Below are 71,414 nucleotides of genomic sequence, written 5' to 3'. Positions count from 1 at the left end.
CGCTTTGAGGAGGATTTTGTTTATAACAATCAGGAGTTTTGGCCCTGTGTTGTCTCTTGGCTTCGCTACATAGATGATCTCTTTTTCATTTGGCAGGGATCTGAGGACCACCTACATCTGTTTAAGGAATATCTTAATACAAGAATTCCAACCATCAAGTTCACTCTAGAGTTTGACCGTTGTCAGGTGCACTTTCTGGATGTGACCATAGAGGTGCAAGGAGGGAGACTTGTGACGGACATCTACAGGAAACCCACAGATAGAATCACCTATCTTGATCCCCACAGTTTTCATCCACCCTCAACCACAAAGGGTTTACCCTACAGCCAGCTATTACGCGTTAGACGTATTGTGAGTACGGATACTAAATTCGATGAGAGAGCAGGTGAAATGCTGACCCACTTTAGAAGCAGGGGTTATGAGACAGGAGTTCTTTTGGAGGCCAAACAGAGAGTCGAGGAAAAACCAAGATCCTCTTTATTGACGAAAACTGAGAGTAAAAAGACGGATAGATTACCTTTTGTTTCCACATACTCCACAAAATCAGGGCAGGTGAAAAGTATATTAAACCGTCATTGGCATTTGTTGCAGATGGACCATAGGTTACGACCTTGGGTGGCTGATCCTCCAATGATGGCGTATAAAAGAGCGACAAACTTGCGGGACCAGCTAGTCCATGCCCTGAGTGAACCTCCTAAAAAACAAGGTACCTGGCTGAGTGGGACTAAGGGGATGTATAAGTGTGGGAGGTGTGTTAACTGCAACTTTGTAGTCCGTACTGATAAATTCTACCATCCAATGAGTGGTAAAAGCTATGAAATGAGGGACTATATTAACTGTCAGTCAGACCATGTCATCTATATGGTGAAATGTCCATGTGGAAAGATCTATGTGGGGGAGACAACTAGGTCCCTAACTGTGAGAATTGGAGAACATCGAAGCGATGTGAGACTTGGTAAAAATTCGTCCCCGATAGCTAGACATTTCATACAGGCACAACATCAAGTTAATCAACTACGATTCATGGGAATAGAACAGGTCAAGAGACCCATTCGGGGTGGGAACAGGGAATTACTTCTCAAACAGAGGGAATTGAAATGGATATATAAATTGAACTGCCTCTCCCCTCATGGCCTTAATGAGGACAGGGAACTATCTCTATTTTTTTGACTATGATCAGTTGGAGACTAATAGTCCACGACCTCAGCCTGTGTGTATAATGGGTTTTATTTTTGTGTTCTGATGTTTGTATAATTTATTGTCTATATGTGAGATTTTAATTTTTATAAATACCGTTATTTTTTCAGACGCTACGGGATAATGGGGATGGATATGGATCGGTGTTGTTTAACCCTATTCACGAGTAACATAATCGCTTTTAAATGGACCTGATAATCTTCATACCAACTGTTGTAATTGGATGAAGATGTACCACGGTGGTGGTCTATCTATAATGGATTTGACGAAGATATATCACGTTGGTGATTAATTTCCACAGGACACTTTATTTTTTTGATGAATTGCAATACACATCTTTATATATGAAATATTTTTAATAATCTCTATATGTAGTATTATGCACTTGCACTTTATTTTGTGTACATTACTCTATTGTATGAACTTATCAGCACTGTCATTTTAATACACCTATTTTTATCGACACAATATGACTGTCACGATCGCCGCCCGGAGCAGGACCAGGAGCTCCGGGCGGCGCAGCTACCAATTCCGACGCCGCTCCCAAAATGGCGGCGCCCATGGCCGCCACGTGGGTAGCGGCGCCGGCGCAGAGACGCCTGCGCGCAAGTGCGCAGGCGCGAAGACGTCACAACGGCGCGACGGACGCAGGCGCAGCGCGTCGGTCGCAGACGTGCTGACGCCGACGCAAGGGCGCCAAAAAACCCCTTTAAAAGGACGCCTGAGGCGCCAAGATGGCGCCCGAAAATAGGATCTTGTTCCTGAGAAGATTCCTGGGTTTCCTGCTTCTATTCCTGTTATCCCTGAAGATATTCCTGTTTTGATCTCTTGTTATTGACCCCCTGCCTGGACTTTGGACTCTGTTGTATTCTGCCTGCCTTGTGACCTGTTGCCTGAACTCCATTACCCCTTCTGCCGAATCCCTGGATACCGCGACCCTGATCCCTCCTGAGGGGCTTCCTCCTAAATTCGGACTATTCCCCCAGAGGGAACTCCCGGTTCCCTGACATTATTTTCGGGCCTTGGATTCCACTGAGGAAGCTCAGCCAGATTTCGGCAGGGCCTTTCGGGGCCTGCATTCCCGCATGGAGGCGTATGAAGCCCGGCAGAATTACGTGGGACACACGCTGGAGGCGATCCTGGAAAAGCTCTCCTTGTTCACACCAGCGACCCCCCTGCCGGCACCTCCTCCGCAAGCGGCTGCTGCCATGGCTACCCAGTCCTCCACTTCTGGTCCACATACTCCTGCTCCGCCTCTCTACGATGGCGATCCTCAAGCCTGTCGAGGATTCGTGAATCAGTGCCAGATTCGATTTGCCCTACACCCCACTGAATTTGACTCTGAACGTGCCAAGGTGGGGTTTGTGATTACTCGTCTGGCAGGGAAAGCTCTCGAGTGGGCATCTCCACACTGGGAGAAGCAGTCCCCACTGATGGATGACGCAGAAGCATTTCTCAAACAATTTCGGATCGTCTTCGATGCTCCCGGCCGGGTGACATCCGCTGCTTCCCGTCTGTTCCAAATCCGCCAAGGGAGTCGCAGTGTAGCGGAGTATGCTATTGAATTCCGTACACTTGCTGCTGAGACTCGTTGGAACAACGACGCATACCATACTGCATTTTATAATGGTCTCTCCCTCCGCATCAAAGATGACCTGGTCTCCCGTGAATTACCCACGCAAGTTGAGGACCTCATCGCCTTGGCTGTCAAGGTGGACACTCTTCTGAGAGAGCATCAAACCCTGAGAGATCGTGTCAGGAAGTTTCAACCCATGTTGGCACCCCGCTTCAAGAGGCCTCTCCTGCAGGCTCCTGTCACCTCACCTGCCCAAGCATCCATTTCTCTCCAGGAGGAACCCATGCAAGTGGGAAGAACTCGCCTCACTGAACAAGAGAGACTCCGCAGACAGATGTCAGGCCTGTGTCTGTATTGTGGCGGACATTCCCACTTCGCCAATGCCTGTCCTGCAAAGGCTAAGAGTTTTGTACCCCGAGGTATGTCTATGGTAACTCATGTAGGGGGCACTACTCAAAAGTCTCGAGATAGGTCTCAGGGGAAGACCCAAGGAAACTCACACAGGTTTCTCCTTCCCTTCCAGATTCGTCTGACTGAAAAGACCATCTTCGGGAATGCTTTCATCGATTCCGGAGCCGGGGGTAACTTCATGGACGCTCTCTTTGCTAAGTACATGGGAATTCCCTTATTTCCTTTGCCTTCTCCCATGAGGATCGTCGCCATAGATGATAAACCCCTGGAGTCTGTACTCACGATGACCACTGGCGAACTACTTGTGCAGGTTGGGACCCTGCATAAAGAGAGACTTCGTTTCTTATTATCTCTTGTCCCGCTGTTCCAGTTGTTTTGGGTCTCCCCTGGCTGCGCCTGCACAATCCCACCATAGACTGGTCCACAGGGCAGGTTTCTCGTTGGAGCCCATTCTGCCTACAGCATTGCCTTCCTGCTAAACCCCTCAAGAAGGTAACTATCTCCTCAACCGAGTTAAAGTCTCTTCCCTCCTGTTATAAAGAATTCTCCGATGTGTTCTGTAAGAAGTCTGCGGAATTCCTTCCTCCACATCGCTCCTACGACTGTCCTGTCGAACTTCTGCCAGGAGCCATGCCCCCCAGAGGCCGCACTTACCCTCTCTCTCCTGCTGAGACTACCGCAATGAAGGAATACATCCAAGAAAATCTCCAGCGGGGGTTTATCCGCCCTTCTACCTCTCCTGCAGGGGCTGGGTTCTTCTTTGTGGAGAAGAAGGACGGAGGCCTTCGGCCATGTATAGACTACCGGGGCCTGAATAAAATCACTGTAAAAAACAGGTACCCTCTGCCCTTGATCGTAGAGCTCTTCGACCAGCTGAAGGGGGCGAAGATATTCTCTAAGTTGGATCTCCGGGGGGCGTACAACCTCATTCGCATCCGTGAGGGTGATGAATGGAAGACGGCTTTCAACACTCGTGACGGGCACTATGAATATCTCGTTATGCCCTTCGGCCTTTGCAACGCCCCTGCCGTCTTCCAGGAGTTTGTTAACGATGTGTTCCGGGATCTCCTAGGAAGGTTCGTAGTCGTGTACCTGGACGACATCCTGATCTTTTCTAAAGACCTAGAAAGCCATCGCTCCCAGGTGAAGGAGGTACTCTCTCGTCTGAGGAAGAACTCTCTCTTCGCCAAGTTGGAGAAGTGCGTCTTCGAGGTGTCCAAGATCCCCTTCCTAGGATACATTATCTCTCCTGAGGGATTTGAGATGGACCCCGTGAAAGTGTCTGCCATCCAGGAGTGGCCTCTCCCGCTGAGTACCAAGGCAATCCAGAGATTTATCGGATTTGCTAACTACTATCGGCAGTTCATCCGGGGGTTCTCTTCCCGCATTTCACCTATCCTGGCCCTCATCCGGAAAGGGGGTAAACCCAGCTTGTGGCCTCCATCTGCCATTGAAGCTTTTCAGTCCTTGAAAGAGGCCTTCACGTCCGCTTCTGTCCTCCGACACCCCAATCCCGAACTACACTTCTGCATCGAAGTTGATGCTTCTGAAGTCGGAGCCGGAGCCATCCTGTCTCAGAGACACCCCGCTGATGGGAAGTTGCATCCCTGTGCTTATTTCTCCAAGAAGTTCTCGTCCGCAGAGCAGAACTACGATGTCGGGAACCGAGAACTCTTGGCTGTTAAACTTGCCCTTGAAGAGTGGCGTCACCTCCTGGAGGGTTCTCTGATTCCTGTTCAGATTTACACCGATCATCAGAATCTCGAGTTCATCCAGTCCCTCAAGAGGCTAAACCCCAGACAAGCAAGGTGGGCTCTCTTCTTCTCTCGGTTTAATTTTATCTTGACTTATCGCCCAGGTTCCAAGAATCAGAAGGCCGATGCCTTGTCTCGTAGCTTCACTCCGGTGGACCGCTCTCCTGAGAGACAAGAGCCAATCATTCCTCCAGTCAAGATTATTGCCTCCCTGTATCCACAGTTTGCCGACCAAATCCTGGCTGGTCAGTCTTCTGCTCCTTCAGATACTCCCATTGGAATGGCATTTGTTCCTCCTGAGCTGCGTCTGCCTATCCTGCAACAGACCCATTGCTCCAGGCAAGCCGGACACCCTGGCCCAGCTAAGACTCTTGAACTCTTACGACGCCTGGTCTGGTGGCCTGATATCCACAAAGATGTGAAGGACTTTGTTGCTGCTTGTAATGTTTGTGCCACATCTAAGTCAAGCCATTCCCGCCTCAGTGGGTTACTACAGCCTTTGCCGGTTCCTTCCCGTCCCTGGACCCACCTGTCCATGGACTTCATTGTCAAACTTCCTCCCTCTTGTGGGAACACTGTGATCTGGGTTGTCATTGATCGATTCTCCAAAATGGCCCATTTCATCCCTCTGAAGAAGTTGCCCTCTGCGGTGGAGTTGTCCCAGCTATTTATCCAGTACATCTTCCGCCTGCATGGTTTCCCGGTGGAGATCGTCTCCGATAGAGGCACCCAGTTTACTGCCAAATTCTGGCGTTCCCTATGCAAAGACCTGGGAATTGTTCTTCAGTTTTCATCTGCATACCATCCGCAGACGAATGGGGCACCTGAACGTGTCAACCAAGCCCTGGAACAGTTCCTGAGGAACCACGTATCCCTCTGCCAGGATGACTGGTCTGATCTCCTCCCATGGGCGGAATTCGCTCATAATAATGCTTGTCATTCCTCTACAGGAAGGTCTCCGTTCATGTCGGTGTATGGTCAGCATCCTCAAGCTTTTCCCCAAGACTTTGTACTATCTGACGTCCCGGCTGCTGACGATTCCGCAGCCCATATGTCTGCTATTTGGGCTGCTACCAAGTTGAACCTAATGAAGAGCGCTCTTGTTCATAAGACTTTCGCGGATCGTCGTCGAAGATCCTCTCCTCCCTACAAGGTGGGTGATAATGTCTGGCTCTCTTCCAGGAATATCCGGTTGAAGATACCATCTCCCAAGTTGGGTCCAAAATTCGTGGGTCCATTTCCCATCTTGGAGATAATCAACCCTGTGGCTGTCAGACTCCAGCTTCCACCAGAGATGAGAATCCCCAACGTGTTCCACGTGTCTCTGGTGAAACCCGCCATCACCAACCGGTTCTCTGGCGGTCAATCTCCTCCTCCTGCCATCTCTGTGGAGGTCAACTCGAGTACGAGGTGGAGAAAATCCTAGACTCCAGGATCTCCAGAGGGTCCCTTCAGTACCTCATTCAGTGGAGGGGCTTTGGCCCTGAAGAATGCTCCTGGGAAGGACACCGTGATGTTCACGCTCCTCGTCTGGTGAGGGATTTTCACGCCAAGTTTCCCCAGAAGCCTTGTCCCGGTGGTCCTGAGGCCCCCCGTGAGGGGGGGGTACTGTCACGATCGCCGCCCGGAGCAGGACCAGGAGCTCCGGGCGGCGCAGCTACCACTTCCGACGCCGCTTCCAAAATGGCGGCGCCCATGGCCGCCACGTGGGTAGCGGCGCCGGCGCAGAGACGCCTGCGCGCAAGTGCGCAGGCGCGAAGACGTCACAACGGCGCGACGGACGCAGGCGCAGCGCGTCGGTCGCAGACGTGCTGACGCCGACGCAAGGGCGCCAAAAAACCCCTTTAAAAGGACGCCTGAGGCGCCAAGATGGCGCCCGAAAATAGGATCTTGTTCCTGAGAAGATTCCTGGGTTTCCTGCTTCTATTCCTGTTATCCCTGAAGATATTCCTGTTTTGATCTCTTGTTATTGACCCCCTGCCTGGACTTTGGACTCTGTTGTATTCTGCCTGCCTTGTGACCTGTTGCCTGAACTCCATTACCCCTTCTGCTGAATCCCTGGATACCGCGATCCTGATCCCTCCTGAGGGGCTTCCTCCTAAATCCGGACTATTCCCCCAGAGGGAACTCCCGGTTCCCTGACAATGACTAATGAAATACACGATATGTGAATTGTATAATATGTTTTAATATTTTAATGGTTCAGGTGTAAGATCATTTCTGTTGCTATGCAACGTTCACTATATTTGTTTACTCTATGGAGATGCGATTTTGCTATAATAATAGGTTTTCTGTCCGGTCTCCCATTCCCTGTGAAAATGCTGGGGTTGCTAGGTTACGGCGTGACTGCTGAGACGTGTTTCATTGCGCAGGTTCAAAGCACCCATGCGTTTCACCTTTTGTTCTCGCCTGATTTCCTTACCCGAGGTAATGGTAACTTAGGGAGCCGCGTCACTGCGCTGAACGTACGGTCGGCGGAAGTGACGTCGGCGGATGTGACGTCACAGATCCGGAAGTTCGGGTAGCGCGCGAAAAACAGGGATGGACGCGTAGTTGGAGAGAGTATTTATTTCACTGCTAATTCGGTTGCACATCAGAATCCCCTTGACAAAGGCTATTGTGCCGAAACGTTGGGGACATTCTCATTTTGGCAGGTGTATCCGCTACTTGTAATTTCTTGTCTGCCTTTTTCTGTACTCAAGGGTGGTATGTATACCATTATCATGCAAAATGTTTCTTGGTTTTTTGTAAAACATTATGTTGTATATTTTGTGTCCTTTTACTAGTAAAGCATATTACAATCTTACCACCTGAGTCAAAAGTCTCTTTGAGTGTGCAGACCTGACTTTTCGTATTTGCTATATTTAGTTGCTCGGTAGGGGCGACTTATGGTTTTTCTTGCACCTCTTTTCTGATATTTGTTCCTTTATAATTTGATTTAGGTGTGCCCTCCATTTACCTGTATTGTAAATATGAATGTACAGTTACCACTTTGTACAATTTTCCTTGGAGAAGTGAAAAAGTTTGTTTGTTTTTAGTTTTCAACATAGACCTAAATGTGCTCTGGTCTTTCATTGGGATTGGTGGCACATCATGTTAAATACCCTGGTACTTGTGTACAGTTGGATGTCAGTGTTTATAAGGTTTCCCTAAAAGTAAGTTGACTCCAGAAAACTCTTGGTACAAAGCTAAGACACCCTACAAATGAATGCCAGGGGTCTTCCAAACTGATACTCAATGTGCATAGGGTTATGGTTGCAGACAGGTCACACTTTTAGAGTTACGTTGCCCTTAGGGCTAAAAAGACACACATACAGAAAAAAAGTGATAGAATTGTGATTGCACATAAGAGCCTTCTCAATTGTACTGTGAGTGAGTGTATGTGTGTGTGTGTGTGTAAGCAACCCCCACCTTAAAAAACTATGTGTAAATGGAGTATGTTTTGTGAGATTAAAAATTGGCTGCAGGAACAGGAATGGAGCTGCTATGTCCCCCAAGAGGGGTGGGTGATGGTGGTCAGGTGCAATGACAAACAGACATGGTTTGCATATTCTGTTTGCCGAGTCCCCTGTGGTCCTGTGTCTCGGGCCACTAGATTAGTAGTGCTTAGTCAGAGATTGTGGGACATTAGTGCCATTTTGTTATACCTCCAGAAAGTCTCTTCTTATACAGCTGAGCTTAGCTCTTACAAAATTGTCACAACTGGGCTCAAAGAACAGTTCAGCACCATTGATATGGACACTGGATACTTGTTCCCTTTCTATTTTTATTGAATTGTATTCCCCAGAGAGTGTAACTATCACCTTTAGAACTTACAAACCTCTCTCTCCCCATAATTTCCTCCAATAGGTCTGTTAGTACCAGGACTTAAATTGCACCCTTATCTGGTAGGTCTCATATGTACTGACCTAGGGTTACAAAAGCTTACACTCATATAATGTGTGCTGATATGTTCTTTACCTGACGTTGTGCCTAAAGCCTTCTACTTCCTTCCATGACTGAATAATCTTACAGTGCTGAAGTATATTGGGGTAGACTTGTGTGTGCCTACTGCGCCTTCCAAGTCTTGCTGTCCCAAGCACCCAACCTGTCCACATGCAACAATGATGAAGATGACAGCTTTACATTAGGCATATAGTATATTAAGGGTATATCTATAGTAGATTGATGGTATAGGTATAATATATAAAGGATATGTGTATAATATATTAAGAGTATGTGTACAGTATATTAATGGTATGTGTACAGTATATAGAGGGAATGTGTATAGTATATTAATGGTATGTTTTTCAGTATAGGGATACACCGAATCCTTGTGTCTGGCCGAACCGAATCCGCATATGTAAATTAGCTGTGGGAAAGGGAAATCACACGACTTTTCGTCTCAAAAAAAGGAAGTAAAACATTCTTTTTCCACTTTTTCCTTTCTGGCTTCTAATTTGATTATGCAAATTAGGATTCAGATTCGGTTCGGTATTCGGCGCAATGGTGGATTTGGTGCATACCTAGTTCAGTATATGGAATCAGTGGCGTAACTACAGAGGAAGCAGACCCTGCAGTCGCAGGGGGGCCCGGGGGTTCAGGGGGCCCGACGGGCCTGCTTCCTCTGTAGTATGCGCAACCTTCAGGGAGCAATTTAGAACATGGTGCGGCCAATCGGGACCTCTGAGGGAAGTGCCGGCCTTATGCTAATTTCATCCAATTGAGCCCGTACCCCCCACACCATGAAGACCAGGACAAGCTGTGAGTAATTTTTCTACTTTCTCCCCCACACAGGAAGTTCAAAAGCAGGAGTCAGACTGTCTCTGGATGAAGATCCGATCTGTGCCAGACCTGCATCATCAATCACTGTGTGCGGCAGCGTGTGAGGTGAGGTAACATTTTGTACCGCACAAAGTTTTTTTAAAGAGCGCACACCGTGATTGATGATGCAGGTCTGGCACGGATCGGATCTTCATCCAGAGACAGAGCCAGAGTCTTCTGCTTTTGAACTTCCTGGGGGGAGAAAGTGTTTTTTACAATGCGTGTATCTAATTGGTCACAGCGTTATATTTGATAAGCGTTTCTGCCCAGCCCTACTATTTTTCTAGATTTTTTCTTGTCAATCGTACACTTCAATCGACACTTCAATCCACAGGCGCAGCAACCAGTTGTAAATGGTGAGATCCACCTACTCTTTAGTAGCCTATTATTCAGATGCTGTGCGAGATTCAATGACCTCATCAGAGCGTATCCGCATGCCAGGCGACCATTCAGAGACTTCAGGCGACCAAATGCGCATGTGTCGGGATGTCACTTCGCTGCCTGTGACGTCAATATTGACAAAAAAATTTGGTGTGCAGTTTGACGGATTTACAGCTCTGCTGATTGTTTTGACAGGTATATAAGGATAAACAGATGAGGTAAAAAAATAAAAGACCCAGAAAGCACATTTCTGTGCCTAATGTGCGTGTTTGCAGGTTCCCTGCTTCACATAAGGGTTTGTGCGTGTATCGAATGGATATACACACAGTCATGGTATTCATCACATTGCTGCTCTAGAATGAGCCATACAGAAAATATGTACTGCTACATCATAATAGATTTATGAGGTGTCAACTTGCAATAAGTTGTTTTTTTCTCTATTCAAGTCAATGGCAGGGCGTAAGTCCAGAAGGAATATGCTCACCTGTTTTGTGGGGGTAATACTGTTGGTCAGGCAGAAAAAATCAAGTAGGTTTGTTCTGTTAAGGTCAGCAAACATTACTCCAGTCCAGTGACCTGGTGAAGGCACGTGGAGCTGCTAATAGCAGCTACATAATTTAACAATTTACCTAATTTGAACAGTCATATTGATACAGGGATCAGTTCTATAGCTGGCTGCAGAGGGTGGGGAGTGAAGAAATTATGCTGGACCTCATACTAGAGTCCTGCATTGGGTCTGGTTCCCACAAGGGTGTCAGGTTTTGGGCAGAAAAACTGCTGTCCCCTGACAATGCGGGATGTCCTCAGATACCCTGCTAGGGTGCTCAGGCCGATTGCAGGCTACATTTCCCCACCTCCTCTTATAAAAGGAGCAGTAGAAGAGCCAAGCGGTGACAGACTCATGATTTGAATTTCCGTCAACACTGGCTCTGTAAGCTGGCTTTGCTAAAAGGCAAATTGGTGGCTCAGTGACCCCCCCTCCTTCCGTCTCAGCATAGGGAGATAACTGGTAAGGAATTGGACTTGCACTTTGCTTTCAATGCAATGCATCCTTCTACGAGTTCTGGGGATATTATACATGAAATTCTCCCACTATTTTGTGCAGAGGGGGCCCTGAAATTTTTTTTGCAGGGGGGCCCTGGCATCTGAAGTTACGCCACTGTATGGAATGTATGTGTACAGTATATTAACGGTATGTGTACAGTATATTAATGATATGTGCACAGTATATGGAGGGTATGTATACAGTATATGGAATGTATGTGTACAGTATATGGAGGGTATGTGTACAATATATTAATGGTATGTGTACAGTATATGGAGGCTATGTGTACAGTATATTAATGGTATGTGTACAGTATATTAATGATATGTGCACAGTATATTGAGGGTATGTATACAGTATATTAATGGTATGTGTACAGTATATTAATGATATGTGCACAGTATATGGAGGGTATGTATACAGTATATGAAATGTATGTGTACAGTATATGGAGGGTATGTGTACAATATATTAATGGTATGTGTACAGTATATGGAGGGTATGTGTACAGTATATTAATGGTATGTGTACAGTATATTAATGATATGTGCACAGTATATGGAGCGTATGTATACAGTATATTAATGGTATGTGTACAGAATATGGAGGGTATGTGTACAGTATATGGAATGTATGTGTACAGTATATTAATGGTATATTCATAGTATATTAAGGGTATGTTTACAGTATATTAAGAGTATGCGTATAGTATTTATAGTATAGTATATTATCCATCTTGTACAGTATACAGGATGAAAAGTTGTATAACATAGAAGTCTCATATATCACTGGCCAAGGAATAATTCCACAAAAGTACTCAAATTTTCTGAACATTGGCTAACATAGTACAACTCTGCTCATGTAAAACACACAGGACATGTGGGGAAAAGTTTATAAAAATGTCACTTTAATAAATTAATTAGTATTACACATATTTATAATTATTCAAGATGACATAAAAATATATATCTGAAAGGAGAAAGCCATAGGAATAAATACAGATGCATCGATAAGGCTTCATATAATAAATTATCCGGACAAATCCAGTCTGAATTGCAGAATACTTTCCACTAATAAATAAATGAAATAGTCCAATAGTAGGTTTGGCCAATGTTTGGCCGGTTGTTCCAGTCTGCAGCCATAAAAGCACATTCCAGCCAACCAAGTGCAAATGCTTCACTTACTCCTTCTGTTATCCTTGAGAAGAAGCTGCGTGTGCTGCCATGCTGCTCCCCAGAGCACTTTCTCATTTGGTCCATAGCAAAGTATTTCAACCTGACAGACAGACAGAAGGACATATTTAGAAAACCCAACTTGGCATGGAATGTAGTCAGTGCATTAAGTCTTATGTCACACAATCAGGAGAAAGAGTAAAGTAAAGGGGCAGATAGCAGCAAACTGGCTTAGGGTTGTCATATATTATATTTATCTAGATAGGCTCCAGTGTAACAGTAGGAGCTGCCATATGGTCCCTGTAAGGTCAGTTTGTGTAGGAGATATAGAATATAATTAGAATAAAATCTCTAGTGCCCCATCAGAGCCCACTTTGGGTGACAGCAGCAGGAAAGCTAAAATAATAAGAATAAAGTCCAATGCACTTCTGTAGCAATAAGGTTTGTGGGGGCTGCCCTATCTCGCCCTGAAACTTGCGCAGAGGTAAAAGATAAGAGTGTGCCCTCACCTGCCTCACACACACGGTGCCACCCTGGTGTCAGTGCCCTGCTGGGACCTGAAGCTCCGCACGGCCGCCTTGTTCTGAAATTCTATCAGCGCCAAAGTGATCGCCGCATTCCAAGCGCTCTGGTCCGGGCATCGGAAATCGATCTCTTTGTTGTTGGTGGTGACGATAGTGAAGTAGATGTACTTGTCAGTCCGCTCCACGCAGTCCAGTTTCTTGATGCTCTGGAACTTCAGCTCTTTGCACTTGGACTTTTTCTGTGCGTCCGGGAACAGACTGAGACTTTCTTTGGTCAGGACACACATCTTTTTTCTCCAGAACTGAAGTAGATTGTCGCTGCGCTTTTCCAGCTCCCCCTCCATGATCACCTGCCCCAGCTGCATTTTCATTCTGGGCTCTACTTAAGGTTCTAGATGCCTTGTGGGTTCTAGGCGGGGGGCTAAAGCCTCTCCTTCCACTGCCTGGAGCTGCCGCTGCCTCCTCCTGTGTGACTGGGCAGAATGAAAAGATAAGTTAGAAATCATTTCACCTCCTGCCGCTCCCAACCCACTCCCTTCCCCCTGGTGACGGCTCTGGAATGCGGTGAGTCACTCACAGACTCACCCACTAACTGCCCCACGGTCTTTCATCCATTCACTAGAACTGGAACAACAGACATGCCGGGCCCCTCCTAACAGCACATTTACGCCTTCTGCTCATTCATTCACACGCACTGCACCTACTTCCTTATCATATCTGCCTGCAGCCCCATTACTGGATAATATATAATCTATACTCCTGCACCCCCAAACCTTGTGATAATGATCTGTATCTCACACATATTGATATTGTACATCAGTTGGGAACCCCACTGGTCCCTCTATACTCCTGCACCCCCAAACCTTGGGATAATGATCTGTATCTCACACATATATTGATATTGTACATCAGTCTGGAACCCCACTGGTCCCTCTATACTCCTGCACCCCCAAACCTTGGGGATAATGATCTGTATCTCACACATATATTGATATTGTCCATCAGTCAGGAACCCCACTGGCCCCTCTATACTCCTGTACCCCCAAACTTTGGGATAATGATCTGTATCTCACACATATTGATATTATACATCAGTTGGGAACCCCACTGGTCCCTATATACTCCTGCCCCTCAAACCTTGGGATAATGATCTGTATCTCACACATATTGATATTGTACATCAGTCGGGAACTCCACTGGTCCCTCTATACTCCTGCACCCCCAAACCTTGGGATAATGATCTGTATCTCACACATATATTGATATTGTACATCAGTCAAGAACCCCACTGGTCCCTCTATACTCCTGCACCCCCAAACCTTGGGGATAATGATCTGTAACTCACACATATATTGATATTGTCCATCAGTCAGGAACCCCACTGGCCCCTCTATACTCCTGTACCCCCAAACTTTGGGATAATGATCTGTATCTCAGACATATTGATATTGTACATCAGTCGGGAACCCCACTGGACCCTCTATACTCCTGCCCCTCAAACCTTGGGATAATGATCTGTATCACACACATATTGATATTATAAATCAGTCGGGAACCCCACTGGTCTCTCTATACTCCTGCACCCCCAAACCTTGGGATAATGATCTGTATCTCACACATATATTGATATTGTACATCAGTCGGGAACCCCACTGGTCTCTCTATACTCCTGCACCCCCAAACCTTGGGATAATGATCTGTATCTCACACATATATTGATATTGTACATCAGTTGGGAACCCCACTGGTCTCTCTATACTCCTGCACCCCCAAACCTTGGGATAATGATCTGTATCTCACACACATTGATATTGTACATCAGTCAGGAACCCTACTGGCCTCTCTATACTCCTGCACCCAAAACCTTGGGATAATGATCTGTATCTCACACATATATTGATATTGTACATCAGTCAGGGACCCCACTGGCCCCTCTATACTCCTGCACCCCCAAACCTTGGGATAATGATCTGTATCTCACACATATTGATATTGTACATCAGTCAGGAACCCCACCGGTCCCTCTATACTCCTGCACCCCCAAACCTTGGGATAATGATCTGTATCTCACACATATATTGATATTGTACATCATTCGGAAACCCCACTGGTCTCTCTATACTCCTGCACCCCCAAACCTTGGGATAATGATCTGTATCTCACACATATATTGATATTTTACATCAGTCAGGAACCCTACTGGCCTCTCTATACTCCTGCACCCCCAAACCTTGGAATAATGATCTGTATCTCACACATATATTGATATTGTACATCAGTCAGGAACCTCACTGGCCCCTCTATACTCCTGCATCCAAAACCAGGCCTGGACTGGGAGTCAAAATAGGCCCTGCTATTCCAAGTACACAGAAGCCCAAACAGCCCCCTACCAGCCCAAACAGCCCCAAACCAGCTCACTCTATGGTAACTTTCTATGGAACCATACAGCAGCCCCTCTGGCATTTGCCAGAACCCATAGATTGCCAGTACGGGCCTGCCCCAAACCTTGAGATACTGATCTGTATGTCTCAAAGTGAGGCCAGTGTTTTGCTTTTCATGATATTATCACAGACCAAAAGAGTGGCACTAGAGCAGGAAAATTCTTTTAACATATTACAAACCCCCCCCCCCCTTGATTTATAATTCTTTCATACAGGCACTCCCCAAACTGGAAACCAACACTAGTCCAGCACAAACTGGAGGAATGGAGACTGAATACCTGAATGGCTCTACCAGAAAAACCTATGAGAACAATGAAGTGTTACAGGGTTAGGATTAAGGTGTAACAGCTGCCTCAGAAGACATTGTAACATGCAAAGAGACTCTCATATGTTCATTAATCACAATCCCTGCAAAGTGCAAATCACAGTTGGAAGGGAATGGGCTGCAGCCTGGAGTGAGAAATCACTGGCAATTAAAAGACAAGAAGAGGCACCATTTATCAGCAAAACTTCATAAAAAAGGAAATAAAAAAGCACCATGTTATATTCCTGTACTGAAGCCTGCCGTTGTGTTTTGGGTGCAGGTTTCTTGCCTGGATTTGCCTTTTGTGCAAATTTGCCATTAGTGGTCCAGGGTTCCTTCCAATTCCTTCTGTTTGTATGGTGACTGGGGCCTAAAGCTGCAGCTGCGTCTACAGGGCATGGATAGGGTAAGAGATGTGCCCACTTATACCCTCATGTCTTTCCTTATTTATATCCCATCCTTTATTTAATCGCATGGCACCCAGAGCTCCCTTCACAACTAGGAATTCTGGGTAATATTCTACCTTACCCTAATCTTACCTTAGCTTCTGATCACACACGTGTCTATATCAAAACACCCATATGGGCATTAGTAGTGTTGTTTATGAGGGTATTTCATTGTGACTGTGAGGTACAGTACTGGCTGAAGGGACAGTGAATAAGGAATTAAACAGATTCCTGAGCTTGTGCCCAGAGAGCGACACAATACTTCCTATTGAGAGTTATAGGCTCTAGGATCCGGTAGCCTGTGCATGTAAGGACATGTCCCCTGCAGGAATTTGCTTCCTTCTCCCACGCCTTCTCTCTTCTCCTCTGAAACTTGATCTTTATTTCTGCATGAAATGTAACCAGTCTAGAGTTGTTCTGCCGGTCATTGTCAGTAGCAAAAAGAATCCCCATTCTCACTGGCGTCTCTGTTCAATACTGCGGGGATCACAGAATGCTCATACTGTATGTGGTGAACTTCAATTATCTCCCATCATGGGTCTCCCACAATTTTTTAGAGGGGGTCATGGGTTACCTCAGTTTTGCTCATGTCAAGGGTCACATGCGAATTTGTGCAAAGGGGGCTCGGACCCTTGAAATCACACATCCTTCAAAGACAGAACATTGGTTATATTGGACCTCTGATACCTCTGTGGTCTCCACACACAGGCAAATATTGGCCACCAGTGATACATTTTTAGTGGCCAATCAGGCACAATCAGCTTCCAGCAATAACTATAAGGGCTTGTTCACACTTTTGTTTCTCAGTGGGCTCCCCAGTGATCAGTTTTAAAGAGTTCAGCCGCAGGGAAGCGCAGGAAGAAATGCAGCCTATTGATTTAAATGGCCCCGTACTAACACAAATGCATGTAAGCGCCAACTGCAGGTTGTGTTGTGTTCCACCTGTTTGGCGCTAACATGCACCTGTGTCAGTGCAGGCCCTATCAGGAGTATTGCTTACACTTGTTCCTGCACTCCCCTGCGGCTGCATGCTTGAAAAATGATGAGCCCTAAATCAGTGAGAACCACAAGGTCGATTGGACTTCATTGTCTCACTGGGTAAAGCAAGAATTCTTTTCCTCTCTACACTAAGGTTTCTTGACTGCTCATAGTCCCTGTGGGCTGATTCTCTAACACAGAAACATTGCTCTCTACATCATTAGAGAAGCTCCTTGCCACTGCGCTACAACTGCTCTTCATAGAAAAGGCTACCATGTTGACAACTTCTTATAGGTAGGGAGGCATGTGAAGTGCTCTGATCATATTGGTTGCTGTGGAAGCCTAGGGGCATATAATAATAACATCAGCACTCTCCATGAGAATAATTGGCATCTGATCTGATCATGCTTACTGCCCTGACCAGATAAATAACCTGAAAACATTGCCTTTACTGTTTCTGTAACCTCTGATTTGCCTTGCAGGATGATTAGTACCAATTCAATCCTAACTTATGTGTACCCATCAGAGAAAAGAATATAAGAGATTATGTAGTGAATTGTAGGCCCAGCGCCCCAGCATTTACACTTCTGCCTTTTCCTCAGCTCATCTACAGCTGGCCATAGACGCAAAGATCCTCGATTCGTACGATTTTCGGACCGTGTGAGTCTCGACATTTTTGTCCGGCGGAGATAGGTCGTTTAGTCGATCAGACAGGTTAGAAAATTTCTGTCGGCTGCCGATAATATCTCTGCGTGTATTGCAGTGGGAGACTGTCACTAGCTTTGTCGGACATAATTATCGTACGATTGCTGTCAGGGGCAGAACATTGGCTGATCTGTTCTTAACTACTTAATTTGATCTGAATGGTAAAACTTTGATCTGAATGGCTAGTGGCAGGTTTGGGAGATGGGGAAGTCCGATCGCTCAAGGATTCGAACGATCGGATATTTGCATCTATGGCCAGCTTTACTCCCATAAAAATGCTGGTTCAGTATCAAAGAAAAAATGAAATGAAAATTGTGCCCTTTGTCTTGCAGCCACATGACATCAGATATATTGCCTTTTCTAGAAATAGAATGTGTTTGATGGGTAAATGATTGACTGTCAGGATATGAGCAGTGTGTGTGAATAAGATAATCACTAACATCTAACGGAGATAAGTCTGTGACTCACGGGGAAGTTGGACTTTGAAAGCTCATGACGGTAACACCTTTGATCGGAAATGTTTGGCATCAAGATTGTCCTTCTGCCTCAAATGTTCTGCTAGTGGTGGGATTAGGAAGACACCATAAAAGTGACCTTCTAGGCACTCCTGCTCTTTTATTCTATGTCTGCACAAAACTTCAGCTTCTGGGGCCTTATTAACCTGTAGTTTTTTCAGGAGGCATCACATGAGAAGAAAGGTGGTTCGTGTTAGGGTACAAAAAAAAAATATTTTTATGAAGAGAGCTGTGAAGTTGTATAATTCTCTTCCTGATACAGCTCAATTGGCACAGACACAGCTCAACTAACACTTGGGGTACAAAGTCAATCCAGGAACTTGTAAAATTGCATTTTCATCCAAAATGGATTTGACAAATAAGGAGAGGCAATTCTCTGCACCTCCGCTGTACTAATGAGTGATCTACCCTGACAATAGCTGTTAAAATAGTGAAATTAATATATGTCATTAATTGGCAACAATGTTTGTGTAAATGAGCTAGAGAGTAAGATGCTAAGTTGTTTATTTTTCCAAATTCATTGGATAATGTTTCAGCAAATGAGCCAGAGTACCAGTGAGTTATATATAAAAACTGAATCAGACGCTTGCACTCTGAACCAGTCTTCCATAAGCGTGGGTGCAGGGTCAAAGTATTAATGTAAAGTTCAAGAGGACCCGCACTCTTTGGTTAGTGAACCAAAAATATCTTTGTTTTTCAAACTTGTGCATCCAACGTTTCGACCCACATTAGGGCCTTTATCAAGGACCTTGATAAAGGCCCTAATGTGGGTCGAAACGGATGCACAAGTTTGAAAAATAAAGATATTTTTGGTTTACTAACCAAGGAGTGCGGGTCCTCTTGAACTAAATATATATATCTATATATATATCTATATATATATATGTATATATATATATATATATATAGTGTCATGGTATAGTAAATGCACTAGTTACACTAGTTACTAACACAATACAAACCGGATCTGACTTTTAACCTTCCATGTGAAGTTACAAAGCTACTGTGCTGTGAGCTGGCTGCACCCTATGGTTACCTATTATCCTAACTCATTAAAAAGCAGCTCTGTCTCCCAGAACAAATATATATATACATTACTAATGCTGAGAGAGCGTCTTGGACAAACATTGCGGCACATCCAACCCATTCTATGGGTTGAGTGGAACAGGTGGGGATAAAGCTGAAACAAATTCATTGTTTGTTCAGAATATGAGGCACTTGAATATCTGTAGTTTTACTATTCCGGCAAATATAAGTGGATATATAATTATCAGCCTCTGTTCTCAAACCCAATAGGATACCTTAATATATTGCTATGTTACCCCAACCAAGAGTCCACATCTACTTTATAAGTATCCCTTCACCTCCACCTACCTATTATGTATGATAAAAATATCTTGGCGGGGGGCTTCCCCACACAAAGTTCATGTGGTCCCTTTGCTTTGGACACTGCTGGAAACAAAACAAGACCCTATACCCAGCTGTACACCCAACATGTCACATGACTTATTTATAGAAGAAATGACGTAATTGAGCTGTGCACCCACCCATGAGTCCATGAGAACCAGCCACCCCCACACCACAGATTGGCCAAGAAAATCATAAATCAGTTGAGCACTGGGAAGTCTCCTAATGAAAGAGCAGCCAAGTCTCCAATCTACATTGTGGCTGGGGACACATAAGCATTTGTGATATTCTCATGTGAGTCATTGACTTGGGTGTAACTTAATGATGGCTGTTTATGTAGTGAGTCACCAGCCCGTCGTGCTACGAAACACTGAACAAGCCATGGAGAGAATCTCAGCTACTGCCCATTTTATCCAGAAAGGATCGCAAATTCAGGCCCAAACAAAAATACAGAATATTGTTTTATAGATTAACGCTATATTTAATAACAGGTATCAAGTTTCCCCAGGTGCAAACAGAAAAAGCTTAAAGGAAATAGTCTTCCCTTGATCTTTTCTGTTGCTGATTCAATCCACAGTTCCTCTACTGGGTGGGTCACAAATAATTTTACGCAATGGTCACAACCAAAGGTTACCGAGAGTGGGAAAACAATACAATGTATTTTATGGAAGAAAATAAAGATAGATTTCAGTGTTCCAGCACTCAAACATTAACTGTGCAGAAATAATATAGAAAAGGTGCATATATGTATAAATTAATCTTAAATTTTCCATTAAAATAAAATGTGTCACCAGAGCAGTCCGTGTTATACACCCAAGAGAAACTACAAGAAGATCTGGGTGGAGTCTCCTAAATTTTGGTTGTGCAGCAGAAATGCCGACTTATAGAGCCAGAGCAATGGGCAAGCAGATAAGGTCAATCTCCACCAACAGGTGCCAAAATTCCTCTTATTTAAAGGAAACATTATGTGTAAAAAATAAGAATGTACCAGTGCGTTATACTCATTTAGATATAGAAGAAATGTGCTTTAAAAAGTATTGTTTCGGTCTGGTTTATTGAATATTTCTGTAAAAACCCTCCCTTCCACTTCCTGCTCCCTGAATTCCCAGCCTGTGCAGGGGAACCGGCAGCTCTCAGCTCACTGCCAGGAACCAATCAGCAGCTAGCAGGACCTGATAGGGAACTGAGGCCTGACTGTGCTTGTGTGACTGCAGGGCTGTGATTGTCTGTTCCCCTCTTACTCTGCTTCTGACAGGGACCATTAGGACACGCCCACCCCTCATTTGAAACACAGACAGGGACCAGAGAACAGCTATAGGGAGCTCCAATAAAGGGGCTATTTTTTAAAATAATCTTAATTTCAGCACCATGTAAAAGCAACACCATATATTACCTATAATTACCTACAAAATTAGGGTTTTTTTCATATTACCTACTGTATAATTGCCTACAAAATTAGGGTTTTTTCATTTATCCTATATGCCTCCTTTAAAAGTATCTGGAGCGCATTAGAAAGTCACTTAGTGGTGCAGTTTAGTCCAGGGTGCAGTGGAAAGTTCCTTTGCTTTTAGAGTAACGGAGTTGCCTGCATCCCCGCTCCCTACAGGTGACCAGTAAGTGCTAACTGCTGATTGGTTGCTGTGGATTACAGCGCCTGTGCAAAATTAGTTCCTTTTATGACATTGCCCCACTAGTATTCTATAGTGGAGTACATTACATGGATTGTCCTAGATATTTTGCTCCAAGCTCAGTTCTGTGGCCCCATGGTGTTGGAAGTTTTACTTAAAAGTATCTCTTGTATCTCATTTGATATTATAATGAAAGGGTTACTGGGTGTGAAGAAAGTGCAAAGGGGCTGGGGTCCTTGTTATAGGGTGTCATTCTGGGGTGCTTGTGCAGAGTTACAAGTGGAAGGGGCCCAGTCCCAGCGATGACGTTGTTTCTGTGTTATTGCTACAAACAAAAATGTTTCCTGCGGATGTTTATCCCTGTTTATACTTGATATAGAATCAGTGCTCAGTGTTTAGAGAACTTTCCATACAGGGGAGAGAGAAATGTGTTTTGATCCCAGACTTTCCCAATTCTTCCCCCACCCCCCATTTATACTCAACGTTCCCCTAAATGGTTCTCTTATTGGCTTTCAGCTCAACGTTCATCTGTGGCACTGGATCCAGTTCTCTATAAGGGACAATGTACCTGACTAGCATGTTGGGGCTTTTGCTACAGAGAGAGAGAATATTCTTTCCTTCAGCTTCATCTCAAACCCAAAACACATCAAGACAGATCTCTACCCGTGAGCTTTAATTTAACGCCTGCTCCGACAGTTTAAAGGGGAACTCCACCCAGTAATATGAAAAAACAATGTAGCAGAAGCCAGATCTCCTGTGCCCACATCTCCAGTTCACACAATGCCTTCTTCACATTTTTGTTCATCTGCTAATTTTTTTAAGCATCAGAACCAGCAGTGCATGAAATAAAAAAAGAGACAGATGTTTGCGGAACTTCCCATCTTTTCATACTAATAAGGCCGGCTATAGTAACCTGGTTATTAAAAAACGGAGGCAGACATAGACAGGGATGTGTAAGATCAGTAATTGAGGGGAAGTGATCATTTAACAGTGTGCTCAGTGTAACAGAACAATCAAGGGAAATTCTGTCACCCACAGAGGCATCCCAGTTTTAATTAGCAAAGTCTACATTTGCATAAGTTGCGGAGTTTTATATATTGTCTATGTGTCAAGAACCAAACCAAGAAATTGCTTTGAGTATAAAATTGTGGATCAGAGGCAATTTCACGGCTAAGGAACAGAAGACTGGATATAGAAAGTAGTCTGAGATTCAATAAGTCCAATTGGGCCTTCCCAGGTTGTAAGTGAGGCCAGCACCCCCTGGCCAAGATCTGGAGCAGGTAAGATAGGAATCGGGTCAGTGTGGAATGAGGAAGCAAAGGGAGGAATGCACATGATGTAACAGTCGTGTAACACACTCACACAGGGTGGAGAAAGGTGTGTCTCACCCCATGCCTGGGAAAGTACAGAAATTACCATGCAGTCACTTGTGTAGCACAAAGTAGCCATTGTCATTATACCAATTCCTGACTCATAGTCATAAGGGGGTCTGTTCATCTACAACAAATCCTTAAATATATTGTTACATAGTTAAACAATACCATCACAAAAATTATATATACCCATCTATACTAACTATAGAGTTTAGTATCACAATAGCCTTTGATATTATGTCTGTCCAAGAAATCATCCAAGCCATTCTTAAAGGCATTAACAGAATCAGCCATCACAACATCACCCGGCAGTGCATTCCACAACCTCACTGTGAACCACCTACTCTTGTTTTTTTAAATGAAAGTTCTTTTCCTAGTCTGAAGTGGGGGGGGGGGGGAGGGCTCTGGTGTAGTGATACTCTTTATGGGTAAAAAGTCTAATCATGTACCCTCTCAAGTGTCTTTTTTTCCAGAGAAAACAACCACACTCATGACAGACATAATTTAACTCTTTCGTCCCTCTAACCAGTCTAGTTACACTTAGTCTCTGCACTCTCTCCAGCTCATTTAGTGGCCACAAAATGACACTGCCTGGAATTAGACACCGGTTATCCACAAAACCCAATAGATCCTTACAGTTATGGAAACTCCCAACACACTGCCATTTAGTGTATAACTTGTATTTATATTTCTTCTGCCAAATTGCATAACCTTGCATTTACCACCATTCTTTATAGTCTAACTTTTAGCCAGTTCTCTATTTAGGTACAAATACTATGTTCCAGTCCACATTCCTTAAATTAACCAGTAACCTTCTGTGTGGCACTGTATCAAATGCTTCAGCAAAGTCTAAGTAAATCACATCCACTGCCATCCCAGAATCAAGGTCCCTGCTCACCTTCTCATAAAAGGAAATTAAGTTAGTCTGGAAAGATCTATTAAGCATAAAAACATGCGGCACAAACTCATAGTATTATGATTTGCTATGAAGTCCAGTATTTTAACCCTTAATAACCCTTTCCTACCACTGATGTCAGACTAACTGGCCCATAGTTTTGAGGCTGAGAACGGAAACCCTTTTTGAATTTTTACTTTGAAAGCAGCAAGTTAGTTGCAGGTAAAACAGTCCCTGTGTAAAATGTATAATAAAGCAATAGAATTCTTATTGAATCAGATGAAAATTGAGTGTAGGACTGGCCAGATAAGGGATAACTTAGTTGGCCATCTTAAATATATTGCAATACATGGACAAACAATCCCTGTTTTGTTTCAAGGGTAAGGCATTTTTCAGGAACTGTATGCAAAAAATGTCTGTCTTAAATATATTGATAATGGGTTGAGTGCAGAGGACCTCTTGTATTTGTCTGTACTTCATATTAATGTTGGCACTGAGACCCATACTTCACATTTCGGTAGGTATGAAGGCCCGTACTTCATACTAATGTTGGCACTGTGGCCTGTACTTTATATTTAGGTTGGCACCGAGGTCCATACTTTATATTAATGTTGGTACTGAGGCCCATACTTCACATTTCGGTAGGTATGAAGGCCCGTACTTCATACTAATGTTGGCACTGAGGTCTGTACTTTATATTTAGGTTGCCACTTCATATTTAGGTTGGCACTGAGGCCCGTGCTTAATATTTAAGTTGGCACTGAGGCCTGTACTTCATATTGAGGTTGGTACGGAGACCCATTCTTCATATTAATGTTGGTACTGAGGCCCATACTTCATATTTAGGTTGGAACTGATGCCTTTACTGCACATTTAGATTCTGCTGCAGCAGCTTGCGTGACTCAGTTTTCTCAGCTCTCTCTAAACTTCGGAGTGACCCATTTGCTGACATAACAATAGCATTTGCTTGAGGCTCTCAGACACAAGAATGGGGAGGTTACAGTTCATGGAGAATTAGAAGTCTTTGCATGTTATTCATTCCACATCGGAAAGAAAAGGAAGAATTAGTCACGCTATTTTCCCACTTACACAAAGAAATATGCAAAGGGATTAAATACAAAGGGGGGAACTTCTCCCTTCCAGCTAAATACACGTACTAAGAACAGCAACAGAGAACTGGGCCAGAGTTTCCTTGATCTGTGAACTATACAGATGCCAGTTCTGCATAATCTGCTGGTGATATAATGAAGGCTAGTGAGTGAATCACTGACCCTTGCACAGTAAGGAAGGGGGTGTCACGCACACAACAGGGTGCTGGGGTGTGCGTAAATGAAAATAAAGTACACAATTGACCAGATATTTCTTTATTAACACCCTAAGTGCACGTAAGAGAGTGGGGACAGTGACAATAAATAGCCCAGCATTTCAGCACAGTTGTAAAAATAAATATGAGTCTTAAAGGAAAAAAAACAGTGCCTTAAAGGGATAATATATAAATTAAATATGGGCATTTTTGTTTAAATTTGTTTAAATTTGTCACATAAATATTACCATATGTATTATAATTTAGAGCACAGGCATCACAGACAATGAAAGGGGTGGTAAACCCTGATTGTTCTGGGTAAAGATTGAAACTTAGTTTATCCCCTATTTCTCAGTGACAAGTAGGAGGGACCTAAGTTATTGGGATGTCATTAAACATAGACACCTGTGGTGTATTGTTTAAGTGTATTCAGATACAACTCAAAGGGGGGGGGTTATAAAAGTGGAGGAAGCAGAGTTTTGATGTAAAAGTGGTGTTAAAATTGGTGTAAATATAATCTCCGTATTGGCAAACAAATCTGCCAAAATAACGATTCAACCAACACTTTTTATATTCTGGTGTAATTAGGAACAGTTACAGACACTTTTGTGAATTTGTTTGTTAACTGCAAAACTGAGAAGAAAATGTAATTTTTAATGACATTTTCTCCCAACATTTTTTAAATGAAGTAACATTCAGTGTAACTCTTCCCCCTGTGTGAGCTCTGCATTGTTTCCTTCAGTCTCCAGTTAACCCACTTTTAGGTGTTAAAATGTTGTTTTATAAAAAAAAAACCCCATAAAAAGTCAGTATTTTGGCGGATTTCTGTATGTGTATAAGGAGATTGTCTTTACACTGCTTTTAACACCAAAAAATGCTTCCTCCACTTTTGTGAATACCCCCTAGGTATAATGAGCCGCTCCTAATCTCAAAGCCTATCAAAAAAAATGTAGGTTAAGGGTTTGTTTTTAAAAGAGCTCATTATCTTCAGTTGAATATATTGCAAGGTAAGAGGAGCTAGTTTAGGGGGAAACAATACACATTTTAAGAAGTGCTTTATATTAGAAAGAAAATAGGAAAATTTAGATATATTTTTGGCATTATAAATCTTCAACACAAGTGGCATTTATTTGGCTCATGTTGAATACAGGTTAAGAGTCGCCCCTTTAATGAACTGTGTGTATTTGCTTCCACGTGGGTATATTGTCCCTTCTGGTAGGCACATATTGAGTGGAAATTTTAGGGCAGAAAGAACATTCTAAATGAAGAGAAAACCATAAATATAAGTAAAATTAGGCCAGACTGTGCTTACATATAACTTGCCTTTTCAAACAGTTCTTAGTTAACATTATTTTTTAAACAAAGCTAAAAGTGAAGCAAAAACAAAACATCTTGAGCCTTACCAACTGAAAGTTGCCATAACAACACCATGCAAGGGGGTTCTGCCTGCTAGAGGAGCTGGCTTCTGTTTGGGACACCAGGGAGAGGGGACCTTGGGCAGGCAAGCTCATGCAAAACTACAACTCTCACAACTCATATGCCCAAGGCTGCCTGTTCCTAATGCAGAGATTGCCAGGCCCATCCAGCTTGGCACTAATGCGGAGTGTTGGGGTACAACTGGGAGGGCACACTTGTGTCTGTACCACGCTCAGCAGCACTTTAGGTAAAGAATTGGAAAGAGACCTCCTCTTTTCCATCAGGCCCACACATTCAAGGTTCTTGCATCATTGCTGTTTGCATTCAGCAGGCTGGGGCGGTTCTTTCTGCAGAAGACAAAGAAAACATAGTAAAGCTTGGCTAATAGCTCACTGTCACAATATATATATATATATTTTTACACATATATATTTTTACACACACACACACACATATCTATATCAGACACACAAACACATACATACCCATATATATGTATATCAGACACACACAAATAAAATAAACATCTATATCAAGACACCCACACATAAATACTTAAATATCACACACATATGAATATCCTGCAAATTATATCCTTATAAACTGTGAGTTCTGATGTCATTTCTGTCACATGACTCACTGAAACTTGTGTATTATAATTAATAAAGTACCCCCAGTTGCAAAATATAAGGATATTATAAGTTACCGAGGAGTTTCATGACCTGTATAAAAACACTCCGTCTTCGGCCTTGTGTTTTTATATGGTCATGAAACTCCTCGGTAACTTATAATATCCTTATATTTTACAATAGGGGGTACTTTATTCACAAATATATATATATATATATATATCAGTGTTAACAACAGAGGTCATTGCTGTATTTGTAAACTCCCTTCCACAAGGCATTAAAGGACAAGTAAAGTGAAATGCTAGGGGAGTAAAATATTTAAGATCCCACCATGCACCCACCGATTCAGTCACTAACCCTGAAGGGCAGCTTTCTAAAAGTGTGAAATTAGGGTTCACCACAGTAAAATTCCCCTGCTGTCTGTTCAAGCCCGTTGGATTTGTAGAAGTGTATTTATCAATGGCTGAAAGTTCATCATCAACTTTATGTACCCATGTGGCTGGAGGGCCTCGGCATCCACTGCCCAAATGCACTCAAATGATGGCTGCACAAATCTGCACTAATGAGTGGATGGAGTCAGAGGACAGACAGTAACAGCAGAGGAGCAATTGATTCTTTTTGGGGAACATTACCATTTTTAATTCCCATTTGACATTATTTGTTACATTTGTCTCAAACTACAAAAAGTATTTGCTAGACTCCTCCTCTTAAAGTAAAAAAAAGCCCCTACCACTACCTTCCATAGCTCCCCCTCCCTTCTTCACTGCACAGGGGCCACCAGAAATCATTAGGGGTCGGCAGTAATTATTAGGGGTCACCAGTAATCATTAGGGGGTCCCAGCAATTGGGGCAGTCAATAATCATTAGGGGCCGCCAGTAATCATTAGGGGCTGTCAGTAATCAATAGGCGCCATCATTAGTAGCCATGAATTTCAACAATGTGATTATGCCAAATGCAGGATAAGCCCCATGGTGACTGCTGCTTTCATTATTAAAATAAGATGTACTTTTTTTGTACTTTGCATAAAATAACCATTTCAAGACAATAAAACAAACATTTAATTTGTTATGTGACCTAGAAGCAGCGGCCAACTGAATCCAACTAATTCCACAAAGTTGATCTAGCTTTGAGTTGGTTGATGATGTATTATGCAAATATGGGTTCAATATTCAAAATGTTTTTTTGAAGAGATCAGTTAAATCCAAGAATGATGGATTTGGGGAATCACTATACAAATCTATTACAATAGAGCAGACATGCCCACAGAACATGCTGGGGTTTATTAGGAGGCGGCTAGATGGGGCCCATGTTAGGGTCAGTCGGTGGTTGACTGCACCTCTAGAAGGAAACTTTGCATTCATAAATGTAATTATTGCCTTTTATAGCAAGAGCTTTTTCATTCTGCTCCTCCAATCTGACAATAAGGAATCACATTCTGCTTTTAAGGTGAATTGCTGTCAGTGGGTGTCCCTATTATAGCAGCAGCGAGTGTTGAAAAGTACTGACCACATGGGATACATTTGCTGCACAAGGTTAAAATGAGGAGGCCATTGCCTGGCCTAAATACAAAAGAAGGCATTATTTTACAGTACTGCAGTGGGACAGAGCACCACCTAGTGGAAGCCTTGCACAGTGACACATGGATGAAGCAATGCAACAAAGCTTCTGAACAGCAGCTGAAAGAGGTAAAACCTGGCCCTGCTTTGCAGAAAATACACCTTTTTGTCTCATAATGTCTCCCAGTAACAATTTCCTCCCTAATAAATTCGAGATGAGGAACAGGAAGTATCTTTAGATGCAAACCCCAAAAGGAACATGTACATACATGTGCAGGCACAGAGGCAATTGCTAAGAAATGATGATGAGTGGAATCCACCTTACCTAGAACTCTATGAATGGCAAGCACTAGAGAATTAAAAATTACACCTAAATGGAAGAAAATGGAAACCATCAATAGGATGTCAATGGAAGGACAACATGGGAGAAGATTCAAAGCAAATGATTTCAGCTCACAGATTCTAGAGACAGAAACAAGAATTTATCCAGAAGCCAAATCCATCAATTCTTCAGATACAATTACAATGAAGCCAATGAAGTAGATGAATAGTCTAACCCTCTCTCTCGTGTTGGTGAGCAGTGAGCGTTTACCCAAAAGCAGATGACAAGGCAGTACTAGATTAGAGTATGTAGGTATTAGTACTCTCTTCTGTTGCTTTAGCACAGAGCAGCGAATAGTCTAGGCTGCATTACACATTACCTTAATAGTACAATTAGGAGTAGAGAGAAGAACTCCTTATTATCATGGTCATTACTATGCAGAGGGAATTTACAGATACAGAACAATACTGTGTTGCATAAGTACCTCAAAATTAGTTGAAAACATACAACAGAACAATACAACACGAGTGCAATGCATTGGGCTTGTGCTGAATCATCATCAAAAGGGAAATTATGATTTTTTTTTAAATAAAAAGGAGGCAAAATAATAAAAAGGAGGCAAAATACATTTTCAGTCCTCTTTATTGCACTCATATTAAAGCAAATTGTATAGTGTGTGTGTGTGTGTGTGTGTGTGTGTGTGTGTGTGTGTGTGTGTGTGTGTGTGTGTGTGTGTGTGTGTGTGTGTGTGTGTGTGTGTGTGTGTGTATGTATATATAATACACAAAAGCCATGAATATCTGGTAAATTATATCCTTATAAACAGTGAGTACTGATGTCATCAGTTATAAACGGTGAGTAGTGATGTCATTTCTGTCACATGACTCACTGAATGTATTATAATAAATAAAGTACCCCCTGTTGCAAAATATGAGGATATTAGAAGTTACCTCGGAGTTCCATGACCTGTATAAAAACACTTGGCCTTCGGCCTCGTGTTTTTGTATGGTCATGAAACGCCTCGGTAACTTATAATATCCTTATAATTTACAAGAGGGGATACTTTATTCACTATATATATATATGTATACTGCCCATTTAATGTTTCCCACCACTAAAAGGTTACAAAAAGGATCACCAAAGGAAGGGAAAATTTACTCATTTATGCAAAACTTATCTAAACACAAAATCTCTCTTGGTAGGTTTTTGCCAATGAACTGCCATAATAGGAGACAGCGGATTCCATGACTCAAGTGAAATGCAAACTACATGGGTCATAAGGCAGATTGTCCATTTATTTCTCTTACCATGCAGCCAACACCATGCCTGTACAGTATTTATTCATTGGAGGCTTCATCAAGGCCAGGGGCCTACGTTTATTTTTTTTGCAGTCCCTGGCGAACCATAAATGCAGATTTCTGCTGTAATAATTACTACTTATTATCTTTCACTTTTTTCCCCACTGCCTCTCATCTCCCTAACTAGTCTTCCCATTTTCAACTGCTTCCACGGTCTGCTTCCCTTCCATTTTTGGTCCCTTTATTTCCTGCCTCCTTCATGTCCCCCATACACTCACTCTTACAACTTCCCAGGTCTCCTATGTACAATAAATAAGTAGCACAGGGAGCCCTAGCTCAACAGATAAGTCCAGTGCAATGAATTATAATGCGTGGTGCACATCAAGGAACTGGAATCTTAGCAGAAAAACAGACTTACCTTATTATTTCCAGACTCCTCCTCTTCATCCTCTCCCTCCTCTTCACCTTCCATTTCCTACATTTTCCAAGAGAAAAATTCAGTCAGTGGCAAACGTCAACGTCAAAGTCAACGTCAAAAAGAACTTGGATATATAAGGATAAATAATTTCTTACCTCCTCTTCTCCTTCCTCTCCCTCTTCAAACTACAAGAAACAAAAAGGAACACAGGATTCAGCCTGTGCATTCCTGCCTGTGCATTCAGTCTATCAAGCTGAAATAATGAATGCCTAGGGACAAAGCTGCCCTCTGTGGTCCTATCTGGTTCATATGAACAATTAACCCTTAGTAGACTGAGCTGCTGGGGACAGGCATGAGGACTGGCTGTGAGCACACATCAGATACATCAATAAGGGAAGGCTACTGGTACTTGGATGCTTGTTCAATATTACAAAATCCAGTGCTTACATTAAGAGATCAGGTATTTATTGCAAATGACTGATTTGCATATAGTCTGGTATCTTACTGAGCAAAAAAACACTTAATGTAACAGTATGGACTTTCCAAGTTTCCAAGACTTCAGTTCCCACAATGCCTTTCAAATTCTGAGACAAACAGATCTGTGATGGAGGGATGATGGGGCATGATGGTGTAAGGGAAGATTTCCCTTCAATGAAGTACGGGTGACAGACTTCTCTATCTAAGGGTTAGTAAACACTGACAGAGTAACATTTGTACATACGCTATCTTCATCTTCAATAGCTTCACCCGTGAAATACAGAACAGCTCGGGGGACCACCCTTTCCCGGAAGAAGTGTCCAAGTTCAAAATCAGCGGCTAAAGAATTTTCTGTATCTTCATCCTGAGGGTAAGAAGACAAAGTGCTAGCCATGCTTATGCAGAGAGGCCAGAGATAGGACTTCCAGACTGGTGTTCAGCAAATGTACTGGCACAGCCTATAACTGGTTTTTGTTAAACAGGAGTGCAACAAATAACTTAGGAGTGCAATTGCATTATGTCTATACTTTTTTTTGTTTTAAAGTTAAGTTTAAAGGGTTTTACAACATCTATAAAACAAAGACAGCCTTGAAACACATGAAAGGGAATCTTTCCATGCCTATACTTCATTTGAATCCTTCTCTAGCATATTCATTGGGATAAATCTTGCCGGGAACATCACTAATATGTGCACAGGAAATAAACGTGCTGGAAAATATGTTGAGAACCCCAGCTGGAATACTTACTAAAATACCCCAGTCAGCACATGGATAGAAAATACTGCAGTATAGTGTTAAGTGCAGCAATTAGCTGTCGTTACAGAGTTCTGTGCCACTCACCATTTCTTCGCTGTCCCCAGACACTGCAGGAATGAGAGAGAGCAGAGTGTAAATAAAAAGGGGAAAACACAAGGGAGCCTTACAGAAAGGCAGACAGATTTCAGAAAGCCAAGTTCCAAAGAAAAAGACAGATGGAACCCAGGTTGCGGATTACCTTTCACAGGGCTAAAGAAGTTAAAGAAGGAATCGTTTGGCACATGTTTGGTTATAGTCCGAACTGTCCCACGCCCCTTGTGCTTCTGCTTTTTCTTGATGGTTTTCACAGTAACATTCTTGCCCTTTTTCCAGTCAATGGTGCAGCTAGTTACAGAAAAGGCACATGAGTAGATATAAAAGGACACAACTGAAATTATGGACTCCTCAGGTCTGCAGCACACAAGTCCTGAATACATTGCTGCTAGTTTAACCGACTATTACATTCCGTGATACCAATCCAAAACAATGGTTACAGACGAGGAAATAGCTGATTATTTAGGGGCTCTGGAGTTGCCCAGACTTCCTCAAGACTATAAGGGGCAGTTAGACATGGATATCACCTTAGCTGAGGTACTGGAAGCCAGACTCATTTCCTACTAAAAAAACACCAGGGCCTGATGGTCTTCCAATCAATTTTTATAAGCGTTACAAGGAAGTGTTAGCTCCTTATTTTCTTAAGACCATACAACAAGCACAGAAAGATGGTACTCTCCCAGCTTCTATTTATGAAGCATCTATAGTTCTGCTGATAAAAACCCAGCGCAGATGGATGCTTATCGCCCTATTTTACTGCTTTCGGCTGATTTTAGCTAAAATTCTTTCTGCTAGAATGAGCAAGACCTTAAATGTAATTATTGCAGATGATCAAACTGGCTTTATGCCTGGCAAATCTACTGCTTTGAACCTTAGGCGGCTGTATCTAAATTTAGCTACTTCTCATGATAAAAAGGGACAGAGGTCAGTTGTGGCACTTATAACTAAAGCGTTTGACACAGTGGAGTGGCCATAATCCTGGGCAGCACTTAAACAATTTAATATGGGCATCCCTAATAGTAAATGGAACCCAATCTGCTGCCTTCTTTTTGAAGCGTGGTACACGCCAGGGCTGCCCTCTTTCGCCGCTCCTTTTTGCGTTGGCTATGGAGCCCTTTGTGAAGGGAATTAGATCTAGCCCTACATTTCAGGGGTGGCAGATTGGTCAGTGGGAAGAACGCATACAATTATACTCAGACGACACTAATATATTTAGGAGACTGGGGCCGTTCCCCACAGGCCATGTTTGCCTAGAATTTGACTTTCAAACTTAACTAGGGATAAAGACAAAGGCGGAATTGCCCTCCTAAATATATATTTGTATTATCTTGCGGCACAACTGAGCCATCTAGCCTCCTGGGTGAAAGATGCGCATCATCAAGCGTTGTTATTACAGCAGCAATTAATAGCCACTCCCCTTACCCCATTGCAGTGGTTACCCTCTAAATTGGCATATTACAACATTGTTATTCAACATGCCTGCCAAGTTTGGCTCAAAGCAGCTCAGATTTTTCAATTCAGTGGTCATCCTCCTCAAACCCCACTTTGGTGCAATCACTGGTTTCCTGGTATTGAGTGATTAGGGAAGAATCTGAAGTGGGTAAATTGCAACATTTGCACAATTGGAGATGTCTGGAGGCAGGGTGAAATGGTTAGCTTCGCAAGTCTTAGGAAGGATTTCTCTCTCCCTAACAATCAATGGCTCCACTATATACAAGTACAAAGATCTCTGTCAGCGCAACATAATAGGGCGGCTATCCAGTTATCGCAGCACACGATGTTGGATAGTATTATGGTTGGCTCCTCCAAAGGCCATACAAATTTGTATGCTGCTTTACATGACAAACTATTTACCAAAAGCCATTGGATAAACTGAGAGAAAAATGGGAAGGGGAGTGATGATGATTAATGGGATGAGCTTCTGGAATCCCTGTCTCGGGCCTCTCTTAACTACAGAGACCGGATTTTACAAATATTTTTTGTGCATATGGCATATTATACACCTGCTAAATTACATAAAATTTTCCCGGGGACCTCATCTGAATGCCCCAGGTGCCAAGATGAAAATACCACCTTGCTTCACATGGTTTGGGAGTGTTCTGCTTTAACTTTGTACTGGACCAAAATCCTGATAAATTAGACTAAATTTTGGAGGGAGAAATTCCTTGAACGTCTCAAGCTTGCTTGCTATATGTCAGATTAAAAGAGCACTACACTAAATACCAATGCATGCTGGCTAGTGAATGCTTATTTATTGGGAAAAAGTTGATAACCAGGAAATGGAAGGATCAGTTGCCTCCCACATATGCACAATGGCTCTCAGAGGTTAATCATCTAAATGCATTAGAAAATCTAATATATAAATCTAGAGGTTCAAATAAAAAATTTAAAAAAAAATGTAATCAATGGTCAGATTAGTTGGATTGCGTAGTAAATTGTTTTATTATGGATAAAGAAGCCAAATGGTATTGTAGTTTATGTTAATTATGAATGGAAATATCTCTGTATAATGTATCTACACTCTGCCTCTACTTCTTGTAAATCATGGTTTATTCATTGTAACACGCTGCGCGTGTTAAGAGATGTGACTTATATGTGCTGACTTTTTAATAAAAAAAAAAAAAGATATAAAAGAGATTTTTGTACTTACCGTTAAATCTTTTTCTCTTGTCCTATATTGGGGGACCCAGGCACCATGGGGATGAAGATCCTGCAGCAGGAGATTGGACACTAAGTTGTTAAAAGTTGACTCCTCCTCCTGCTCTGGGTTTCATCCCCGTCTCCTCCTAACAACCTCAGTTTCGACCGAAGAAGGAGCATAATGACCCAAAACAGAAGAGGAAGTTGGAAACCCCCTTAAAACCGAAAACTTTAGCAAAATATCGGAATCATCCACTAAAATATGAACTGTAATAACAAGTATATAACATTAGTCAGTTAACAGTGTCAGAACAGGGAGGGAAGGCCTGTGTCCCCCAATATAGGACAAGAGAAAAAGATTTAACAGTAAGTACAAAAATCTCTCTTTCTCTTGCCTAATTGGGGGACACAGGCACCATGGGGATGTCCCAAAGCAACCCAGAGGGCGGGACACTGCGTACCCCAAAAGGCGTTCAACCAATTACAGTCTGTAACACCTTCCTCCCGAAGCTGGCCTTGGCTGAAACTAGTGTGTGTAGCCTGTAGAAGCGCGTGAAGGTATGAAGGGACGTCCAGGTGGCCGCTCTGCAAACTTGTTCCGCCGAAGCTTGGTGTCGGACTGCCCAAGACGTGCTGAGAGAGCGGGTGGAGTGAGCCCTCACCTTGAGTGGAGGTGGCTTCCCCTTCAGGGCATAAGCCCGAGTGATCGTAGTACGGATCCACTTAGCGATCGTTGTCTTGGCGGCCTTGGAACCGCATTTAGGCCCCGTAGGAATGATAAAGAGAGCATCAGTCCTCCGAACACTCTTGGCGGCCTGCAAGTATGAAGTGATAGCGCGAACAACGTCCAAATTGTGCAGTTTACACTCAATAGGATGCTTGGGATCCGGACATAAGGAGGGTACAACGAGATCTTGGTTCAGGTGGAATTCCGAAACTACTTTAGGTAGAAAGTCCGGAGTAGGCCTGAGCACTACCTTGTCCTTGTGTATGATGGTGAATGGTTGCTTGCAGGAAAGCGCCGCCAGTTCCGACACCCTTCTAGCCGATGTGACGGCCAAGAGGAAAACCACCTTTTCAGTCAGAGTAGAGAGAGGTAGAGTCAATGGGTTCGTAAGGATCCTCCTGAAGAACGGAGCGAACTAGGTTAAGATCCCAGGGAGGTACAGGACAACGATACGGAGGCACCAACCTCGTAGCGCCTTGAAGGAAAGTTTTGATATGACTCCTGAGTGCTAGTCGCTTCTGGAGCAGGACAGACAGTGCTGAAACTTGAACCTTCAGTGAACTAACCGCCAGGCCTTTCGTTAAGCCTTCCTGCAGGAAAGAGAGGACGTCAGCTTCTTTGGCCTTCTGAGGATCCAACCCTCTGTCCTCACACCACATGATGAATGTCTTCCATACACTGTGGTAGGCTTTTGCTGAAACAGGTTTTCGTGCCCGAAGCATGGTGGGTAGGGCCTCGGCAGGAGCTCCAGCTCTTTTGAGGACTAGGGCCTCAAGAGCCACGCCGTTAAAGCCCACTGATGAGAACTCGGGTGAACGATGGGACCCTGAGTCAGGAGATCTTCCCTCTGAGGCAGATGAAATGGTTCGCCCGACGCCAGCTGTACCAAGTCTGCGAACCACGCTCTCCTTGGCCAGAACGGTGCCACCAGAATTGTTTGAGTTCCTTCTCTTTTTATCTTCTTGATGACCTTTGGTAGCAGTGCCAGGGGTGGGAATATGTACGCCATGGAGAAGTGCCAAGGGATCACTAGAGCGTCTACTGCGTAAGCCAGAGGATCTAGGCTTCTTGCCACAAAGCGTGGAACCTTTCGATTGCTTCAGGACGCCATCAGGTCGATGTCTGGAAGTCCCCATCTCTCCACCAAGAGTTGGAAAACTTCCTGATGAAGGCTCCACTCTCCGTGATCTATCGTGTCTCTGCTCAGATAGTCCGCTATCCAATTGTCGACCCCCGGTATGTGGACCGCCGATAGAGCAGGAACGTTGTGTTCCGCCCATTCTAGGATGCTGCTTGCTTCCCGAAGGGCTGCTTGGCTTCTTGTGCCGCCCTGATGGTTTATATACGCAACGGCTGTTACATTGTCGGATTGTATCCGCACTGCTCGACCTCGGAGTAGGCGGGTCAGGTTCTCTAGGGAGTATCGAATCGCCCTCAATTCCAGGAGATTGATGGAAAGTTTTCTATCTTCTCGATCCCAAAGGCCCTGGACCGTCGTTTGCTCTAGTACGCCTCCCCAACCCCGTAGGCTGGCGTCCGTCGTGAGAATTGTCCAGTGGTGTGGGGGAAATGGTTTTCCGCCTGCTGTGCGATGTGGTTGCAGCCACCAGTTGAGGGAGAGTTTTACATTGTGCGGAAGGACTATTCGGCGATCGAGATCCTTCCGATCCCTCCTTTGTTGAAGTAGAATGGCATGTTGAAGGGGTCTGGTATGGAATTGAGCGTATGGAATCGTCGGGAAGGACGCTACCATTGTTCCGAGAGCTTTCATGGCCACCCGCAGGGAGACCGTGGGAGCCGTCCAAATGTTCTGAATTCTGTCCTGCAGGGTGTTGGTCTTGTCCCGTGGGAGGAAGGCTCTCCCCTGCTTGGAGTCCAAGATCAGACCCAAGTATTCTATCGTCTGTGTCGGAGTTAGTAAGGATTTGTTGAAGTTGATCATCCACACTAAGTTGGTCAGGGTGTGTAGGACCAGGGTAGTGTGGCGATGAGCTGCGGATGCTGATGGGCCCTTTACGAGAAGATCGTCCAAATAGGGAACGACCGGTATTCCTTTGAGTCTCAACTCCTCTAGTGCCGCCGCCATGACCTTGGTGAAGGTGCGAGGAGCCGATGAGAGACCGAAGGGAAGGGCTACAAATTGCCAGTGTTGACCGTCGACGAAGAATCTGAGAAACTGGTGGTGAGCCGGGTGGATGGGAATGTGGAGGTAGGCCTCCTTGATGTCTATTACTGACATGAATTCGCCGTCTTCCATCGCTGCCAAAACTGACTGGATTGACTCCATTGAAGACTCCACTCTTGAAGTGACATTTTCGAACAAAGGGGTTGAGGTCTTTGAGGTCTAACACTGGTCGTAGAGACCCATCTTTTTTGGGTACCATGAATAGGTTGGAGTAGTACCCTCTGCCCTTGTCTGTAGTTGGTACTGGCTGTATGGTCCCAGCGTTGGCAAGGTCGTGTATGACCGAGATAAACCTGGCTTTGTTGAGTCTTAGACTGGGCAACCTTGAAATGAAGAATCTGCGGGGTGGTCTTTGCGTAAAGTCTATCAATAGTCCTTGTGAAACCACCCGAAGGACCCAGAGGTCCCGTACATGTTTTTGCCACACCTCCCGAAAGAATTTGAGTCTGCCTCCTAGTGGGATCCTTTCGGGGGTGGGCACTCCTTCATGCTGAGCTGGACTTGTCCTGGGAGGGCTTAGTTGTAGTCTTGTTGGAAGACCAGCTGGGTCTTTGTTTGCCCTGATAGCGTGATCTGAAATTCGAGCTGGATTTATCCGTCTGTGTCTTTGAACGTTGGCCTTGCCTGAAGGGAGGAAAAAAGGGCCTTCGTTTGAACGGAGGTCTCTTGGTTCTAGTCTGTGGGAGCAGGGTGCTCTTGCCACCCGTTGCCTGGGATATGATTTTGTCAAGCTCGGCTCCAAAGAGTAATTTTCCTTGGAAAGGGAGGCTGACTAGTGAGCGTTTGGATGTTAAATCAGCAGACCACGATTTTAGCCACAAAAACCTCCGAGCCGCCACAGATTGGGCTGAGGCCTGTGCCACCATCTTCGCTGCGTCAATTGCTGCGTCGCCAATATAGGAGGTAGCATCCGCAATTTGAGACAACAGGTTGTCAGTAGTAGGATCCTCTGAACCAATAAGTTGTGCTGCTTGCTCCACCCAGACCTCCATGGCCTTTGCGACCCAGGCAATAGCGAAAATTGGACGAAAGGCGGAGCCTGACGCTGTGAATGCCGACTTGCAGAACCCTTCGAGGCGTTTGTCGATAGGGTCCTTGAATGCAGCCGCGTCTGCTACAGGTATGGTGGTGTTCCTTGACAGTCTGGAAACCGGAGGATCTACTGCTGGGGGTGTCGCCCAGAGATCGGTGCACTCCTGAGGAAAGGGGTATGTTTGAGAGAATCTCCTAGAAATCTGAACCCTGTGGTCAGGGTGCTTCCACTGGGACTTTATTAAGTCGTCGAGCTGTTCGTATGCTGGAAATACATGTGAACTTTTCTTATGTCTTTTGAAGATGTTCTTGGTAGGTTCAATAGTCGTGACTGAGTCTTTAATATTAAGTGTATTAAGTACTGCTTGTATGAGGCCTTCGACCTCCTTCTGTGTTCTAGGAGAGTCTAAGTCTGGATCTAGATGCTCCTGGTCAGAGTCATCCTCTGATAAAACTTGGCCTTCCTCATCGGAGGGAGTGAAATTTTCACCTGGGGAGTCTGGAGGGGAAAGAGCATGCCTTTTAGCACCTGTAGGCCGTTCATCGAACCTGGGGGGGTGAGAAAGGCGCTCAAGGACCTTGTCTAGGGTCTCTGGAATGCGGGCGAGGTTTTGGATGCCTGCAAGTGAGAGTGATAAAGCCCTGACTAACTCAGAATCAGAAGTGCTGGCCATTGGAGGAGGTACTGAGTCTGGTGGTCTGCATGCTAAACACACTGAATCAGCTGAAGCGGTGGAAAATTTTGCTTTGCATTGTGTGCAGGCCAAAAATGAAATTTGAGCATGGGAGCGAGTAAGAGCTGAGGACTTGGAGGTCCTGGGCTCTTCTGTTTTGTCTGCCATGATGCTCCTTGTAAGGTAAATAAAAGATTTTTTTTTTTTTTTTGAGACAGGGGTCCCCAGTCAAGAGAGGGGTGGATGGCAGAGAGAGAGAGTCTGTCTGGCTTGAAGCGCCTGTGGAGACAGAATAGGCATATGGGATAAGTGACCCTGAACCTAAGGCCAAGACGCAGTGAAAGACAGGTACTTGCCTGACAATGGAGAAGGGAGAGAGAGAGAGACTCTGGAAGCTCCGTTCCTGTCCCTGGTAACAGCTGAAGGGAGTCCCTGCAGAAGAGTAGCAGCTGCCTGCAGAGAACAGGTGAACCGCTCCGTGTGCCACGTGAATGAATAGGCGCAGAGAAAATGGCGCGTCCTACAGGAACGCTGGGCGGAAGCGGGTTCCAGCGTGGAACGCAAGAAGCCGCGCCAAGAAAGAGAGGCGGGAGGAACCGTTGGGTGACTGAGGGAAGGAAACAGGCCAAAACGGTGCGCTACTCGGGGGTAAGAGAACCAGGGAAGAGTGTGGCAACGCAAGGGGGCCGCAAGGGGTAAGCTACAGTAGAGTGAAACAAAAAGTTCATACTCACAAGGATACCAGCTGGTCCATGCCCTTTTGTAGAATCTCCCTATAGAATTTACAAATAAAAATATATATGAACAAACACATATCTGTGTTTGCAGTATACCTACCAGACACCAGAATAGTGTGCTGTGCGCTGCTGCAGGCCTCCGAAGAGCGGGAAGCAGCGCAGGGAGATAGGAGCAAGCCTGCAGACCTCCGTAGAGCGGGAAGGCTGTAGGGCAATTTGGTATAGCTGGAGAGGCTCTTGAAAGGATCAGTGGCCCCTAAATGTGGCATGATCTTAACACGTAGTCTTGATCAATTGCTCCAGCCACAGGTTAGATGTGTCTTCTCCTTCTGAGGACACTAAACGAAACTGAGGTTGTTAGGAGGAGACAGGGGATGAAACCTAGAGCAGGAGTCAACTTTTAACAACTTAGTGTCCAATCTCCTGCTGCAGGATCTTCATCCCCATGGTGCCTGTGTCCCCCAATTAGGCAAGAGAAAATACACGCAGAGCATGCTCAAACAGTTATATGTACCACACAGGCATTGGATCCCCAGCTAAGTGCACACTGAGTTCTTACCCCTCGCAATCAACGATTTCAGGACCTTCAAACGAGAATGGGTCTGCTGAGTCGGGTTCTGACTTCATCTTGTAGGTTTTCGTCAGCACAGAGTTAGTAAAATATTCGTTAGGCCCAAAATGAAACTCTAATGTAAAAGACTGAAAGAGAAAATTTTGGCATAATAAAGAATTTTATAAAGGTAAGTAGCAAAAGTTATTCATGCAGACTCTACACATTAAGAAATATTGCACTCTCTTCCATTCCAACTAAACAGGACTTGGTCACTTCATTTACAGGGAAGCAATGCTGTGATGGGGGAGACACACAGTGCAGACCACTACTACATGACTGTACTACATAACAGAGCTTTATCCAGGATAAAGGGAAAGTTTTTCCACAGTGAATTTACCTTCCTAAAGGATTCTTATGGGTTGTGCAGGACCATTACATATGAGAAAAGAACTACAGACAATTCCATCAGTGGAACTGTATCAAAGCATTTTCCCTTTCTTAGCACCAAACCCCTCATAGCAGAACAGTTCTCGATCAGTCCCAACCAAAACTTTCTTAACAAATTAATCTGTTAGCCTGATTAAACCTACATTTTAGGAGACATGCAAAGCTGGTACACCCTTACACCAAAAAAACATAAATGTGTGATTGTTGAAAAAGGCTCACCGGAATATCTAAATGTAGGATTCATTATTCAGTAAGACACAGAAATGGTAAAGGGGGTTAAAATGCTACTTTATAATTGAATAAGAATACTTTATAATGACATGATACATGATGGTATAATGGTAACATATATGTATGCTGTGCCTGACTGTGACCACAAATAATGTATTTTTTCAAATAAAGCCTTTTTGGCGACTTACTGACATATACAATACTGAGAAAAGCTCTCATAGAAAGACACAGTTGAGTTATAAAGGGAACTCTGAGCATCACTCATGTATTATAAGGGATAATGAACCCTCTACAAGGCTGCAGGTCAGGTCTAACTCATGTATTAGAATATTATTAAGAATGCAAGCAAAGCCCAGAGAGTAATGTCTTACCACACAAAGCCTTTTTATAACATTGCACGAAACTCACCATTTGTTGACTGGGGCCAGAGAATTGTACTTTAATGTCTTGCAAGTGCTTTAATATCGGCTCATCGTATTCCTTAAAGAAGTTAAAATAGATAGGGTTACAAACCTCCCAGACTGGGAGTGAATGTCTATTTGCTGAGCAGGGTGTCCCTGGAAATACCCTAATAATGCCACATTGTTTATGTTTGCTCTACTTTAAAACAATATCATTATTTCATATATCTAAAATTGGATTTTTGTACTTACCGTTAAATCCATTTCTCTTGTACTACATTGGGGGACACAGGCACCATGAGGATAAGGATCCTGTTGCTGGAGGATGGACACTAAACAGTTAACGAAGCTCCTCCTCCGGCACTGGGCTTTATCCCCTGCCTACTTCCTGCAACCTTCAGTTTTCTGGCCGAAGAAGGAAGGACCACCCGGAGAAGTCAACTTGCAAACAGAGGAGAAACCTCGCCCCCTTAAACTTGAACCAGAACTACAAAATGATTAAACATCTGAAATACAGGGAGGGAAGGCCTGTGTCCCCCAATGTAGTACAAGAGAAATGGATTTAACGGTAAGTACAAAAATCCAATTTTCTCTTGACTAGATTGGGGGACACAGGCACCATGGGGACGTCCCAAAGCTACCCATGAGGGCGGGACTTATCATCCCCAGGGCTCAGGAAACAACAGCCTGAAGTACCCTTCTCCCAAAGCTTGCTTCTGCTGAAGCGAAGGAATGTATCTTATAGAATTTGGAGAAGGTGTGAATGGAGGGCCACACTGCTGCCCTGCAAACCTGGTCAGCGGAAGCTTGGTGGCGAACCGCCCAAGAAGTGCTGAGGGATCTGGTGGAGTGAGCCCGGATTCCGGCAGGCGGAGTTCTACTCTTAGCTGCGTAGGCTCTGATGATGGCTGTTCTGATCCATCTTGAGATAGTAGCCTTAGAAGGGCGGAGGCCTTTTCGAGGACCCTCTGGAATGACAAACAGACTATCCACTCTCCTGATACTCTTAGTCGCGGAGATGTAAACCCTCAAGGTGCGCACCAAATCTAGGGTGTGAAGCTTCTTCTCAATTGCCGACTTAGGATGTGGACAAAAGGACGGCACCACCATATCCTGATTAATATGAAAGTCCGACACCACCTTGGGAAGGAACTCTGGAGTTGGTCGTAGCACCACCTTATCTTCATGGAATACAGTGAAGGGAGGCTTGCATGATAAGGCTGCCAGTTCCGACACCCGTCTGGCCGAGGTGATTGCTAGCAGGAACACCGTCTTTATGGTTAAGGTAGATAGAGGGACCTCCCGGAGAGGTTCAAATGGAGGATCTTGCAGAGCAGATAGCACCAAATTGAGGTCCCACGGAGAGACAGGATGCCGATATGGAGGGGCCTGTCGAAGGGCGCCCTGAAGGAAAGTCTTAATGTTAGGTCGCAATGCCAACTGATGTTGGAACAAGATGGATAGGGCCGAAACCTGAACCTTCAGAGAACTAAGAGCCAGGCCCTTATTCAAGCCTTCTTGTAGAAACCGCAATATGTTTCCCTCATGCAGGACCTGTGGGTTCTCTGAGTTGTTCTCGCACCAAGCAATGAAGGTCTTCCACACCCTGTGATAGATGCGAGCAGACACCGGCTTTCTGGCCTTCATTAATGTAGGTATGGCCTCCGTGGGAACCCCAGAGTTGGAGAGGATGAGGGCTTCAAGAGCCACGCCGTTAAATCCAGCCGTGGAGAATTCGGGTGGAACAGTGGTCCTTGTGACAACAGGTCTTCTCTGACTGGGAGTCGGAAGGGAGCCTCTGCTGCTAGCAACATGAGCTCTGCGAACCAGGGTCTTCGGGGCCAGAAGGGAGCTACCAGGATCGCTTCTACTGCTTGTTCCCTTATCCGTCTGATGACCCTCGGAAGTAGGGCCAGGGGAGGAAACACGTACACCCTTCGAAATGGCCATGGAGCCACGAGCGCGTCTACTGCTATCGCGAACGGGTCCTTGCTTCTTGCCATGTATACTGGCAGTTTGTTGTTGTAGCGAGAGGCCATCAGGTCCACCTCTGGCGGACCCCATCGTGCCACGATCTCCTGAAACACATCGGGATGAAGGCTCCACTCTCCTTGGTCCACGGTCTCCCGACTGAGGAAGTCTGCTGCCCAGTTGTCCACTCCTGGGATGTGTACCGCCGATATGGCTGGTACGTTTTCTGCCCACAGAAGAATCTCTCGAGCCTCTGCTAGGGCAGCCTGGCTTCTTGTGCCTCCCTGATGATTGATGTAGGCTACTGCCGTCATGTTGTCTGATTGTACACGAATCGGCCGACCCTTCAGGCGGTTTGTCCAATGGGATAGGGAATGCCGTATGGCCCTGAGTTCTAAGATGTTGATGGGAAGGGAGCTTTCCTCTGTGCTCCACCTGCCCTGAACAGTGAGGCTGTCTAGGACCCCTCCCCAGCCCTGGAGACTGGCATCTGTCGTGACTACAGTCCATGAGTGGTTGGGGAAGAGCTTCCCGGACTGTAGTGTCAGAGGTCGAAGCCACCATGACATGGAATCTCGAACTGGTCCTGTCACCAATATTCTGCGGTCCAGGTTCCCGTGAACCCTCTTCTGGTGCTGCAGTATTAATCTCTGCAGCGGTCTTGTGTGGAGTTGAGCATAAGGCACTGCTGGAAAAGAGGCTACCATCGTTCCCAGGGCTCTCATGGCAATCCGTAACGGTATGGACGTGTTTCTCTGAATGGCTAATAGCCGAGTGCGGAAGGAAGCTATCTTGTCTGGGGGAAGGAAGGCCCTTCCCCTGAATGTATCCAAGGTTAGACCAAGGTATTCCGTCCTTTGTGAGGGTGTGAATACTGATTTCTGATGGTTGATGAGCCAACCCAGCTTGGATAGAGTTGTCATCACCCTGTGAAGGTGGATAGAGGTTTGGGACAGAGACGGGGTCTTTATGAGAAGATCGTCTAAGTATGGAATGACCCCCACCCCCTGGAGTCGCAGTTCTGTCAGGGCTGCCGCCATCACCTTTGTGAAGACTCGTGGAGCGGAGGAGAGTCCGAAGGGGAGAGCCACAAATTGCCAATGTTCTCCTGCGGCAAAGAAACGAAGGAATCTGTAATGGTTGGGATGAATTGGTATGTGTAGGTAGGCGTCCTTGATGTCGAGAACCGCCATGAACTCCCCTTTGTCTAAGGACAGAAGAACTGATTGCACCGACTCCATCTTGAAATGTTGTTTGCGGACGTATCTGTTCACCCTCTTGAGGTCCAGAACCGGACGATAAGAACCGTCTTTTTTGGGTACAATGAAAAGGTTGGAATAGAAGCCTCGACCTCTGTCGCGGGGAGGAACGTGTTGTATGACCCCCGAGGTTGCAAGGTCATGAACGACCGACCGATATGCAGAGCGCTTGGGTTCCCTTGGTGGCAGGCGGGACACGAAGAACCGTGGTGGGGGAATCTGAACAAAGTCTATGAGGTAACCCTGGGTTACAATCTTCCGCACCCAGGGATTCTGTATCTGCTGTTCCCACACCTCCCGAAAGTGTCTTAGGCGGCCGCCTAAGAGAATGCCCTCGGGGGTGGGCACCCCCTCATGCGGAGGAAGACTTGTCTTGAGAGGGCTTGTTGGCATGTCGAGTTGCAGACCAGCTGGAGCTTGGCTTGGACTGAAACCTGGAACGACCCGCCGACTGATGTTTATCTGTCTGTGACCTCTGTCTCTGCCCCTGTCCCTGACGAAAGGGCCGGAGAAATGGCCTCCTCTTGAAAGTGGGACGCTTGGGTCGGTTCTGTGGAAGAAGGGTGCTCTTACCCCCAGTAGCCTGAGATATTATTTTATCAAGCTCTGCCCCGAAAAGCTGTTTTCCACCGAAGGGAAGACTGACTAGCGATCTCTTTGACGTTATATCTGCTGACCATGTCTTCAGCCATAGAAAACGCCTAGCTGCAATGGACTGAGCTGAGGCTCTAGCAATTAGTTTAGCGGCATCTAGTGCTGCCTCACAGATGTAGGCATTTGCGTCAGCGATCTGGGAAAGGATCTGATCAGTAGATGGGTCCTCCGAGCCAATGAGCTGTGCTACTTGCTCGACCCAGACTTCCATTGCTCGTGACACCCATGCGGTTGCGAAGATGGGTTGTAGGGCCGCACCTGCTGCTGAGAAGATGGCTTTGCAGAAACCTTCTAGCCGTCTATCAATGGGGTCCTTAAAGGATGCTGCATCCGCCACAGGTATGGTTGTGGTCTTGGACAGCCGGGACACAGGAGGGTCTACAGTAGGAGGAGAGGACCAGAGGTCAATACACTCCTGTGGAAAAGGGTAAGACTGAGTGAAACGCCGGGAGAGTTGAACCTTACGATCTGGCGTCTTCCATTGTGCTTTGATAATGTCTTCTAGCTGTTCATAGGCTGGAAAGACTGTGAACGACTTCTTCTGTCTTTTGAAGATATTTTTGCTTGGTTCAGCATTAGTCACAGAGTCCTCAATATTTAAAGTCTGAAGAACAGACTGGATAAGGTTTTCTACCTCCTTATGGGAACGAGGGGAATCCTGTTCCTGATCAGATTCGTCCCCTGAAAGAATCTGGCCCTCTTCTCCTGAAAATTCTTCCTGCTCCACAGGGGAGTCCGGTGGGGAAGGAAGCTGTCGCTTGGAAGTGGCAGCCTGGGCCTGCGCTCCTATCTTGGGTGGTTGCCCAGATAGGTGTTCTAGTACCTTGTCTAAGGTCTCCGGTATCCTGGCGAGGTTCTGAAGTCCTGCCAGCGATAAGGTTAGCGCTCGCACCAGCTCAGAATCCGAGCTACCCTGGCTAGCCGAAGCTGCCGCTGAGCCGGATGGTAGGGTGGCATTAGGTTGGGAAATGGTAGGGCTAGAACCCTCTTGGCAAGATATACACAACGATTCAGCAGAAGCGCCTGAAAATTTGGCCTTACACCCAGTGCATGCAAAAAAGGAAACTGCCTGTTTGTGCCTAAGAGTGGATCTAGTGTCCACTTTGTCAGCCATGTTTAATGAGTAGTCCCTGACTAATATGACCCTAGAAGTAGGCAGGGAATAAAGGGACCTTATCTAGCAGCAGTGACGATATCTGCAGAAAAAAGAGAGAAAAATGATAAGCTTCTCACTAACTGAGAGTTAAGGAAGCATTGTAAGTAAAACTTACAGTTTGAAGCAGCCGCAGTCTCTCGCACAGAGACAGTATGAACGCTCCGGATCGAGTGGCGCGTGTAACAGGCGCGCAAGATGGCCGCCGATGACGTCGGAGGAAACCGGAAGAGGCTGCCGCATGTGTAGCCCACAAGAAAAATGGCGGACGCGCGCCTCCTCCTAAGGACGCGCAAGGCGCGCAAGATGGCCGCCGATGACGCCGCATGAAGGACACGGCCCTCAGTAATATGGCGGCCGCACCGGAAGAGCCGGATGGCGGCCGCGCTGTATGGCGGCCTCGCCGCATGGCGGCCGCACCACATGGCGGCCGCGCCAGAGCGCGCATCCTTAAGGACTGGGCCGAGCTCTACTCTATTCTAGGAAGGGCCCACAGTGCAAGGTGAAAAATGCCCTTAGGGATTATATAAGGGGGAAAAAGGGAAAGAGCAAGGCTACTTACCCCTCCACGCCAGCCGAATAGTGCCCAATGCTGGTGCCTTGACCCTGAAAACGACCACTGGGGCGGCCTCCGTAGAGCGGGATCCAGTAGTCACAGGGTAATGAGGGGAGCCTCAGCCTGCAGACCTCCGTGGAGCGGGAAGGCTCTAAGGGGCACAAAATAATAAAATCAACCTCAAAAAACAGGGTGATGTCGGCTGGGGGGGTTCTGGAAAAGGTAACTCTGACCCCCATAGCTGGCATGGTACATGAATGCCTCTATACCACTGCTCCCTGCCAAAGTATCCGTCCTCCTTCTGAGGACACTAAAGAAAAACTGAAGGTTGCAGGAAGTAGGCAGGGGATAAAGCCCAGTGCCGGAGGAGGAGCTTCGTTAACTGTTTAGTGTCCATCCTCCAGCAACAGGATCCTTATCCCCATGGTGCCTGTGTCCCCCAATCTAGTCAAGAGAAATATTGTTATAAGATAATGGGGGCCCTGAACTAATTCTGCACCACAAGCGGCAAACCTGATCCAAAATGTCTAAATACTACTGATATATTCAATGACTGACCTGTAGCAAAATATTTATCATATCTACGTTCCTAAAGATGGTTAGCCAGAAGTCAGGGATCCCCTTGGATTTATCCACATCTGATGCTTCTTTTTCTGATAAGGTCGCTTTCTTTTGCAAATCTGCCTGCAGAGGAAAAGAGAATTATTGCAATAAAAGGCAACTCAAAATTTTTTTTTTTGCTTTTTTGCAGATTTTGCTGCCACCCTGCTCACAATCTTATCGGCTAATCGAATGATTCATCCATCAATGATAAGTGATTTGTGAGGAGACTTTTGTTGCATCCTTGTCATGTTGGCACTAAGATTAAATATTAGCTATCATTTCTTATATTTACTTTCGCATTTAGCCCAAACCTTCACAATAAAGCCATGCACAGTGAATATATCAGTTTGTCCCACAACTGTCTGATCAATGTAATAAGTAGATGATTTTATCTGACAGTGTTAAATTCGGCCCTTTCACCTGTGAAAATCTGCTGTATCATCACCTTAAGAAAAAAATACAGCTGATAAACTCAATGTTTAATAAATCATTTTCTATATTGGATTTATTTATCATCAGCAATAAACCTACAACAATTGGTCAGTTACATTGTCCCTGATTTCACTGCAAAAAGGGCTTGAGTCCTAGGGGTCAGTTTAGCATTGTGATTGCTCTAAAAATGTGGAAATCTATAGCAGTTTCTTACGGATAGTTTGTCCTCTTCCTCAGCATCACTATGCCACTCACATTCAGTGTCTGAAGGCTCCACTTCCCCAGTGACAATGAGTGTTCTCTGTAGGATAAAAAAAGTCAGGAAAATACATTTAATGTTTCCTTATTTTATGCTGTATCAACAAGTCAATAATGTCAGAAAAGCAAATTGTATTGTGTTTGATTTTAACTTGTGTTTTTAAAGTGAATGGATGCCACCAACCCACTGGCCACTGATGAGAGATGGGGTCTGATACAAATAAAAGGGTATAGTACTTGCTGCTAAACAGGGAACAATAGAGAATCTTGGAAATTGCCTGCAGCATGACTATATCTCCCATCCCACTATGCATACAATCACGGCTTGGCTGTAGAACTATCGATCCACTGGTGTCAATAGTTATTTTATAAAGAAATAAAATAATCATAAATCAACATTTGTAAAATGAACACTGGCCTGTATCATGACTGTAACCACTCCCTTGATACAAATCTGTTCCATTAAGCTCCCTATTGGCTTACCTTGTCAAAGAGAGGCTGATAAAGGGCTGCATATTTTCTCTCCAGTTCATGGACCTCCTCGTAGAATTTGGCTTCTATATGAGCACACTTTGCTTGGAGCTGTTTCAAGGCATTAATTCTCCTTTTCACTGCTTTAGGTAACCTAGACATCCAAAGTAATAGGGGTCAGAATTATATGCATGGAGCAGAACTGTAATGGAACCAGCACTCTTAGATTCATGAATTTATGAGCTTGCATGTGGATCTTTTTTTTCAGTTGCATCCCCCCCAATTTCTAACACTCTAAACCTGGCAGTGCATCATGTTACAGGTGTCAATATTTATATTCTGTATGATATACTATAGGAAAAATGCAACTGACCAAAACAAAAAACAGGAGACTGCAAGAGGGGGTAAAGTTTTTTTTTTTTTTTTTGCTGCTTTATACATTACAGTAAAAAGCAATCTCAAAAATGAATTATTTCTCTAGTCGGCCCTCCTGTCAGTGCAAACGTGTGCATTAATGTCAATCTCATCTCTGGAGGCATGACAAAAGAATAAGACTCTTAACCCCTCCCATAGTATACAAGGCGTGGACCATCCCCTTGCTAGTTCTTTGTCCTGCTTTGGAGGTGAAGGACAGAAAAGTTTTCTCTTAATTTCTTTTTCCTAGCTATCGATTTCTACTTTCAAGGATCCCAACGTATGGTGACTTTCCCTCCTTGCAGTGCGTTGTGCAGCAAGTGGAATCATCCGAATCACACTGCATCGGCAGTTATTCATGTAGTATGGGGACATGCTGAGCGGCAGGGCCGGGCCAGCCTGGGCAGGCGCCCCAGGCAACCTGACCTGCCGCGTCGCCCCCTACACCGAGTGCGCGCAGGCACGCTGACAAAAGCGTCACAGCGCACACCACTCTCAATCACTTAGGGGCGCGCATGCGCACACACATCGCATGCCACGCTCCTGTCACATAGGAGCGTGCGCATGCACACAAAGAGCAGTAATTTAGACCGGACGGGGGTAGGCAGCAGTTAAAGGTACGTGCTGGGCGCCCCCTAAGCTTTGCGCCCTAGGCACGTGCCTACTCTGCCTACCCCTAATTCCGGCCCTGCTGAGCGGTCTCCAAATGTATGGTGACTTTCCCTCCTTGCAGTGCGTTGTGCAGCAAGTGGAATCACCCGAAGCACGTCAGCCCTGGAGGCTGCACAAGGAACAGAAGCATCCAGACTCAAAGGCCAGTATTTCCCTCCTTGCTTAGATCACAGCAAGTGGAATCCGTGGACACCATGCGGTTGGTAGGCCCAATTTTCGACGTGGGCGTCAGTTTTCCGACGCGACCGTCAAAAGGTCTGACATCATAACGGCACCAACTCTGTGACCTTCTCGGAGGTGCTCTACGCACACTGGAGAAGTTTAGCAGAGGCTCACAGAGCATTTTTCACTCTGCATCAAAGAACAGAAGCCTTATCACAGCTCTGCAGCTCCAAGTCAGTTACCATCACCCCACAAGAGCTATGTATTACCAGAACTATGGAGAGATCAGATGCCCTTAGGGAACTAAGGGAGGATTTTCAAACTACTAAATTCGCAAACAGGGGTGCTGTAGTAGTGGCCTAGTGCATTAAGTGCTACTTTTGCAGAAAAAGTGTTGAGATGCAGGAAATGCTAGCACATACTGAACAAATCTGAACACAATTATCTGTAGAATCAGATAGTGTTCCAGCACATATCAAAAAAAAAAAAAGTGTCTTTGCCCAACCGGAGTTTCATACCAACTCTTAAAGGCAATAATGGTGACTCAAATTAGAGATGAGTCACTGGCATTTTCAAAAGTGCACCAGATACATCAATCAATCAGACTATAGCACTGATTGGTCACAGTCAGATCTTCGCTAACCACTAACCAAGTGATTTTACACCTACCCTATTCCATAAAAACTCCTAAAGTTAATTCTGCAATGCAAGCCTATAAAAACAAACTGCTCTCCCAACAGAGGAGGCAGCCTTTTAAAGACCCCAGGGACAAAAAATGGGAGTCAACTAATTGCTGCAAAGATGGAAAAACTTCATACTACACCGGCTTTCCTAGCAAATTCTGCATTACACGTAGCTCAACTAGCAGCAAGATCCACCGCTACTACAGTGGCTACCAAAAGGGCTTTACGGCTACACCACTTGTCAGGCGACACAGCTTGTAAGGAGGTTACAAGGGGTAAGAGTACATTGCTTCCAATGGGGAGAAAACCATGCCTGGACCAACCAAATAGGTCGTCAAAAAAATAAAAAAAGAAAAAGAAAGAAACAGTTTGCCTCGCTTACAACACAATGGCAGCAACCAGTGAGGCAATCCAGGAAACCAGCTACCTCAAAAACTAGGGTTGCCACCCGGCCGGTATTTTACCGGCCTAGCCGGTTAAATACCTGCCAAGGCCGGTATTAAAAATTTACCGGCAATGTAACTGCCGGTAAATTTGTAATATGATCAAAAGGAGCCCTCAATCCCCTGCAACTTACCTTTTTTTTGCCTCTTCTGGCGTCCGTGGCTTGGCCCGCCCCTTTTGACGTCACGTCCCGCCCCTTTGAGGCCCCGCCCCCAGCAGCCAGTAAATTTTTTTATAAAAGGTGGCAACCCTATCAAAAACATATCCTCATGACTCACCTCAACAAGAGTCCCAGGTAGGAGGTTGCCTAACACAGTTACTCTCCTACTGGGAGACACAAGTCACAGCCCAAGGGGTACTACAAATCATCCAACTAGGATACAAAATTCCCTTTTCAGCCCCCATCCAAAACAAATTGTTCTGTCTATGCCCTACCCACTAAGGCAGGGATCCCCAACCTTTTGAACCTGTGAGCAACATTCAGAAGTAAAAGGAGTTGGAGAGCAACACTAGCATGAAAAATGTTCTTGGGGTGCCAAATAAGTTCTGTGATTAGCCATTTGGTAGCCCCTATGTGGATTGTCAATCTACGTTGAGGCTCTGTTTGGCAGTACATCTGGTTTTTATACAACTAAAACTTGCCTCCAAGCCTGGAATTCAAAAATAAGCACCAGCCTTGAGGCCACTGGGAGCAACATCCAAGGGGTTGGAGAGCAACATGTTGCTCACGAGCTACTGGTTGGGGATCACTGCACTAAGGCATTAAATCTAGCAATCTCTTCCCACTGCTACAAGCCAGAGTCATTTAAAAGTTGCGGCTCTTGTTCCACCCCTTTCTGGTGAGAAAAATGGAAGACTCCTTCAGACAGACAATCCTCCTAACGCAAGTAAGTTCAAGATGGAGTCGTGCACTCCACCATAGCCTTTCTGAAAGGGGACAATTTCATTAATCAATCGACGCTTACCTGCACATACGATTCATCCAAAGTCACAACCTTCCTTCCTGAGATTTGCTATCATAGACCAGCACTTTCAGTTCACGACGCTGCCCTTTGGCCTCTGCACAGTTCCAAGGGTATTAACAAAGGTCTTACCACCAATTATGGCATACCTACAATGCACAGGAATTCAAATCTTCCATAAGATGATTTACTCCTCAGAGCTCAGTGCAGGTGACAGCAGACACAGATCTGTATACAAGTCCTGCAACTACACGTCTGGTTAATAAACCAAAACAAAAGCTTGTGCTTTCCATTACAAATAATTCAATTTCCAGGATTAATGTTCGACTTCAAACAATAGACAGACCAACTGACAGACAGCAGAATACAAACTTTAACATGTCTCTGCTACCCATAATGAATCTCTGTTAGAGACAATTCCTACAATGAGGAGGGGCAACAGCATGGTACTACCAGCTCCTCTACAGGGTTAACTGAATACCCACTTCCAATCCTATAAGAACAATCATCCACATTCCAAATGCTGCCCCAATCAGGGGACTATTTATATAAAGCCACTGTTCAACAGCTGTACTCAGTCCTTCCTATTCAAGGACATAGTATCAAGGGCAGATTGCCTACAGTTACTAGGTTACATAGTAGAACCACAGACAGCTTGTCCAGGTGGTCAGTGCGCACTCAAGCCGAAGCTGACCACAATCAGAGTGGGAATTGATTACAACCAACATCAGCAAGTTCACATGTGGAGTGATATAACTCACTCTACGAAGTTATTAGAAAAAACCTGAAAAACGCAACTTCCGATAAGCATCCTTGAACTACAACCGGTAGTCCTAGCGTTTTAAGCCCCGGTCTGTCAGACTCAGGGGCCGCCCAGTACAAGTACAATCGGACAATACCACGGCGGTGGCTTATGTCAACAAACAGGGAGGCACATGGAGCAGTCTAGCTATGCAGGAGGTATCAAAGGTTATGACCTAGGCAAAAAACAGTCCCAGCCATTTCTGCAGCATTCTTTCCCGCAGTATTAAACTGGGAAGCAAACTTCCTCAGCAGATGAACAATAAACCAAGGGGAATGGGCACTGCACGATCACATATTCGCAGAACTAGTACATAAGGGACCTACCAGAAATAAATAGCTTAGCGTCCACGTGCAATTATCATACTCCACAATTTACAAAGGCCACAGAGTTCCCAAAACAACCATCGCTTAGAGTCGTTTTTGCTTACGAAATTAACAAGAAACCAACATGTTCAAAGTCAAGGCTCACTCTGCTAGAACACACTTCCTGGGTTTTACAGAACTGGGCTATACCTGAACAAATATTCAGGGCAGCCACTTGGGCTTCTCCCAACACTTTGATACAGTTTTATAAACTGCATGTTTTTACTTCAACTTCGGCCGTGTGTGGCCGCAAGGAGTTAAAGGCTGTGGTGGCACAGTAAAAGCTTAACTATTTAATAACTACACAGTAACAGTATTCGTTCATAGTGAAAAGCTCACTGTTTTTATTATATTATACAGTAAAACAGAAATGTTATAAACACGTTTTTGGTTATTGCCCACCCTAAATTACGGGACAGCTTTTGGACGTCCCCACACGTTTGCACTGACAGGAGGGCCGACTAGAGAAAAAGGGATTTTGTTCTTACCGGAAAATCTTTTTCTAGTAGGCCCGAACTGTCAGTGCAATAAGTCCCACCCAGGCTGATTTTAGTATGGGTCAGCGGACACTAGACTTTTTATATGTTACTAACTTGTCTCTTGACCTTACTTCCCCCTTTCACTGAGATACTCCACCTCATTAAGCTTTACAAACGAACTGGCAAGGGGAGGTGGAGCCACCCCTTATATACTAGCGGAGGGGTCAAGAGTCTTATTCTTCTGTCCTGCCTCCAGAGATGAGATTGACATTAACCCACATGATTTTCTGGGAAGTACAAAATCCCTTTATCATGTCCATGAGTTAAATGCTCACAAATGGCAGCCCATGTGAGTGTGCCTCCCTAACGTGAACCCCATTGCTTAAAGGGGTTGAGTTAAGACACTAAGATTAGGGAACCCCTTAAAAGATGCTCTTTTTATAATCGGAATGGATTATTTCTCTTCTACCTTCCCCTAATGATAGCCTCCCCATCAGGCAGCTTCAATGTCCAGAATTAAAATATCTTCTCTTTCTGCAGCAATTTCCAAATAGAAAACAAGTACACATAAGACTAAACATAAGGCAGTATCCAGGCAGTGAACTGGCTGGAAGAGAAGACATAAATTAAGGAGGGGAAAGGCTGGGTGAGGCACTGGCAGTACCCAGGAATGAACTGATCAGGAATGTTCAGTTGGGACCCAGTGCTTGGAGTGATTAGGAGAGAAAACATCAGGCAGGTGTCAGGGAGTAGATAGGATAGGAGAGTATCTAGGTGGCCTTTACTAGGAAAAGGTTGACTTACGTTTCAATGTAACTGGAAGGAGTCTGTGAGACACTGTCGAGCCTTTCTTGAAGGGCAGCTAAGACCTGGGGGTTCTGCATGATCTGATCTGCCAGTTTTTCTACACAAATACAAAGAATGGCAGCCAAGGAATAAAACTATGTATACATATATTATAGATAAAGGAAAATAACCTGTGTTTATCTATAATGCTTTAATTTGTTTAGTGTTTAAAGGTGAAAGTCATACTAACTGCAGATTTTTACAATAATAAAGGTTTTGGATCAATTGTGCCCTATCTGCATTATAGTTACCAGCAACCATAATATGAAAAACATGGAGGTCAGCAGGTGAGGACTGCAGAGGAAAGATGACCTCCTCATTTCTTTCATATTGGGAATAATTAATGATTAATTGTAAATATTACTATAGTTTAAATAATCATTTAATTGTGCCAATCATTTGATTTATTACTCAATATTTTCACTTAATTTAAACTTATTGGTGATTCTCTGTCTGCTTTCTGAAAAGAACCATAACCCTAGTAAGAGGGGTGAATAATATTAACATAATCAAATCTTACACTAACTTTTCAGCATAAAGAAGATAAAAGTGATGGGTAGTATCATACTGGGCAGGGTTCTTAACAAGCTGTTGATAATTGTCTCTGGGAAACAATTTGTTTAGAAATTGCTCGTAACTGCCAAGAAGAAGAAACCCCATCTGTGTTGCAGTTGCTCTTACAAGTGCTGACAGTGAATCCACGTTTAGCAGCATCAGCCTAATTCACTGATTTACATTCAAACATCCCATTTAGTCTGTCACTTACACAATGTCCTGGAACGGCTCATATTCTTATATGAATACATTTAAAAAAAAGATATATATATTTATGGCCAAACCTACCTTTTTTATCACTTGTACTTTTCTTTCCTTCCATGGGTTCTCCCAGGGAAAAGGGCAGTAGTGCTAAGGACTGAACAAGAACAGAGGGTTACGGGATTTCCATTGGGCCAGAACAGTAGTAGGGTGGGAACTGGAGGAGGGTGTAAAAGCAGAAATTGGAAGAATAAACATCTTCCATCCATACTGAGGGAAGAGAATGTGGAAGGATATAGAAAGCTGGTAGCATACAGGCCACATTTCAGTCAGCTAAAATATCCCACCACCTCCAATGACTTGATTGGGAAATTTCTGACAACTCCAAGACTGGAGCTTTTCTCTTGTCCCTGGCCTAACTTTCATGCACTGCTGGGAGAACCGGAACAAAGGGATTGTGAAACACTGCATTTCTTTCCTTCTATTGTGCACACATGGGCTTCTGTATCAGACTTCCTGCCTTCAGCTTAAACCTCATTGCCCTGGGAAATAGCATGCTCAGTTTGCTCTTCTTCCCCACTGTAATCTGAGCCCAGAGCAGGGAGAGACTCAGGCAGGAAGTGATGTCACACCATGTTAATACTGCAGCTCCTATCCTAAACAGAGAGTTTCTAGAGCGGTTTACTCAGGTATGGTAAAACATTCTACAGAATAAATATAGCATTCTAGCTTGCACTATTGCAGCTAATCTATTGGCAATAAAATGCCTCCGTAGCTTTCCTTCTCCTTTAAAGGAGAATTCAACCCCTAGGAGCAAAAAATCCCTCCCTCCCCTGCGAAGGCCTCCTCCCCCACCCGGCCTACCACCCTCCCCCCAGGCAAATGCCCCTAACTTATTACTTATCCCTCCTTCTAGGTCCTCTCCAGCGGAGTTCACGGCAGCCATCTTCTCCCGAGCGCTCTTCTTCCTGGATTCAGCATCTTTTCTGGAGCATGCGCAGTAGGAGGCATTTGCCGGTGCGGATCTACTGCGCATGCGCCGAAAGGTTTCCGAAAAAAGAAATCAGAAACTTTGTGACTTTCGATTTCTTTTTTCGGAAACTTTGTGACTTTCGGCGCAGTAGATCCTTACCGGTAAATGCCTCCTACTGCGCCACCAAACGCCGCTGAATACAGGAAGAAGAGCGCTTGGGAGAAGATGGCTGCCATGAACTCAACTGGAGAGGACCTAGAAGGAGGGGTAGTAACAAGTTAGGGGCATTTGGCCGGGGGGAGGGAGGGTTTTTTGCACCTAGGGGTTTGAATTCTCCTTTAAGATCTGTGTACTTTTCTATACTGCACATCATATATAAAGTGCTGTGGGTCCTTACAGTACTTTACAAATAAAGTTATACATACATACATAGCAACCACAGCTGATAATACCCAAATATAATCCCCGGGGTGCAGGATAATGGTAATAGTGGCTCCCACAGCTGATAATACCCCAAATATGATCCCCAGGGAGTCTGATAATGGTATTAGTGACTCTAACAGCTGATACCCCAAATATGATCCCCAGTGAGCCAGATAATGGTAATAGAGGCTTTTCACAGCTGATAATACCACAAATATGATCCAGAGTGAGCCTGGTAAAAGTGACTCTCACAGCTGATAATACCCCAAATATTATGCCCAGTGAGCCTGGTAATAGTGAGTCTCAGTGAATATTACGGAATGCATTTTAGGACATCCTGCTGCTAAATACCTGTCTTGCATGCGATGTCCTATACCTTCGGAATGGTGCATCGGTTTCTTTTACTGTCACTCATCGTCCAAATCTGCAGTTACACCTCCGTCGTCTACCCTCCCTTCTCAGCCGTCAGTAATACGAACTCCACCCTCACCCTTCTGCCCTCAGACTTCTGACCTCAGTCTTCTGCCCTCAGCCCTCCATCCTCCTCCCTCAGTCATCTGCCTTCCGCCCTCAGTCCTCTTCCTTCAGTCCTCTTCCTTCCGCCCTCGCTCACCACTTTAGAAACTTATGGATAAGATTGTCTGCTGAAAAGAGAGATCTGAGGGGGGATGGCTGAGCAGTGAGGGAGGAGGGAAGAGGGTGGAAGGAAGAGGACTGAAGGCGGAGGATTGAGGGCGGAAGGCTGAGGGCAGAAGGATGAGGACGGAGTTCGTATTACTAACGGCTGAGAAAGGAGGGTAGAAGATGGAGGTGTGATTGTAGATTAGGGGGTGACGGCAAAAGCAACCGATGCGCCATTCTGAAGGCATAGGACATTGCATGCAGGACAGGTATTTCGCTGAAGGATGTCCTAAAATGCGTTCCGTAGAATATCTCAAAAATGATCCTCAGGGAGCCTGATTACGCAACACAAGAACGTCTTGTTGCGTCAGACTCACAGCAGGTAAGAGAGTTACTGCCACAGGACAAACCAATGCTGCTATCAAAGAGGGTTGAGGTAATAGGGGTGAAAAGGAGAAGGCGTTTTGAGGGAACAGTAAAGGGACAGGGGAACAGAGGCGGCCACTGCTGGAATAGGGAGGGACAGGCACTGAGAGGTCAGGGCCTCGGGGGGTAAATAGGAACAACTGAGGAAACTGTACAATTGAAGGAGACTGAGGGAGAATCCCGCGTGAGTTACGGAGGCCGGCGGGATATTATGCAAAGGTCCCGCAATCTTAACCCAAAAAAAAAACCTACACGTCAAGAGGCCGGAACCGCACTCACCTCTCACGTTTCTAATGCGGAGAGTTCCTAGTGGCGATTCTGCATCCGGTGACGTCACTCGCGTGTGACGCATAGCGTCATCGTCACGTGGTATTTACTAAAACTCGCGCTTCCGGAGTCCTCTCATTCCTGGCGAACCCTATATATGTAGGGTAGCGGCTAGTTCCTATAATCGGAAAGGATCTGACGTCACGGTCATGTGACCGATCCACTGCAAATTACCCATTAGTGAGCGCCAAATTCAAACGGGGAAAGTGGTAATGGGTTCTAGTGGAGGCTGCGGACTCTTGACGGGACCTCTGAATTGCCTCTTTTCTGTGGGGTACGGGGAGTCACTGTGCCTCTGAATTTCTGTGGAGTATGGGCAGTGGCGTAACTAGATATTACTGGGCCCCACAGCAAATTATTTTTCAGGCCCCCAAAATGTTTAGAGGTTGACTTGTTTCTCCAATATTTATTGAAATTGTATATGAATTAGGGCCTCGTGGGGCCCCTATACCTCCTGGGCCCCCCTGCAGCCGCAGGGTCTGCTTCCTCTATAGTTACGCCCCTGAGTATGGGGGGGAGTCACTGTGCCTCTGAATGTCTGTGGGATACGGGGGGAGTGCCTCTAAATTTCTGTGGGGTCAGTGTGCATCTAAATTTCTGTGGGGTTACGAGGGGAGTCACTGTGCATCTGAATTTCTGTGGGGTATGAGGGGGAGTTAGTGTGCCTCTGAATTTTGTGGAGTACGGGGGGAGTCAGTGTGCCAATGCGTTTCTGTGGGGTACTGGAGGAGTCACTGTCCTTCTAAATTTTTGTGGGGTATGGGGGTCAGTGTGCCTCTAAATTCGGGTACGAGGGGAGTCACTGTGCCTCTGAATTTCTGTGGGATATGGGGGGAGTGAGTGTGCCTCTGAATTTCTGGGGGGGTGCCTCTAAATTTTTGTGGGGTACAGGGGTCAGTGTGCCTCTAAATTTCTGTGGGGTAAGAGGGGCGTCACTGTGTCTCTGGATTTCTGTGGGGTACTAGGGGAGTCACTGTGTGTCTGAATTTCTGTGGGGTACGAGGGGAGTCACTGTGCCTCTGAATTTCTGTGAGGTACTAGGGGAGTCACTGTGCGTCTGAATTTCTGTGGGGTACGAGGGGAGTCACTGTGCCTCTGAATTTCTGTGAGGTACTAGGGGAGTCACTGTGCCTCTGAATTTCTGTGAGGTACTAGGGGAGTCACTGTGCGTCTGAATTTCTGTGGGGTACGAGGGGAGTCACTGTGCCTCAAAATTTCTGTGGGATTCGGGGGGGAGTGCCTCAATTTTTGTGGGGTATGGGGGTCAGTGTGCCTCTAAATTTCTGTGGGATTACGAGGGGAGTCAATGTGCCTCTGAATTTCTGTGGGGTACGAGGGGGAGTTAGTGTGCCTCTAAATTTTTGTGGGGTATGGGGGGGGGGTCAGTGTGCCTCTGAATTTCTGTGGGGTATGAGGGGAGTCACTGTGCCTCTGAATTTCTGTGGAGTACGGGGGGGGGGAGTCAGTGTGCCAATGAATTTCTGTGGGCTACGAAGGGGAGTTAGTGTGCCTCTAAATTTTTGTGGGATACAGGGGGGGGGGTCAGTGTGCCTCTGAATTTCTGTGGAGTACGGGGGGAGTCGGTGTTCCAATGAATTTTTGTGGGGTACGAGGGGAGTCACTGTGCCTCTGAATTTCTGTGGGGTACGAGCGGAGTCACTGTGCCTCTGGGATACAGGGGGAGTGAGTGTGCCTCTGAAATTCTGTGGGGTATTGGGGGGGGGAGTGCCTCTAAATTTTTGTGGGGTACAGGGGTCAATGTGCCTCTAAATTTCTGTGGGGTTACGAGGGGAGTCACTGTGCCTCTGAATTTCTGTGGGATACGGGGGGGGAGTCAGTGTGCCAATGAATTTCTGTGGGCTACGAGGGGGAGTTAGTGTGCCTCTAAATTTTTGTGGGTTTAGGGGGGGTTGGGATCAGTGTACCTCTGAATTTCTGTGGAGTACAGGGGGGAGTCAGTGTGCCAATGAATTTCTGTTGGGTACGAGGGAAGTCACTATGCCTCTAAATTTCTGGGCAGGTTTGAAATGGACCCTTGACTGAAGTAGCCACTGATCAGCTCCCTGCATAAAATAGTTGGCATATCACCAGCCTAACCAGTAATATAGCAGCCGAGACTGGGACCAGTGTTTCACATTTAACCAGCAATGTATTTGCTCATAAATTTATAATTCCCTGATGTACCACCCCTGTCCTGTCCCTCCCCAATCTCTGCCTGCAGCTCTGCTTCTTTCCCTTCTTCCTATAATCCCCCACTCCCATATCGACCATATTTTCTCCGGAATCACCCCCTCATTGTCCCCCATCCCCCTCCTTTTCTGTGCAGCCAAATTTTTTTTGTCCAAAATGGTGACAACCCTAGATATTGTTCAGGCAGGACCTTCTGAGGGCCCATGTATGATAATGACCCTGGCACAGCACAAGCCCAGTATAATGCCTCTTCCGAGCTGACTGGACTGTGCTAGCACCCAGCCTAAAGCAGTGCAATGGACTGTGAAAACCTGTTGGTGGCGCCTACTCCCACGAGCAGCGTCTATTTCCCCTACTCGTGTATGTCAGTGGCATGGGTATTCTACTTCTTCATTCTAAAGCATGGGGGCAACACCATGCAGCAGGCAGGCAGCAAGATCAACATGTACTTCCTTAAAGGCCTGGGCCCAACCAAACTGAGAAGCTTGATACGGCTGTACCCTGCAATTACATAAACTTAACCTTTGCTCTGTCTACTCCCCCTGTCTCTTAAAGGGCAAGTAAATCCAGGACTAAACATAAACTGCATGGATTAATATGAGGGCAGGGGGGCTGCTGTACTGCCTCTTAGCCGTGTCATTGGTAAAGTTACATCCCCCCACTTCAGCAGAACAAACCTTCCTGGTGACTCTGGATGGACCCTCCTCTTCCCATTTTCCCAAAGTGAGTGATATGTGCAGTTAACCTCTGGGGAGCAGGGTACTAAGGTAAAATATTAACTACGAATCAAAATGTAGAGTAAATTATGTACGTCTTACTTTGGCCCAGGGCTCCTTGAATTTCCAGTAGCCCCTAATATCCCGCCTGTTATCAGTAGACCAATCACGGGATTGACTGATGCCCAATGAAACATCTCACAGACCTGTCCTTCCTATGCCCAAATAATACCAAAGGCAACTTTATCATGGGACAAACGTCTTCTAATGACAGTGACATGTTTATATTTCAGCTCTTTCTAGACCCAATGAGTCGGTTTCTCCTTGGCCCAAAGGATACTAATGGCAGTGACATGTATATCCAAGTCCCTGCTAGGCCCAAAATAACATATTAATAAGTCAGCACCTTCTGAACCCAGTCTCATGTACTAATCTCAGTGATATGTTTATATATCATTTGTATGTGATTGATTGATTGACCAAACCTCTGACAGTGCAGATCAGTAGGACTGGGTCCAGACATGGCTTCCCCTTCTTATATTTCTTCATCCTTAGCATCTCCTTTCACCAGTTTCTCCCACCATTGCCACTTGTAATGTTCCCTGGCAATACTATAGAACTATGAAAAAAATGCAAGAACACCAATGAAATGTGTATTAACATATTTATTTATAAATTGGATGTTATATTTATGCATATTTAGATAGATAGTTTAGTAGTTGATCCAGAGGAAGGCAAAAAACCCATCTGAAGCCAGAGCCAATTTGCCTCAGAGGGGGGAAAATTCCTTCCTGACTCCCAAAGGGCAATCGGACAACTCCCTGGATCAACTTGTACTATGAGTTTATGTCAGTATCAGTACTAAGAGTTTATGTCAAGGTTTAGAGTAGGAGATGTAACTGGTTGTTGAGTGGATTGAAGGGATAGCAAGACAATTTGAATAGGAAGAACCACTGAGGAATTGGTGTTAGTAGATTGCAGGGGGAAGCAAAAGAAAAAAGTGGAGAAGAGAAACCTCTGTGTAGGGTGGCATCATTTTAGTGTGTGCTGTGTGGTGGTGACTAAATGTCTTGGTGGAATGGAAGAACCAATGGAGGTGCAGGAAGAAGGGCAAGGATTAAAAGATATTTTAAAGAGAAGAACGCGATGATATGTGAATGAAAGAAGGTATAAGTGGAGGTGTGATAGCACAAGGACAGAACCTGCGGGTAGAGGTAAAATATGGGATACGGGCTGGTGGTGGAGCTAAAGTTAAATGAAAAGTCCTTGGGTGGAGATATGGTAATTGGATACTAATGAAAACTAAGGTCCTAATAATGGAGATATGGCGTTTGAAAATGTGAATGCTGCTAGTGGGCTGCTAGTGGAGCTGTAGAGGTGGATATGAATGATGGAGCTATGGTTGTGTGAAATGTAGATGCTTAAGGCAAGATGTTGGAGTTGTAGTCTGCAAAAAAAAAAGTTAGATGGATGGAACTATGGCAGTTGGAAAGTGAGGTGGAGATGTGGCCCTTGAATGTGAGACTGCTGGTGGAGTGATGTAAACTGAAGACACCACTGGAGGCGATGTGGTTGTCTGAAAAGAATATGAATATGGAGCTACAGAAGGATATGAAGTCCCTGCTGGTGGAGTTTCGGGAATCTTGAAGTCACCACTGGCTGAACTGCAGTAGCCTAAAAGGAGATGTTGCTGGTGGAGCTGCAGACGCCACTGGATCTGTATGATAAAAAAAAATGTCAGTAATAGATCATCATTAATTCTCATTCAGAGGCATGACATTTAAGCACAAGCCTTATTCATTAGGGGTGCCAACATGTTAGGGCGTTTTTCTCCCAGGCTGATGCTCCTTTTAGAAATAAACGCACTGGCCATGGAAATAGGAAATAATGAGTTTTCTCAATCACATTCTACCCTGTTGTGTTATTGTGCGGCTGCTGCAGTGAGGCTAATGTCAATCAGCACAGAAAACCTTGATTCAGCCCCTACTGCCCGGCGTGTTTATTTGCTTCACCCATGGGGAGGATTGTGACCAAGAAATGTAAACTTGAGCATCTTCCGGCCCCACCTCTTGTGCACAGTGAGGATTCGGGTCCTACCAATGTATACACACACCAGGCAGCAAGGGAACAAATTATTTGTTTACCAGATGAGAAAAATGTTTAAGGCTCTACAGGACCATTGTACAGGGATACTGAATGGAGATGGGACCTTACCCTGTGGATGTTTCTTCAGGCATCTCATTCTGGGCTGTTGATGTTATTGGCCACAAGATCACTAACAGGAGAAGCCCTCCATGGCCATTTGCAGAGCTGCTTCTTGTTCTGCCAATGTCTGTGCGCAGAAGTCTCAAGCACGCCGCAGCTGTTTCTGGGTCCAGAGAGCTACTCCCTTCAGTCCTGTATAGGGAAAAATCATATTTGTGATTCATAAATACTAATTAGACCTTATATATGATTCATAAACAAAACAAAAAAACTGAAGACCAAATGCAAATTGTCTTAGAATGCCATTATCACCATTATACTAAAATATAATATTAAGCGAAAGTACCCCTTAAAACATGTTTATTATTTCCCCACGCCATTATAATAATACCAACCAATACCAAATGCCAAGCTGTTGAGTTACACTGTGTGATGGTGCAGTCGTATAAAATATAATGGATTCCCTCACCTTTCTTGGCCGGCCGGTTCTGCAGAGTCCGGAGATGTTCATCAATCTCAGCCCTGATCATCTTCTTAGGAGGCAGCTGGGTGATGAATGGGTGCTGCAGGAGTTCTTCAGCACTCCCTCTCTCTGAAGGATCCTTCTTCAGACAGGACTCCAAGAAGGACACAAAACGTTGTGACCTGGAAAAAAAGAGGTTTTAGCTTTAGCTAGCAAAAAAAACCCCAGATCATTATTTCCAGATTCCAAAAGCTTTTACACAGTAACCATTAGCTATACCCCAGAATATACATATATTTTGCAATATATATGTCTATCATCTATCTATTTATCATCTATCTACAGTCTATTTATTTTGTACCTGTATGTTAGCCTACCATCCTGTAAGCTCTACGGGGCAGGGACCTCCTTCCCACTATGTCTCTTACCACATAGCACTTAAGCTCTTTGTTATATGATTCTGTATATATTTATTATGTGATTTGTCTCCCCCATGGATACTTTTATTTATATATATATATATATATATATATATATATATATATATATAGAGTTGCTTTGGGTGTCCGCACTCGATCTCCAATAGAGTAGAGGTGCACGATCAATGTTCATAATATGCAGTAGTAATGGATCAGCACACTCATTTTAGAAGTGATTAAAGTGTCTTTATTGTTAACACAGCATTGTTATCCGACGTTTCGGTCCCACCTGGGGACCTTTCTCAAGGATGGTGTGTACAAAATGCATCAAACCTTAAATACCCTCCCCCACCAGTGTGTTTTGGCGCCAACATGACGTCATCAGTCCATATACAGCTGTATAGTCTTTTTCAATCAAGTCTCTTTAGTTGCATGTGTGGAGTGTACTTCAAATTTCCACCAGTAGGTGTCAGCCCTGTGCCTCTGTGAGCTTACATTATGTGTATATACAAAAAAGTTACTTTGTTCCTTCACTGCAACAATGAAACATCAAAAATTAAAAACATTACTTACAGATCTTGGTGAATAACCACATTGAAATCTGATACTTTGTATATGCTTTTCCTGTAGGATGAAAAAGATACAGTGAGACCTTTGGTTACATTTAGCTAAAACCTCAATTAAGAAAACAGGTTAGTTGTAGCTGTCCGTTTAGTCCCTTAGGTATAACACAGTCAAGTTCGTGTATCCAGAATGCTTCACGTTTTAATAACAAATTATCAATATCACCACCTCTTGGTGGTTTTGGTATATGGTCAATTGGTATACACTTGAATGCTGACGGGTCATGCCTTGCCTCCTTCCAATGCTTTGCCACTGGTTGTTGTGCGATGTCTTGTTTGCTTATATCAATTTTTCTATCTGTGTCCAGTGCTGCCCTGATACTGGCTCTATGCATGTTGATTCTCTCCTTTAATTGCCTAATGGTTTTTCCATAATAGATCAGACCACATGGACATTTGATGACCTAGATTACCATTGTAGACGTACATGTTAACCTATGTTTGATTGCATATTTTCGGCCAGTTCTCGGGTGCCTGAATTCCTTCCCTAATATCAACGTATTGCATACAACACAACCTGTGCATTTATACACACCTGGGCGGGATGTCAAAAAGTGCTGTGCCTTGAGTTGTGTGTATTTTGCTACTGGGTCGGAGGGGCTTAGATGTTCTTTGAGGTTGGCGTTAATAGAGTAGCTAAATTTAGGCTTGTTGGGGATCTTGGTGTTTAGCGCATCATCTCTGGCCACTATTTCCCAATATTTGGTTATCGCTTCTTTTGTGTCCTTGCTTTGTGGGTTGTATTTGCTTACATAATAAATATCATCACTTTCCCTTTTGGGTATCTTTTGTGTATTCTGTAGCAATTGTTCCCGTTCCATGGACATTACTGTATTGGTTGTTTCTTCCACCAATTTTGTGGGATAACCTCTCTCTAAAAAATTTTTCCCCATTACAAGTAGATCCTCTTTGCGCTGTGCAGGGTCACTATCTATTCTAATGACCCTCATCATTTGTGATCTGGTGAGTGAGTCGAGTAAGTGTTTGGGATGGTGACTCTTGTAATGTAATATGGTGTTTCTATCTGTGGTTTTGGTATAGATGCGCGTTTGTAACCCCCCTAGATGCTTGTAAATTTGAACATCCAGAAAATTGATTAGCTGTGAGTTGTAGTTCAACGTCAGTCTCACTGGTGAATCCAGGGCATTGAGACTGCCTACATACCCTTCTAATTCGTTTGCCGTTACTGTCCAGATAAAGAATAGGTCGTCAATATAGCGCCTATAAAAGCTTCCATACTTTTTGAATAATTCATTACCATAAATGTGTTTATTTTCATAAGCACACATGAAAGCATTTGCGTATACGGGTGCCACTTTCGAACCCATAGCGGTCCCTGTCCGCTGTATATAGAACTGGGTTTCAAATTTGAAATAATTGTTGTTTAATACAAAGTTCAGCAGTTGTATAACATATTCTATGGTGGGTCCACTGTATGTGGGATTATTTATCAGTAGATCTCTCACTGCTTCTAAGCCGGAAGTGTGGGGTATACAAGTATACAGGCTTTGGACATCCATAGTGACCAGTATTAGATTTTCTATTGGCAATTTGATACTCCCCACAACATTTAGAAAATCAGTTGTGTCTTTCAAATAACTGCTGGTGGATGTTACGCAGGGTTGTAATAGCATGTCAAGATATTGTGCCAGTTTTTCATTTAGTGAGCCTGTGGATGATATAATGGGTCTCCCCGGTGGTCTTTCCAAATTCTTGTGTATCTTTGGTAACGTATATATGACAGGTAACGATGGACTCTTGGGTATTAGGTAGCTTCCCAATTCTTTCGTCAAGCAACCTTGGGATACCCCCATGTCAATCAAAATTTTAAGTTCCCCTTTGGATTTTTTTTTTTTTTACGTTGATATTAGGGAAGGAATTCAGGCACCCGAGAACTGGCCGAAAATATGCAATCAAACATAGGTTAACATGTACGTCTACAATGGTAATCTATGTCATCAAATGTCCATGTGGTCTGATCTATTGTGGAAAAACCATTAGGCAATTAAAGGAGAGAATCAACATGCATAGAGCCAGTATCAGGGCAGCACTGGACACAGATAGAAAAATTGATATAAGCAAACAAGACATCGCACAACAACCAGTGGCAAAGCATTGGAAGGAGGCAAGGCATGACCCGTCAGCATTCAAGTGTATGCCAATTGACCATATACCAAAACCACCAAGAGGTGGTGATATTGATAATTTGTTATTAAAACGTGAAGCATTCTGGATACACGAACTTGACTGTGTTATACCTAAGGGACTAAACGGACAGCTACAACTAACCTGTTTTCTTAATTGAGGTTTTAGCTAAATGTAACCAAAGGTCTCACTGTATCTTTTTCATCCTACAGGAAAAGCATATACAAAGTATCAGATTTCAATATGGTTATTCACCAAGATCTGTAAGTAATGTTTTTAATTTTTGATGTTTCATTGTTGCAGTGAAGGAACAAAGTAACTTTTTTGTATATACACATAATGTAAGCTCACAGAGGCACAGGGCTGACACCTACTGGTGGAAATTTGAAGTACACTCCACACATGCAACTAAAGAGACTTGATTGAAAAAGACTATACAGCTGTATATGGACTGATGACGTCATGTTGGCGCCAAAACACACTGGTGGGGGAGGGTATTTAAGGTTTGATGCATTTTGTACACACCATCCTTGAGAAAGGTCCCCAGGTGGGACCGAAACGTCGGATAACAATGCTGTGTTACCAATAAAGACACTTTAATCACTTCTAAAATGAGTGTGCTGATCCATTACTACTGCATATTATGAACATTGATCGTGCACCTCTACTCTATTGGCCGAAAATATGCAATCAAACATAGGTTAACATGTACGTCTACAATGGTAATCTATGTCATCAAATGTCCATGTGGTCTGATCTATTGTGGAAAAACCATTAGGCAATTAAAGGAGAGAATCAACATGCATAGAGCCAGTATCAGGGCAGCACTGGACACAGATAGAAAAATTGATATAAGCAAACAAGACATCACACAACAACCAGTGGCAAAGCATTGGAAGGAGGCAAGGCATGACCCGTCAGCATTCAAGTGTATGCCAATTGACCATATACCAAAACCACCAAGAGGTGGTGATATTGATAATTTGTTATTAAAACGTGAAGCATTCTGGATACACGAACTTGACTGTGTTATACCTAAGGGACTAAACGGACAGCTACAACTAACCTGTTTTCTTAATTGAGGTTTTAGCTAAATGTAACCAAAGGTCTCACTGTATCTTTTTCATCCTACAGGAAAAGCATATACAAAGTATCAGATTTCAATGTGGTTATTCACCAAGATCTGTAAGTAATGTTTTTAATTTTTGATGTTTCATTGTTGCAGTGAAGGAACAAAGTAACTTTTTTGTATATACACATAATGTAAGCTCACAGAGGCACAGGGCTGACACCTACTGGTGGAAATTTGAACTACACTCCACACATGCAACTAAAGAGACTTGATTGAAAAAGACTATACAGCTGTATATGGACTGATGACGTCATGTTGGCGCCAAAACACACTGGTGGGGGAGGGTATTTAAGGTTTGATGCATTTTGTACACACCATCCTTGAGAAAGGTCCCCAGGTGGGACCGAAACGTCGGATAACAATGCTGTGTTACCAATAAAGACACTTTAATCACTTCTAAAATGAGTGTGCTGATCCATTACTACTATATATATATATATATATATATATATATTGTACTTTTATGCACTGTACAGCGCTGCTTTACAAATAAAGTTATACATACAAGTGTTCCCCAACCCAAGATTCCCCACCACTATCCCAAACTGGTCAACAAGGGTATAACAAAGGATATCAGTGCAGGGGCGGAACTACCGGGGGAGCAGGGGGTGCAAGCACCCCCTCAGGGCCCCCGGCAGTCCGCCCGCCGCATGTTCGGTGGCCAGTTCCGGGTTTACGGAGGGGGGCGGGGGCCCGGCTGCGCGTCCTGCGCTAGGGCCCGCCCCACTCTAGTTCCGTTTTTGTATCAGTGGCAAATCTAGATGTCTATAAGGCTATGGGACAAGGTAAGGTCCTGTGATTTTCCCACACCCTCTCCTGACTGCACCATAGTGCACATGGCCTGTAATCTCACAGTAGTGGGGCCCATAGTTATACTGTTATGCCTCTGAGACAGACAGTGATTATGTACATAAAATATATATATCTGCTCTGCATCCACCTATATTTCCCTGAAAACACACATATCCCTGCCTGCATCTCATGGGCCACATTTAAAATCTGCAGTAGAAAAACTTCTATTTATATTTAGGAGGTATTTAAAAAAATACACATCCCCCTGAGCTGAGACTGAAATCTCCCCATTATCCCAAATTTGTACAGACAAGGGGCATGGTGAGGGCAGACTGTGGAAGAGGCTAAGTGGATATAGGAGTTGCCAAATGTCCCAAGTGTTAATAAGAAAATGTGGGGAGTTCCATGTCTGCAAGCACAGGTACAATGTACAGTGACACGAGCTGGGACCGACTCACCATCTGTTTGATAGAAGCTTCGGTGGTTGGGCTTCTATTATCAGGTGCTCCACCGGGTATTGATTTGCATATGCTAAAAGTGAAAAACATATAGATCAGGCCAATAAAACATGTCTAGAAGTTATTTATTTAATCTATAGAAAAAATTATTTTTTGCTGGAAATAGCAAATCACCCCAAATTCCTCCCATTCTCATATAGAACCTCTGTTCTTCACTTTGGCCGTCTCTGTGAGCACGATGTTCAGGCTCTTGATGTCTTTATGAACGGCCCGGTTCTTGTGGATGTGGTGCAGCCCCTGGGAAGATTGAGATGTAGGTTATATAGTGGATAATGTACCCCCTACTGTAGTTTATAAAGATATTATAAGTCACCGAGGAGTTATGTGACCATATAAAAGCACGAGGCCGCAGGCCGAGTGCTTTTATACAGGTCACATAACTCCGAGGTGACTTCTGATATCTTTATAAATTTCAGTAGGGGGTACATTATGCATTATAATCTACAGTTTTTGCATGTCTTACATCCTGGCTTTCATGTATGGTCTATAAATGCTACACTATGTTTTGTGTCTATTAACCCTATTTGTTTTCCCTGTGTGTGTTCACCTTATTTAATGTTGTTTTTTTGTGTTTGCCTGTACTTCCTTTTTGTTTGTGCCTTTTATTTGTATTCCATTTGATTTTGTTTAGTTTTTTTTTAGTTTTACCTGCCTTGGGTGAGATCATCAGCTCTGCCTTTAACGGAGCATGAGGAAAAGCAACACGAGTGAGACTGGACACGGAGGATGGGAGGGGCAGCTGAACATGAGAGGGAGAGAGATTTTGCCATGGTGGGAGGGGGAGCGAGAGACTGTGAGGAGGAGATTGAGCTATAGAGAAGGCATAGGACAACGCATGCAGCAGAGGTATTTGTGCGCAGCATGTACTAAAATGCGTTCCGTAGGAGAGGCATCATGGGTGGGCGGAGCGAAACAGGAAACCGGAGACGGAGGGGCAGGGAGAGAGAGACCTGAAAGTAGTAAGAGCGACGATAGTTGAGAGGGACAGAAGCAGCGCGCCTGTAAAGTAAGAGAGTTATGTGTTGAAGACAGGTGGGAGGGGGTTACGAGTGGAGAGAACGCTGCAGGGAGAGAGCAGCAGCTGCAGGTGCTGTCACTTTAAGCTTATAAACGGCGCGTTCTGACGCCAGAACGCGCCGTTTATAGGGATATAATTTACAGTCTGGTCCCATAGGGAAATGACCAGACTGTAGATTATAAGACTATAACAGACATAAGACTAAACATTCCCAACAAAGAGATTGTATATATAATTTATGCAATTAAAGAAGAGTCCTTGAGGGGTAAATCTGGCCTTACCTTTAAAACCTCCTTGCATAGCCAATCCAGGTCTCCTTCAGGGATTGGTCATTGGTCTTGTGGATGAGGTTGTAGAGAGAGCCTCCACCACAGTACTCCAGAACAATCTGCAATATATAGAAATTATTTAAGGTCATGTATTCTATCACTTCCAGTGGAGATTGCTTTGGCACAAGAGGAATGAACACGATACAGTAAATCATTTCTTACTTCCAAGAGCTCCGATGAGCACTCCGTGAGTGGAGCCCTGTAGTAGGCTCCATAGTAAGAGGCGATGTTCTTGTGGCCTCCGAACTGCTGGAGAAACTTCAGCTCCCTGCAGACTGACTCTTCATCCTGGAGTGGAATAATCGAAATCCCTTTAGCTCAAATAGGCAACTACACAAATAGGATTGATATATAGAGAATGGAATTATAAAGATACAGTACTCGGCTGATGTTGGCGATCTTCACCGCTACCACACCTTTACGATGGTGTCGTCCCTGTAATACAGACAGAATGGTTAACTTATATACAAGTAGGAAAGAAAGGGTCTAATGCAGCCCCCAAACCAGAAGCTTCAAATTTCTGCCTAAATCATTGAGTGTAGTGATCACAATCTTGTTCAGTTCCCCTACTCTCTAGGAATTGCTTGGTCCCTTACCTTGTAGACATCTCCGGTGCCACCCACTCCAAAAAGCACATCCTAGGTCAGCCGACCATCAGGAGGCTGGAAAATAAAATCGAAAAAAGAAGGATTTTATTGATAA

At 44.6% G+C, this 71,414-nt stretch overlaps 3 protein-coding genes across 9 annotated transcripts; all 3 read right to left on the bottom strand.

Annotated features, from left to right (window-relative positions):
- Positions 1-12,053: 12,053 nt before the first annotated feature.
- Positions 12,054-13,637, bottom strand: LOC108715330 (pleckstrin homology-like domain family A member 2). Its single transcript, XM_041561073.1, has 2 exons — positions 12,849-13,637; positions 12,054-12,442 (listed from the first exon to the last, which is right to left on the bottom strand). The coding sequence occupies exon 1, from the start codon at positions 13,232-13,234 to the stop codon at positions 12,854-12,856; it is 381 nt and encodes a 126-aa protein (XP_041417007.1). The 5' UTR covers positions 13,235-13,637; the 3' UTR covers positions 12,054-12,442; positions 12,849-12,853.
- An 11,266-nt stretch (positions 13,638-24,903) lies between these two features.
- On the bottom strand, positions 24,904-58,265 carry nap1l4.S (nucleosome assembly protein 1like 4 S homeolog). 4 transcript variants are annotated; one of them, XM_018260395.2, is made up of 15 exons: positions 58,115-58,265; positions 55,480-55,549; positions 54,595-54,694; positions 48,820-48,961; positions 48,293-48,379; positions 47,602-47,727; positions 41,458-41,529; positions 40,378-40,517; positions 31,969-32,114; positions 31,815-31,837; positions 31,220-31,339; positions 30,654-30,683; positions 30,499-30,555; positions 28,786-28,830; positions 24,904-26,621 (listed from the first exon to the last, which is right to left on the bottom strand). In XM_018260395.2, the coding sequence occupies exons 2-14, from the start codon at positions 55,511-55,513 to the stop codon at positions 28,825-28,827; spliced, it is 1,083 nt and encodes a 360-aa protein (XP_018115884.1). In that variant the 5' UTR covers positions 55,514-55,549; positions 58,115-58,265; the 3' UTR covers positions 24,904-26,621; positions 28,786-28,824. The 4 variants fall into 4 exon arrangements, with proteins under 4 accessions (XP_018115884.1, XP_018115881.1, XP_018115883.1 ...); XM_018260392.2 differs by lacking the exon at positions 28,786-28,830; XM_018260394.2 differs by lacking the exons at positions 28,786-28,830; positions 58,115-58,265 and adding an exon at positions 57,140-57,337.
- A 3,629-nt stretch (positions 58,266-61,894) lies between these two features.
- On the bottom strand, positions 61,895-70,391 carry LOC108715328 (mitogen-activated protein kinase kinase 1). 4 transcript variants are annotated; one of them, XM_041561070.1, is made up of 6 exons: positions 70,014-70,335; positions 69,480-69,602; positions 69,306-69,378; positions 63,743-63,918; positions 63,283-63,465; positions 61,895-62,785 (listed from the first exon to the last, which is right to left on the bottom strand). In XM_041561070.1, exons 2-5 carry the CDS (start codon positions 69,499-69,501, stop codon positions 63,416-63,418), a joined length of 321 nt encoding a protein of 106 aa, XP_041417004.1. In that variant the 5' UTR covers positions 69,502-69,602; positions 70,014-70,335; the 3' UTR covers positions 61,895-62,785; positions 63,283-63,415. The 4 variants fall into 4 exon arrangements, 3 of the variants coding, with proteins under 3 accessions (XP_041417004.1, XP_041417005.1, XP_041417003.1); XM_041561071.1 differs by lacking the exon at positions 69,480-69,602 and having other exon boundaries at positions 70,014-70,352; XR_005960852.1 differs by lacking the exons at positions 69,306-69,378; positions 69,480-69,602; positions 70,014-70,335 and adding an exon at positions 67,068-67,146.
- Positions 70,392-71,414: the final 1,023 nt, after the last annotated feature.

The sequence above is a fragment of the Xenopus laevis genome, chromosome 4S, assembly GCF_017654675.1.
Source record: "Xenopus laevis strain J_2021 chromosome 4S, Xenopus_laevis_v10.1, whole genome shotgun sequence".
NCBI classification, from domain to species: domain Eukaryota; kingdom Metazoa; phylum Chordata; class Amphibia; order Anura; family Pipidae; genus Xenopus; species Xenopus laevis.
This window is presented reverse-complemented; position numbering and strand designations above follow the sequence as displayed.

What these genes read in the sequence shown, in the direction of transcription:
- LOC108715330 (XM_041561073.1), bottom strand. Translation starts at nt 13,234, where the DNA reads ATGAAAATGCAGCTGGGGCAGGTGATCATGGAGGGGGAGCTGGAAAAG.
- nap1l4.S (XM_018260392.2), bottom strand. Translation starts at nt 55,513, where the DNA reads ATGGAAGGAAAGAAAAGTACAAGTGATAAAAAAG. An exon ending in AAGTACAAGTGATAAAAAAG is followed by an intron (nt 54,695 to 55,479) that starts GTAGGTTTGGCC and finishes GTATTTGTGTAG; the next exon opens with AAAAACTGGCAGATCAGATC. An exon ending in TGATAAATATTTTGCTACAG is followed by an intron (nt 41,530 to 47,601) that starts GTCAGTCATTGA and finishes AACTTCTTTAAG; the next exon opens with GAATACGATGAGCCGATATT.
- LOC108715328 (XM_041561069.1), bottom strand. Translation starts at nt 70,228, where the DNA reads ATGCTGCGCACAAATACCTCTGCTGCATGCGTTGTCCTATGCCTTCTC. An exon ending in GATGATCTCACCCAAGGCAG is followed by an intron (nt 69,379 to 70,013) that starts GTAAAACTAAAA and finishes TTTCACTTTTAG; the next exon opens with CATATGCAAATCAATACCCG. An exon ending in AAGCTTCTATCAAACAGATG is followed by an intron (nt 68,052 to 69,305) that starts GTGAGTCGGTCC and finishes CTTTTCCTGTAG; the next exon opens with GATGAAAAAGATACAGTGAG.